The 62240-nt window shown below is 55.1% G+C and overlaps 3 protein-coding genes across 5 annotated transcripts; 2 read left to right on the forward strand and 1 right to left on the reverse strand.

Moving 5' to 3' along the window:
* Positions 1-254: 254 nt before the first annotated feature.
* On the forward strand, positions 255-24055 carry COPG1 (COPI coat complex subunit gamma 1). 2 transcript variants are annotated; one of them, XM_072941966.1, is made up of 24 exons: positions 255-389; positions 1792-1844; positions 2316-2396; positions 2661-2732; positions 2908-2987; positions 4061-4136; positions 4406-4498; positions 4899-4985; positions 6077-6234; positions 6329-6462; positions 8257-8324; positions 8516-8704; positions 10694-10789; positions 12725-12968; positions 13647-13722; positions 14683-14786; positions 15148-15273; positions 15526-15594; positions 18118-18260; positions 18572-18743; positions 19386-19483; positions 21379-21517; positions 21767-21865; positions 23584-24055. In XM_072941966.1, exons 4-24 carry the CDS (start codon positions 2706-2708, stop codon positions 23712-23714), a joined length of 2409 nt encoding a protein of 802 aa, XP_072798067.1. In that variant the 5' UTR covers positions 255-389; positions 1792-1844; positions 2316-2396; positions 2661-2705; the 3' UTR covers positions 23715-24055. The 2 variants fall into 2 exon arrangements, with proteins under 2 accessions (XP_072798067.1, XP_072798066.1); XM_072941965.1 differs by lacking the exon at positions 255-389 and adding an exon at positions 740-896.
* Positions 24056-24948: 893 nt separating this feature from the next.
* On the forward strand, positions 24949-44950 carry HMCES (5-hydroxymethylcytosine binding, ES cell specific). 2 transcript variants are annotated; one of them, XM_072941967.1, is made up of 7 exons: positions 24949-25044; positions 25391-25604; positions 31672-31815; positions 32615-32740; positions 40196-40377; positions 42534-42726; positions 44160-44950. In XM_072941967.1, the coding sequence occupies exons 2-7, from the start codon at positions 25422-25424 to the stop codon at positions 44394-44396; spliced, it is 1065 nt and encodes a 354-aa protein (XP_072798068.1). In that variant the 5' UTR covers positions 24949-25044; positions 25391-25421; the 3' UTR covers positions 44397-44950. The 2 variants fall into 2 exon arrangements, with proteins under 2 accessions (XP_072798068.1, XP_072798069.1); XM_072941968.1 differs by having other exon boundaries at positions 25023-25038.
* A 7159-nt stretch (positions 44951-52109) lies between these two features.
* H1-10 (H1.10 linker histone) lies at positions 52110-53583 on the reverse strand. The gene has a single exon (XM_072941973.1). It carries the CDS (start codon positions 53195-53197, stop codon positions 52556-52558), a length of 642 nt encoding a protein of 213 aa, XP_072798074.1. The 5' UTR covers positions 53198-53583; the 3' UTR covers positions 52110-52555.
* Between the last annotated feature and the right edge of the window lie 8657 nt (positions 53584-62240).

Below are 62240 nucleotides of genomic sequence, written 5' to 3' on the forward strand. Positions count from 1 at the left end.
GCCCCCGCCGGGCTCACCGGCGTCCGGCCCGCGCTCGGGTCAGCCGCGCCCCGCCCCGCCCCGCCCCCGCGGCGGACGCACTGGGCCCGCCGGCGCGCCCCGTCCTGACCTGGGCTTCGGGATGTCCACGGGTCCCCGGCTCGGTTTCCCCTTGGCGTCTCCTCCCGCCCCCAGCGCCGGGCGGCGCGTCTAGTGGGCGCTCGATAATCTCCCAAAGATGTGAAGACCCTTCGAGGGCGCCGCGCCGGCCCTTTACTTAGACCGCGGGCGGTAGAACAGTTCGCAGCGGAGCTGACGCGAGGGGTGGGCGGCCGCGTTCGTGCAGCAGTTCACGCGCGGTGTGCCCCCATCACCCACGGCAGCGAGTACAAGGCACTCAAAGCAATAAAGTAAGAATACAGTGTGTTAGGCAGCCTTCCGAGCCCGGCAGAGAAGTCCGGCGGCGGAAGAGGCTGAAAGTGAGGCGAGGCCGGCGGGCTCCCCGGAGGAGGTGACCGAAACGGGTAGCATCTCTGAGGGGGGCCTGCTCCCGGCCAGCGAGCTAGGGCCTCGCCTCCAAAGCGAGGCACGACGCGGTGACGCGAGGACGACTGCTACTCCCACTGGGCCCAGAGGAGGGCGTGAAGCCCGGACTCTAACCCGGGCCCGTCCGCAGGCCCCTCCCGGCAGGGACGGGGTTAACGCCCGGCGCGGCTGCGCGGCCCGGATGTGCGCGTGCGCGGAGCGCGGAGTGCGCGTGCGCAGAGCACCGGGCGACGTGGCCGGCCGGAAGTGGCCTGTGCGGAACCGCCGCCGGACCGCCCCTGCCTGCCGCGCCGTCCCGCTCCCGGTGCTGCTTCGCGCCCCCGCCGGCACCACCATGCTGAAGAAATTCGACAAGAAGGACGAGGAGTCGGGTGAGGGGGCCAGGCCGGACCCCCCGCAGACCCTCAGCATCCTCGCCGGGAGGCCTCCTTCGGGGCCTCTGTCGTGACCTGGGGGTACCGGGGCTCGTGCGGAGGGCCCCGCTGGTCAGCGGCAGGCCTCGGAGGGCACGAGCATGCGCCACTGCCGCTCCCTCGGGAGCTCGGACCGCGATCCGCAGGGTGACCTTGGGCGGGTCACGAGCCTCCCGGGGCCTCAGCTTCCCCCTCTGTCAGGGGAGAGGGCCGGGCCAGATGCTCCTCTGGGGGTTCGCTGGCGGTTCGCTGGGGCTGCGTTGGCGCTGGCCAAGCTAGACGTAATCTGCGCAGCCAGCGTCCTGTGGCTGAGAACCCTGACTGTTATTCCTTTAACCAGCAAACGCATATTGAGTGATGGCTGCTGTCAGGCACCGAACTGTGCCCTGATGTTGCAGAACAAGGGAGACACTCCGTGCCTGAGCTGGGAATGTCAGAATGTTGACAGACAGCGCAGGAGGCAGACGGCAGTCAGAAAATCACACGTGTAATTAGTTACAAGTACGATCTCTACTGTGAAGAAACCCTGATCCCTGGGAGATGCTGGTCCCACACATTGCAGGGACTCAGTTAAGTAGCAGTTGTATAAGTGAATGCAAGACATGATGCTATGAGGGGCACAGACGGACTGTACCAGGGCTGCTGGGTGACTGTGAGCGGTTTGGGGTACAGGGACCCCTCGCAGGAGACTGGCAGGATCTGTTTGCAGGTTGTAGAGCTTTGATTGCCCATTCGGAGGAGTTGGAACTTGAATGGGTCGACAATAGGGACATTTGTCCCTTGCCTCCGTCTGGGGAGTTTTGAAATTCAGGGTCACAGCCAGTACTCAGGCATCTCTGTTCTCTGATGATAGGTGGAGGCTCCAACCCATTCCAGCACCTTGAGAAGAGTGCAGTCCTCCAGGAGGCAAGTGTCATTTGCTCCCCCGTCTCTTCCACTGTAAATGTTCTCAGTCAGTGTCATCAAAGTGCTGGTTTTAAGAACAGGAGGGCGTAAACCCATTCCTGGAGAGAGTTCGTCGTGCTTTTACCTTTTTGTTGTTCTTTGTTTCTCCTTCCAGTTAATTAACAAGCGTTTCCTAAGTGTCTGTTAGTCACTAAGTCAGCATGTCCCCAGCTAATACTTGGGGAAGACTTCGGAAGTTGTTAACAGATTAAGAAAAGGACAAGGCGAGGGAATATAGCCCAGCAGTAGAACGTGTGCTTAACCTGCACGAGGTCCTGGGTTCAATCTCCCAGTACCTACATTAAAAAATATTTAAGATTGGGAAAATGCGTTTATTTACCCTGGGACTTCTCAGATCTTGAATGTGCTTGGGGGTTGTCATGAAAGGGAAATAAATGGAGCCAGAAGGAATTGACCTTGTTCCCTTCTTAGGCACGTGTGTTTAACGAAACTCCCATCAACCCTCGGAAATGTGCTCACATCCTCACCAAGATCCTTTACCTCATAAACCAGGTAACGGGGTGAACCTTGCGGGTGGGGAAAGTGGTGCTGGGATGTGGTGGGGGGCGCACAAGTCAAATAGCCCTTAAGCTACTTGACAGCCCCAATGTGGTAGTAGCCAGTGGCCCAGCTCTGGGCCCCCCAGCATCCAACTCCGATGTGTTGCCCTTGCTGGGGCCTCTGCAGGGAACGAGGGTCGGGGCTTGGGTGGGTGTGGCGGGAGGAGTCTTCTGGCTGGTCTGTCCCACGCTGGGCCTTCTTTCTTGTTTGAATCAGGGGGAGCACCTGGGGACCACTGAAGCAACCGAGGCCTTCTTTGCCATGACCAAACTCTTTCAGTCGAACGACGTAAGTGTCCCCAGTCCAGCTCTCCTCTGGGAGGCAGCTCTGACAGGGCAGAGGGAGGGCCAAGGGGAGCCGCCCAGCCCGTGAGGCTGCCTCAGTGTCGACTGGAGCGTTCTTTCCCTAACCTTGGAGCTCATGCTGAGCCAGGGTCAGAGGGCTTTTCGCATCTTTCGCCCAGCCCACCCTCCGTCGGATGTGCTACTTGACCATCAAGGAGATGTCCTGCATCGCAGAAGATGTCATCATCGTCACCAGCAGGTGAGTCCTGGGTCTCTGGTGGAGCCCACCGCCACAGAGGCTGTGTTCTCTCAAGCACCAGGTCAGGAGACTTGGACGTGTTGCCAGCAGTGCTCTTTCGTCCTTCCCTCTCCTGTCTCCCTCGTCCTTCAGTTACTCTGCCGGCGCCTACCTCCGCCCTCCCCCCATGGCAGCCTCCAAAGGGGGCGGTTAACCTAGGCACAAAGCCTTCCTCCCTTTGATTCCTCTTAGTCAGCAAAGCCAGCCGGGAACTGTCACAAGGACCAGCGAGAACATAGGGACAGTGGGTGCAGAGGGTGGGCGGGGCGCGCAGACTCTCTCCCTGAGTGCTGGTCTGCTCGCTGAGTATTAGGCTGAGTGATTCAGGATGCAGACGTGACTGAAATATAATCCCTGCCCGTCAGATCTGGGCTCAGTTCTCTTATTTCTTCCTGCCACAGTTTGGGGAATGTTACACATTTATGTCTAGGTTCCTTTAGATAGTGTTTATTGTCTACGAGCCCCTGCATGTAACTCTGGGAACAGAGCAGCGAGCAGAGCAGACGTGGCCTCTGCAGCGCAGAATTTACAAACAACCTGGCGGACAGGCATTAGGGAAGCGACGTCTGTGAGAGCAGACCAGAGCGATATCCTACTTGCATTCAGATCAGGAAAGGCCTCCTGGAACGATCTGAGTGGGTCCTGGAGGATAAGTGGAAATCGCAGGACAGGGATGGAGGCGAGGGCAGGGTTCCAGGCACAGGAAGCAGCAGCCCTGGAGCAGGGAGAGCACCTGGCCTGCCTGGGGACGTCTCTGTTAAGGAGTTTGTGCTTGGTGGTGCTGGCGGGAGGAGGCCTCGGGGATGTTTTCGTCAAAGGAAGGGAGTTTTATGAAGTCAATGTTGAGTTTTACATAGACCCTTCTGGCTGCTGTGTGGTGTTTGGCTCAGAAGGTTTAAGAACACAGAGAGGATGCTAGCCAGGAGCCTCGTGTGGTGACCGGAGCTGGAGGGGGCGGGCGGGCGTGGGCTGGGGGCAGCAGGCCTGCCTCTGGCTCCTGCCCCTGCGTGTGGACAGCGCCTCCTCCCCCACAGCCTGACGAAGGACATGACCGGGAAGGAAGACAACTACCGGGGCCCGGCCGTGCGCGCCCTCTGCCAGATCACTGACGTGAGTCTGCTGCCCCGAGGCCACCCCCCTCTCCCGGCCCGTTGCCTCTGGGTCTCATCCTTTGCTTTAGGTTGTTCCTACCCCTAGCCTTCCTGCCGGGGTTCTGGGCAAAGCCCCAAGCCAGGTGCTGGGGGCGGGAGGGGAGCCAGAACCCAGTAAACACGTGTGCTTCCTCCCTCCTGGCCCTCACTTCTCCACACCCAGTCACGTGCTCCTGAGGGTGGCAGGGGTTGACGGGGTCCCCTCCCACCCCACCCTTGTCCCCACAGAGCACCATGCTGCAGGCCATTGAGCGCTACATGAAGCAGGCCATCGTGGACAAGGTGCCCAGCGTCTCCAGCTCTGCCCTGGTGTCTTCCCTGGTGTGTAGCCGAGGCCGGGGCCCTTCGGGGCTGGGGCAGGGGCAGGGAGCAGATTGGGAAATTGAAGAAATAGCAGAGTCACTGTCCAAAAGGAAAACAGAAGTTTTGTACCCCTTGATCTGCGAGTCCCACCCCTTCCCAGTGAGGAGTGCCCGGGGAACTTGGGGTTGACTGGGGGGCCAGTTGGACAACCTTGGCCCTTCCTGCGGGGTGATAGCTTTTTGGAGTTCAGGCCTGGTGGAGATCTGCCCTGGTGGGGAGAGGGAGGGTGGGAGCCTTCTCGGAGGATGGGGGACGGCGCCTGAGGGAAGCTCTGGAGCACTTGGGACTGTGGGCGGGGCCGGGGGGTGCAGTGGGGAAGCATCCTGCCTGCCCCCCTTAATGAGCCCCGCGCCCACAGCACCTGCTGAAGTGCAGCTTTGACGTGGTCAAGCGCTGGGTGAATGAGGCCCAGGAGGCGGCATCCAGCGACAACATCATGGTCCAGGTGAGCTGTGAACGGAGCAGTGGCATTTGAGACTGAGGCAGGTGGCTCAGCAGGGGCTGGGCAGGATGGATGCTCACCAGGGAGGTCCTGGTGGCCTTGGCTGGAGAGGAGTTTGCTCCTTTTGTCATTGTGGGGAGGCTTAGGGGGTTTGGGGAGGGCATGCAGGACACCAGTTGCAGGGGAAGTTGGGCTGGAGACTTCACCAGCTGATACCAGAACATTGGAGGGTTTTGGCAACCAGCCGAGTACTGTCTGGGGAGTGTGGCGTGGCGGGCCCGGCCCAGGCAGGCAGAGGGCTGTTTCCCAGCTAGCTTTGTTGGCGATGCCTGGGCGCATCCTGGGAGGACTTTGACCTGCTTAGCTCTTCGCTGACCTCAGCCAGGAATCCCTTTATCTCCGTGAGTCTCAGTCTCCTTGTCGGTGAAATGGGAAGGAGAGGCCCTGCTCACAAAGCTGTGAGGGTGAGCTGAGAGCACCTGCAGCCGCTGCCCGTCCGGCACCTGCCTTCCGGCTCCCTGTGTGCTGGGTCTCGTCTCTGGGGCCAGCGGTGGCCCCTCGAACACGTTCCAGTGTCAGGGAAGCTCCCCGTGTAGAAAGCCGTCAGATGCCCCTCTGGTGAGGAATCAGCAAAGAGCAGAGGGACAAGAAGTAACTCTGTGCGCCTCACTTTGCCAGTATCAGCCTCGAGCCCTCGGGCCCATCAGTGGAGGTAGCCGTGAGGTCTCAGGCCTGCACGGCACCTTACAACACGGGTCCCCGCCCAAGGCCTGGCTCCCACTTTCTCTTTCTGGCCGGAAGACGCGCGCTCTCCCCCAGTTCTTCCGTCTCCGGGCGTCTGCGGGCCCCCCCGCCCCCGTGCTCAGGCTGCTGCCCAACAGGCCCTTGCTGAACTCGGGGGCGGGGGCGGCTGGGAACTGCAGATGCTCAGGTGGCTTGCTGGGCGCTGCCTTCAGTCTCCGCGAGGAAGCCACCAGGACGTCCGTCTTAGAGATGTGGAGGCAGAAGTGCAGAGGGACGTGTGGCCTCCAGGGTCGCGTGGCCGGGGCCCCGGCCTCACGTGCCCTGTCCTGCTGCCCTCTCCCGTCCTCCAGTACCACGCGCTGGGGCTCCTGTACCACGTGCGGAAGAACGACCGCCTGGCCGTCAGCAAGATGATCAGCAAGTTCACGCGGCATGGCCTCAAGTCCCCCTTCGCCTACTGCATGATGATCCGCGTGGCCAGCCGGCAGCTGGAGGAGGAGGATGGCAGGTAAGTCTCTGTTGGCGGCCCACTGAGGCTTCCCTGCCCTTTCCGCCCTGGGCTGGGCCTGCCCAGCCTCCTCCTGCTGCCTGTTGTTCCGTAGCCGTGACAGCCCGCTCTTTGACTTCATCGAGAGCTGCCTGCGCAACAAGCACGAGATGGTGGTGTACGAAGCCGCCTCGGCCATCGTCAACCTGCCAGGCTGCAGCGCCAAGGAGCTGGCCCCGGCCGTGTCAGGTGACCGGACGTCCTGCACCCCAGCCCCACACGGCCCTGCCTCCGGGGATGTAGGTCCTGGGCCAGGGGTTGTGGGAAAGAACAGAAATTCCTCCAAATCGGCCACAGTCAAGGGTTAAGAGAGGGAATGCGTTCCCAGGAAGCACCTGCTCTGTGCCAGGCTCGCGCCTGGGCTTCCCACATGGGTCTCATTTGGGGGATGGGGCGCCCTTAGCTCCGTCTTACACGACAGAGGCCAGAGCACTGGCGAGTGGGCGGAGGCGAGGTTCAAATGTGTCCTGCAGCCTGCCGGCTGGCTGGCCATAACAAGGGCCCAGTGGAGGAACCCCGCATTTAAAGCCAGGGTGTGGTCCCTTGGGCCTGAGCCATCTGCAGGGAAGGAGAAAGATCGGTACAGAGGTCCAGTCAGCCTGTGAACCTGGTAGCCGGGGTGGGAGTCCTGGCCCTGTCTCAGCTGCCGGATGAGCCTGGGCCAGTCAGCTGTCCTCTCCACGCTGCAGGGAGGGGTGGTCATCGCGCCCATTCCCTGGGGTTATGGCCGGCAATAGACTTGAGTCATCGGCACAGACGGCTTCGAACGCCGCCTGGCAGCTCAGAGCGCAGTGGCGGTGCTCTGGGTGGTTGTCTGAGCTGTTGCCGGTCCCCTCGCTGAGTCCTCAGTGCCTTGTCGCTCAGGACCGTGTGCTGCATGTTGAGCCCTCCCTGGATGTCAGCATAGCGAGCATGGGGTGCCGGGCTCAGTGGTTGGTGCTGGGAAGCAGGGGTGTTGAGAGGTGAGGTGAGGAGAAGCTGTCCAGATGCATGCAGTGGGAGAGAAAGGGCGGCCGCCCCAGAAGGACACGCACAACGGAAGCCAGGACTCTCTGCGGGGGAGGTCAGGCTGCAGGTGTTAGGCGTGACCGGGCCTCCTGTTCTTCAAGTATCCTGCGCAGGAGGGCTGTGAACCTGGTCAGGCAGAGAGGCGGGGCTCTCGTTTGGAGAGCGAAGTCTGCCTTCCTTCTCAGAGACAAAAGCAAAAGAGCTGAACGGTAAATGAATCCATTCAGTGCACTAAGCGTTCATTCTCATTACATTTCCTGTGTCTCCAGGACAATGAACATCAAGTTAACAGGCAGCTTTCTAAATAAGGGTGATTTTAAGGAAAACATGAGTAAGTGCTGAAAACATGTAAGAGAATACAAGTCAGGTTACAAGGAAAGGGACGGGGGTGCTGCAGAGAGCAGCTCAGCGAGCACGTGTAGAGCCCACCCCCAGCTTGGGGGCCTCCCAGGGACGGGAACAGGGACCGAGGCGGTGGTCCTGCCGGGACCCAGGGCCCTGCTGGTGTCTGTACGCCCCCTGGGGAGAGGTGGGAGATGGCTTCACGGGATGGGGGGTGGTTTCAGTGCTTGGGCTTCAGGTACAGGCAATCCTGGACATTGTCCTAGTTCTGCCGCCTCCCAGCTGCTGGGCCAGAGTCCCTTCGGTTGCTTCACCCCTTTGTACCTCAGCCTGTGCCTGTTAAAGACGGGGTGGTGACAGTAGCTGCCTCATACCAGTGGGGGTCACTCAGACGAGGCCGCAGGTGCTCACCCGTGGGAACGTGGGCCCTCATAAGCCCTCTGCTCTTGGCTCAGGTGCCCAGGGGGAGGATGGCTCTTCCTCGGCTGAAGTGGAGGTGCCAGCAGGGAAACAAGTCAAGCACAGGGTTTGGGTCTGAGCCGACTGAGCCCTCGCAGGCCCCCTGGGAGGCCCTGGGTTTCCCCAGCCACCCAGTAGAGGGTGGCCTGACACGTGGCGTCTGTGTCCCCACAGTGCTCCAGCTGTTCTGCAGCTCTCCCAAGGCCGCGCTCCGTTACGCCGCTGTCCGCACCCTCAACAAGGTGAGTGTGGGGTTGGCGGGATGGGGAGCTGTCCTGGGACCCCTGGAAGTGGCTTTGAGCCCCTACCCCATGGAAGGTGCAGCCCTGGTTGGACTCGTTTCTCCCGGGGGGTGGCATGAGCTTGTCTGAAGTTCTGGTGGGAGGCCTGCATTCCTGTGCCTGTCCTCTCCATCTCTTTCCTTCCAAGACAGGTTGCCATGAAGCATCCGTCAGCAGTGACAGCCTGTAACCTGGACCTGGAGAACCTGGTTACGGACTCGAACCGCAGCATCGCCACGCTGGCCATCACCACGCTCCTCAAGACGGGCAGCGAGGGCAGCATCGACCGCCTCATGAAGCAGATCTCCTCCTTCATGTCCGAGATCTCGGATGAGTTCAAGGTGCCCGCCCCGGGCCAGGGGACCTGAGGGCTGGTTGGGTGGAGGACTTGTGGAGATTGATGCGTGCGGTGCCTGGTCTGGCCTTTGTCCGTGGTGTTCTTTGCAGCAAGGCCAGGAGCTCCCAGACCCCTTTATCGGGTCCTGAAGTGTTGCCTGTGTGCCGGCGGTATACTGTGTAGGGCTCTCAGAAGAGGGGACGTAGCGGTGCACAGGACAGGTCCTACCTGCCCTCGTGGAGCTTGCGTGCTGGTGAGGAGAGGGCAGGAGCGTGCACACAAGTGAGAGGATGGCGGAGTCTCAGATGCTGCCGGTGCAGCAAAGGAAGCAGGTGCAGGAGAGGTTCCTAGGAAGAGCCAGTCCTGGGCCATGAGCCAGCCTCGGGGAAGATGCTGGAGGTGGGGATGCAGCAGCACTGGGACCAGCAGTGAAGTCAGAGCAGGTGGGGCCTAGAGCACGTGGGGCCTGGAGGGGCGTGGCAGAGTTGTGCTTTTAAGGAAGATACTAGGTTTTTCAGTAGTACCTTTTAAACTTTCATTTTCAAATGGTTTGCAGAAGGTTGCAAAGAAATGGACTAAATTCCCGTGCACTCCTCCCCCAGCTCCCTCCTCCAGCTCCTGCACCACCACAGGACAGCATCAACCAGCACGGGCACGTCCGTAGTCAGTTCACCAGTCACACGTGGATGTGTGCCTGTGTGTGTGAGAAACTACACTGTTTTTGCTTTTGTTTGGCGGGGGAGGAGGTAATTGGGTTTGTTTGTTCGTTTGTTTATTTAATGGAGGGCCTCATGCATATTAGACACGCACTCTCCCACTGAGCTGTACCCTCCTCCTGAAACCTCGTCTTTGTCACACTGTGTAGCCTTGCAAAACTGCCAGCACAGTCAAGGTACCAGGTACTCAGCTACACCATCACCACAGCTCCCTCGTGTTACCTGCCCTGCAGAGCCACGCCCATTCCCTCCTCCCCAGCCCTTGGCCCCTGTTCAGTCTCTGTGATTATGTTGTTTCACAGTTGTTACATAAACGGACCATGTAGCACGTTTTCAGAGAGTTATTCAGGGCAGATGGTAACATGACTGATGATAAATAGTGTGGTAAGTTGTGTGGCGTGGGTTACACAAAGCGGGCAGAGAGAAACGCTGCGGGCTGTAGGGATGAGTACTTTGTGAAGTGACACTGGGGGGCTCGCGTGTTAGACCCTTCTGGGGCAGCTGGGAGGGCAGCTGGAGTGCGGCTTTGCTCGGAAGAGGCAGTGGCACCTCCAGGCGGGGGAGGTAGGAGAGGAGGGCGCTTTGAGGGCTCTGCAAGGAGCAGAGCTGGGTGTCGGGGCGCGGTGCGGAGGCCGGGGGAGGAAACGCGGTGAGCGCTGACTCCGCTTGTAGTTGGGGTTGATGGCAGCGCTGTGGGTGAGTCTGGGGAGGGGGGCGAGGGTCAGTCTTGGATGAGGGAAGAGGGAGGGTGGTGACGGTGATGGCAGCCGGGCCGTGTCTGAGGTGCCCGTGGGTGCCACATGGAGTTCCGTGAAGGACATTTGGAAACACTGATCTTGAACTCAGAGCAGAGACGGAGATTTGGGAGTCAGTGGCCTAGAAGAGGTGGTTAAAACCACGGGAGGAGGTAAGATTGCCGAAGAGACTGTGAGAGAAGAGAAGAGGGCCAGGGCTGCAGGACCAGGCGGCAGCCTGAGTGAGGACAGCTGAGGGTGGGAGTCACCGCTGGTGGGGGAGTGGGGCCCGTGGGATGGTGCGGGCCTCGTTGACTTGCTTTGAGATCTGAGTCGAAAAGCAGAGTCGGGGGCACCCAAAGCCTGGATCAGGGGCTTTGAGGTGCTGTGCCTGGCGCCCTGCCCAGGGCAGGCCGGGGACTTAGGTCCTCGCGTCTCCTCGCCCTGGCCCTGCCCAAGGAGGGACTCCGTGGCCACTCCGTGAGCGCAGTAACCTGAGCCTGGGGGCAGGGGCTGCTGCTCACGCATGTCTGTTTGGCCCAGGTGGTGGTCGTCCAGGCCATCAGTGCTCTGTGTCAGAAGTACCCTCGCAAACACGCCGTCCTGATGAACTTCCTGTTCTCCATGCTGCGTGAAGAGGTGAGTGGGGGCCCTCGGGACACGCCAGGTCTCCTGAGCAGGCAGTGGCCTGGCTGCTGGCTCCAAGCCCTGTTTGGAGCCCAGGGCCTGTTGTTGGGTGTACCCAGCTCAACCTGTCAGCCGGCCGAGTTTCCTGGTGCCCACGGCCCTTTAAACTGCTCGTGGACCGACAGTATAAACATGCACCAGTGCCTGGTGATGACAGTAATAGCGATAATGACACACTGCCCTACCTTTAAAGAGCCAGCAGGTGCCCCGAGGCGATGCTTGTGCGGAAGGTGGGAAACTGAATTCCGTCTGGTGTCATCTCACATAGAAATATTTGGGCCAACCAGGAGCTCCAGGGTGGTTTCTTGGGAAACAGGAAAATGGTGTGACATTGGTTCTATTTTTGTTCCTGACATGAGTTAGTGATTCACTTGTTTCCCCTTTCTTGGTGGTCTCAACAAAACTGGTTAACTCAGAGGCGGAAAAGCAGTTTCTTGGAGTGGATTTGGTCCCCAGATACCTGGTGGCCCTTTGCCCCAGCCCCAGCCCGGCCCCTGGGCCAAGACTAGAGGAACCGTTGCGGTGGGCGTCTTTAGGGTTTGTAGGAACGTCAGAAGGGAGCGGGAGGAGGAATGGGGGTTAGGGCTGACAGCCGGCTCTGTGGGGACACCGTAGCGTCCTCGATCTTGTGACCATCATCACAGGCCTTGTAAACATTTTTCCCCCTTTAAAAATCAGGGCTCTGAGCCAAGGTCTGAGTCTGGGTCTGTGAGGCGCACAGCCCCTGGTGTTCTCCCGGGCCTCCCTGCCTCCCAGGACAAGACGTGGGTCCGTGTGAGTGAAGCATGAGGGCTTCCCCCGTCAGAGCCAGGCACTCAGGCCCCTCGGCAGCCGCCGGTCCAGCAGCCGCTGGCAGCACCTTGCCGCCATTGCTCCGAGCTCACGGCACCCAGCGGGCAGGCTGCAGGGCTGAGGCCGACCCCGGTGCGTGCCCCACGTGGCAGCCCTAGGCACCGGCACACACGCAGTGCCACTCACAGAGCGTGTCCGTCCTTCAGGATCACCTGTCGGCTGAGCACGCTAACCGTCCTTCCGTCAAGGTGCCTGAGGCTCAGACAAGGGAGGTAACTTACCGCAGCCAGAAAACAAGCTGACCTGAGAACAGGGGCCAGGTTGGGCCCACAGACAAGTTTTACTTGCATTGTACGGGGTTTTAACGTTTTGAATTAGTAGCCATTGTTTGCCACCACAGTAGATTTCCAGTTTCTCTTGAAGAACTTCTAAGACCGGGCCACACGAGGCGGCGTCGTGACGTCACTCTTCAGACAGGACAGGCACTGTCCCTGCCCACCCCCACCCAGTCTGTTGTGTGTTGCCAGGTTACCTGCCTGGCACCTGAGGGTGTCTCAGCTGCCACTTCTGTTCCTAAGTCTCTAAGTAGCAGCGGGTAGATTTGGCCCGAGGTCTTTTGCTCCTCCACCGGCCCATTCAGTCTTTTTTTTTAATCTTCATAAAATACATGACAGAAAATTCATCGTATTAACTGTTTTTCAGTGTAGAGGTCAACAGTGTTAAGTATATTCACATTGGTGTGCAGTTAATCTCCAGAACTTTTTCATCCTGCAAAACTAGACCTGTTCCTGTAAACACTAGCTGCCTGCTCCCCCTCCCAGCACCTGCACCACCCACTCTGCCTTTATCTCAAAGATGGGAAGAAAATTAAGACCCAGAAGGTTCCTATTAAACCATCTGCTGTTAGGACTGGAAACGCCCCAGCGAGGACTCAGCCTTAGCTTTTTGTTTTACACAAAACAGAGGTAGAGGCCCAGGGAGCCAGGCCCGGGCCCCTAGGTCTGCACCTGGACTGCTGGGCCTGGGCCTCCGCGCTCGTTCGTTTGCAGAGCAAGTGGCCTCCTTGCTCAGCACCCCTCCCCGCCCCCGCTGCAGGGCGGCTTCGAGTACAAGCGGGCCATCGTGGACTGCATCATCAGCATCATTGAGGAGAACTCGGAGAGCAAGGAGACCGGGCTGTCGCACCTGTGCGAGTTCATCGAGGACTGCGAGTTCACGGTGCTGGCCACGCGCATCTTGCACCTCCTGGGCCAGGAGGGGCCCAAGACCAACAACCCGTCCAAGTACATCCGCTTCATCTACAACCGGGTGGTCTTGGAGCACGAGGAGGTCCGGGCAGGTGGGTCTGAGGAAGGCTGCCCTGGGCTCCTGGCCGGCCCTGGAGCAGAGCCCCCAGCAGAGGGGCTGAGCTCCCCGGAGATGGGCACCCGGTGCTCTGGCTGCGCAAGCTCAGCATTTTGTGAAGTTGTGGGAAGGGTCTTAGATGTGTGGGTGTCATCTGGTGGAGTGGTCCTTAACCTCATTTGTTTTATTGATTTGTTTGTTCTGAAGTTTCACTATGTATTGCTGTTTATCTTTCTGCGTGTTTAGTTTTTGTTTTTTTAATAATACCTGTATTAAATTATACAATTATACAATTCACATACCATAAACTCACTCTTACATGAGTGTACAATTCGATGGGCAACCATCGCATTCTTAATTTTATTTTTAATTAGCTGGTGCCTCCTCTAGACAGATTTTCCTCCTTCAGCGGTTGTTACTCATTAAGTAATAGCTCATCTTCTCACTCATAGTCATGTGATGTGTAACTGTGAACTGAGGAGGGCAGCTCCGTGCCTCATCAGAGTTAATGCTGGAAAGGGCCCCTGGGACCCGAGAGCAGGGCTGCCTTCCCCATGGGAGGCAGGGAGTCGCTGCCGGGGTGGTGGGCAGGGCCTCCCGGTTCTGGACCGCTGGGCTCTGGATGACCCATTCGGAGCACTGGAGGTGAATCACACTTACTTGCTAAATGCAGGCGCTGTGAGTGCTCTGGCCAAGTTCGGGGCGCAGAATGAGGAGATGTTACCCAGTATCCTGGTGCTGCTGAAGCGGTGAGTGCGAGCCTGGGCCCGACGGACAGCAGTGCTCCCTCAGGCCTGGCAGCGTTGCTATGTCTCTAACTAAAAGGGGTGGGTGGGGGGATACACCACTATTGATTGTAGAAAATAAAAGTCTGAAAAACAACATCGTGCAAAAATCCCACCGCCCAGACGTGACCATTGTTAACTTGAGTTGTTCTTTTTCTAAAAACAGCTTTATCGAGATACAGCTTACAAACATACCATGCACTGTTAAAAGCGTATAACATGATGATTTTTAGTGTATTCACAGAGTTGTACAACCATCACCACAAGCTTAGTTTAAAACATTATTGTCACCCCAAAAAGAAACGGTGTGCCCATCAGTAGTCACCACAGACACTCCCGCCCCCTGCCCTGGTCACTGACCCTAACCCTGACCCACCCCAGCCTCTGAGTTGTCTGTTTTGGACAGTTCGTGACAGCACAGTCGTGCTCTGTGTCACATTTCACGTGTCCTTCACAGTGTTTCCGGGGTCCATCCACGTTGTAACTGGTGCCGGCACCTTGTTCCTTTTTATGGCCAAATAGCATTTCATTGCAGGGCTAGACCACGGTCTGTTTGTCCATTCATCAGCTTTCTACTCTGGCCGTTGTGAGCAGTGCAGCTGTGAAAACGTGTGCACGATCTGTGTGTGACGGGTTCTCGGTTGTCCTGGGTGTGTACCTAGGAGTGCAGTTACTGGGCCAGGTTAAGTTCTTCTTCGACGTGTGCTCTGGGACACGGGAGGTCGCCCCTTCGCTGGGTGAGCCCTAGGGAGAGGGTGCAGGGAATATGAATGTGGCCACCACCTGTTGGTTAGAAGCCCAGGCACCATATCTGGGGGCTGAGCTGTAAGAGACCTGCTTCTTCTCACCGCCCTCTGGTGAAGCCCTGAAGCACCCCTAGCCCTGTGGGGCCCCCGTCAGTAGGACCTTGTGTTCTGGCCGCAGGTGCGTGATGGACGATGACAATGAGGTGAGGGACCGAGCCACCTTCTATCTCAACGTCCTGGAGCAGAAGCAGAAGGCCCTTAACGCAGGCTACATCCTGAACGGTGCGTCTCCCCTGCCGTCCTGACCCTGGCCTGCCGAGTGCCGCGCCCCCTCCTTGGGCAGGGCAAGTTTGAGGCGGGACGCTCTGGGCTGGCTTTCAGGGTGACCTCGGAGCAGCGCTGTGATCTCAGGAGACCCTGGGCCCTGCGGTTCACAGCCGTGCGGGTGGAAATGGCCCAATGGAGTGAAATGCTAGTCGTTGACATAAACCCCCATTTTCTCAGTACTTTGCCCTTGATCAGTCTCTGTCCCATGCCCCCCGACTCCCCACGCCAGTCCTGTGACGGAGGGTGTCAGGGTGTCGGGGGAAGGCAGAGGCTCAGGGGTAAGACCGCAGGCCCTCAGCCTCCCGCTGGCCTCCAGGTCTGACCGTGTCCATCCCTGGTCTGGAGAGGGCGCTGCAGCAGTACACTCTGGAACCATCAGAAAAGCCTTTCGACCTTAAGTCTGTGCCCCTGGCCACCGCGCCCACTGCAGAGCCAAGAGCAGGTGAGTGACACCGCCGTGGCCCCGCAAAGCCACTGCCCCCGCCGGGGATGGACGGGGCTGTGCCGGGAGGAGGGGATTGCCCTGTGCCGCTGGCTCCAGGAAGTGAAGGCACGTTCGCACACTCTCTCACGTGCTCTGTACTTCACGCTCCCGGGGGTTGGAAATTATAATCCCTAGGTAACAGCACCATGGCTGACGCCACCCTGGCCTGTTACTGGAGTTGCTGGTCACCATGCGTATTTGTTCCTGCAGAAAGCACCCCCATCACCGCAGCCAAGCAGCCTGAGAAGGTGGCAGCCACCCGGCAGGAGATCTTCCAGGGTGAGCAGAGCTGCTGGGGGGGCTCCCGGGGCCGCAGCCGGGTTCGGGCTCTCTCCCGGGGTTCAGAGGAAGACCTGCCACCGTTCAGGTCTCCTGAGCGCTGGGCCCTCGGAGTATTTGGCCAGCGTGCTTGACCTGCAGATGGAGGGTATTCGGTCCATTTGGTATTTGAGGATTTGGATGTCCAGAGAGAGAAAGTGATTTGCCCGAATTTGCACAGCAAGGAATTGAGGAAGTAGGGCGACTAGAATTGAGATCCAGATCCGACTGGCTCCAAGCTGCCTCCCGGCCCTGGCTCTGAGGGCTCGGGCCCCGGAGCCAGGCCAGTTCAGCGTGTCTGGGTCCGCACTGCTGGGTCCAGACATACCGGTACTTCCTCCTGGGTTCCAGACGTGCTCCATCCACCTTGCCGTGCAGGGTTCTGTCTGGGTATTCGTCTGCCCCTCTGCTCTGGCATTTTTCACGGGGAGAGGCTGTGGGTCGAGTTGTCAGACCATGTTATCCACTGAATTCCTACCTTCAAGCACTGGCACGTGTCTGCCTGCCCCTGTGAAGCACCCCCGGGCCCTGGGGCTCATCCCCTCTCTCCGTAGCTCTGCGCGGTTCTCCACATGGTCTGTCTTTCTGTTGCCTGTCGCAGCGCCTCCACAGTGCCTTCCTGACTCAGGTAGGCTCCCCCGACTGTTGCTGACGGACATGAAGTCCCACCTTCTCCTTTCCGTTCCAGAATCTTGTCTTCTCTCAGCATACTCTCTCTCACATTTCCCAGGACTAGGATCCTGAGTTGGCTGGACTCCTTCTAACCTGGAACTTTCCTTCTGTGTTAGTTCTCCCTTGCTGCTGCCACAGATGACCACGGACTTAGTGGCTCAGCGTCACACAGATTAATGATCTTGTTCTGAGGTCAGAAATCCGAAGTGGGTTTTGCTGTGTTGACAGTGCTGCACTCCCTCTGGAGGCTTGGAGGGGGTTCGTCCACTCGCCTTCTTCCCTGGTTTCCGAGGGCGCCTGCATGCCTCACCTAGAGGCCCCTTCCCCCACCTTCAAAGCCAGCTGCAAAGGCTTTCCACGTCTCTCTGGCTCTGACCTTCCTGCCTCCCTCTCAAGTGGTAGAGCTTATATGTAGTATGCAGGAGGTCCTGGGTTCAATCCCCAGCACCTCCTCTGAAAAATAAAGAAGTAAATAAAATCACATCTGCAGAGCGAGGGAACATATTCTCGGGTTCCGGGCATTCGCTTGTGCACATGGACCATTGTGCCACACCCTCCGAGGTAGACGCCTTCTGAGCCTCTTCAAGGGTCTCAATTCCATTTGTAGACAGTCTCTCAAAGCCTAGCTTGTATTGATCACATGTTAAGTTCCAGGGACCCTGCTAGACCTTGACATTTATTGCCTCATTTATCTTCACTACAACCCTGGGAACAAGATTATTGTGTCTGTTTTATTGAGGAAGAGTCTGCAGCTCAGAGGCATTAATACTAGTGGACTCCCCCCGGGTAGTAAGGGTCTGGAAATTTAACGCCCAGTGAAACAGAGCCCGTGGAAAAGCACTGGTGGCTGATGGTCACGGTGGCCCGAGTGTTCCTCCTGATACCCAAGCTGCCTCTTTCTGGGCGTTTTCTTGCCTGCACCTTCATCAGATACAGTCCTTCAGGCTGTAGAGGGCTGGCACAGTCACACAGGCTGCCTCTTCGTTGTGGGAGAAAACAAAATAATAAAAATGCCTACTTTCTCGCTCTATCCCTGAAACGTGAATTGAGTCCCTATTAAGTCCGGGGCAGAATGTCATCCCCGGCCTCAGGGCGCAGTTCTCGTCCTTACAGAGTTCAATTTACCTGGGAAGACAAGTTGAAAATCTTAAGAGTGGTGATCTTCAAACATCAGTAGACATCAAAGTCATCTGAGAAGTGTTAGAGATGCAGATTCCTGGGTCCCGAGCCAGAGATTTCAATAGAGCAGATCTGGGAAGGGTCCAAGAATCTGAGTTTTCCACCAGTCCTCCCAACCGGGTGGTTCTGATGTAGGTGATTCGTGACCACAGTTTGAGGAACGCTGCCTGAGGCCTTACCGGATGCACGCCATCCACACTAGATTGGGTTTTCTGCAACACTCTGAACCTGAAGCATCTCCTTTTTAGCCGCTTGTCTTAACACGTCTGAGATTGATCTGTTCTCCTGCCCGGTCCTCTGGTTGTAACAGCATTCCTCTCCTCTTAGTCTTTCCCTAATTTCCATCTTCTCTTAAGAATCTTTGCTGAGCTCCTAAAGTTGAGGGAGTCTCCAGACGGATTAGACCTAGGACTCTGGGGCCTCCCAGTCCGTCGGCTGCTTCTGGCGCCTTCTGAGGGCAATGGGGAGGAGGGCGTCCATTGTGCTGGTATGGCACGAGCGGAGTCAGGGAGGTGAGCGAGTGCTTGCGTGTATTCAGGAAATCACCAGTGGACCTTGAGGACTGGGCGTGAGGATTGATCAGGAGCACAGGTTGGTCTGGGACTGAGTGACCATGTGGCCTGTGGGTTTCAGAGCAATTGGCGGCAGTGCCTGAGTTCCAGGGGCTGGGGCCCCTCTTCAAGTCCTCGCCTGAGCCCGTGGCCCTCACTGAGTCAGAGACCGAGTATGTCGTCCGCTGCACCAAACACACCTTCACTGAGCACATGGTGTTCCAGGTGAGCCGGGAGGCTGAGCCTCTGTGGGGGCCTGGGCCCTAGGAACAGTCCCGTGGGGTCCTGGCGCCCCCGCATTGAGAAATTGGAGCTCAGCCTGAAGACAGATCTGTCACCGGCAGCCACATGTCTCGCATCCTTGACCCAGGATCCCTCTGGCTCCTGAGTTTTAGCACAGAGACTGGGAGCCTGGGAGGGGGACTGGGCCAGGAGTCAGTGTGGCCCCCGGGTGAGAGGGAGGACCCCTGGCTCCTCCTCTGCAGTAGGTTGGGGCCAGAGCAGCATCTGAGCAGCCCCTCTCCTCCCTGATCCAGTTTGACTGCACGAACACACTCAACGACCAGACCCTGGAGAACGTCACGGTGCAGATGGAACCCACTGAGGCCTGCGAGGTGCTGTGCTACGTGCCCGCCCGGAGCCTACCCTACAACCAGCCCGGGACCTGCTACACGCTGGTGGCCCTGCCCAAGGAGGACCCCACCGCCGGTGAGCCCTCTGCGGGGACCACCCTGGGGTCGATTGGGGTGGGGTGGGCAGCTCGGTGCCAGCTGTTTGTCTCCTGCCGGAGCTTCAGCTCCTTGACGTGAGTCCTGAGGAGGAGAAGAAAGAGAATGGCTGAGCCCCCGGGACTTTCCCCACGTGGTCTCACTTCCTCCTCGTAGACCCGAGGGCGCAGCACCACTGTCCCTAGTCTTAGAGGAGGAGACTCAGACGTGGGTTAAAGGGCTTCTTGAGGCCACATGGCTGGTATGAGGCGGAGCCGGGTCCGTCTGGTCTTCAGACCAGACCCTGTCACTGTCCCGTGAGTGAGCACAGAGGAAGCGCAGATGCAGGAGGTCCCAGGTCCACTCCTCCCAGAGAACCGGGCACTTTTCCCAGGCCCAGGAGGGCTTTGTGGATGTAGCCAGCCTGCAGCACCTGTGCCCTCCCCTTCCTTCCCCGTGGGGGCGCATCTCAGGCCGGGACCTGGCTCTCTGGCCTTCTCCCAGCTGGAGTCCCTGGTCCAGACGTGTGGGGCTGGGGGTTAGGTGCCACTAGTGAGAATGTAGCGGGGGCTGGGGGGTGTGGGCCTTGGCCGCCCGCCCGTGGAGGACGCGCCCGACCGCCCGGCCTCTCCCCCCGCCACAGTGGCCTGCACGTTCAGCTGCATGATGAAGTTCACTGTCAAGGACTGCGACCCCACCACTGGGGAGACCGACGAGGAAGGCTATGAGGACGAGTATGTGGTAAGAGGCTGGGCGAGGAGGTTGCCGGCGTGGACAGCGGCCTGGAAGCGTTTTCATGCTGGAGTGGGGAATAGAAAAACGCAGTATAGACACACAGGAAAGCGCTGCCCGTGGCCCGCGGGGAGTGCCGCGGGGAGCGGAGCTGTGTCGGAGGTTATTCTGTGCAGTGCAGACCTTGCCCACTGACAACTGCAGCGTCGTCTCCTGTGTCATTACAAGCACTTCGTAAACACGGGTTTTTTCATAAACACAATTTTTGATGACTTTAACATACTCCCTTCTATTGACATAGCATAACTTCACTTGACCTTACATTCCTTTAACATTGGGGCTTTGTGATTCCAAATTTTCACTGTTTTCAAATACTACATTGAACGTCCCTTTGAGTGCAAATTTTTATCTGCATTTCAGGCTATCTTCTTAGGATAGATTCCAAGAAGTCAAATAATCTGGTCAAAGGCTAAGCATGATTTAAGACTTGTTGATTCATATTGTCACATTGCTTTCTAGAGAAATGGGGTCAGTCTGTATCTGCTGGGCAGTCCTTCCATGCTTGCATGTATTCAGGCCCTTCCGGTTCCAGCTGTCTGAGCTTGAGTGGGACCGAGTGCCGCGGGCAGTGGCTCAGGGCCATCTGAGCACAGACCAGGGTGCCCAGCCTGGGGCGGAGACTGTTAGAGCCCTCACGACTAGAGGGGCAGTGGCTGGAAAACAGCGGTGGCCACTTGTGTCCTCCTAGACCCTTTGCTGAGGAGGGGCCTTCCTGGGCACTGCCCTGCAGCCGACTGAGCTGCCTGGGGTGCGGGGTCTGAGGCATGTCTTCTGCGTAGGAGCCGTGTCCTGCATGCTGACACCTTACACGCACCCGAGTAGGGGCTCAGTGAAGGGTAAACGGATGGGGGTCCTCTATGGACGTCAGTCCGGGGCGAGGCAGTCTTACGTGACAGGCCCAGGGAGGTCACAGCTTGGGGGAGGGGGGCGGCGTCTGCTGAGTCACAGGAGGCAGGCCCGTGAGCACTCCCTCCCATCCGATCAGGCCCTGACTCTAGGCAGGCCTCAGAGGGATGTCATCTCATAGCTGACGCCCCAAGGTGAGGGCCGAGGGTCCTCGTATCCATGGTTCTGCATCCATGGATTCAGCCAATCACAGATTGAAAATATTTGGAGTTGGGTTGGGGGTGGATTTCCGGGAAATTCCAAAAAGGGAAACTTGAATTTGCTGCACAAGGCAACTGTTCATATATCATTTGCTTAGTTTTTACAATAATTTACATAACAGTTACGTTGTATTAGGTATTACGAGTAATCTAGAGAGGATTTAAAGTATGCGGGGGGGCCGCTCTCTTTCCATTCATTCAGAGACAGCCCACACTCTGTCTGTGGAGTGTGTGCCTACTTTTAATCTGAGCACGCAACCCCCACACCTCGTGGCCTTTCTCCTGCCTTTCAGTATATCTCTGAGTAAATCTACCTTTACTCAAGGAAGGAAGGGAGGGAGGGAGGGAGGGAGGAAGGAAGAAAGAAAGAAAAGAGAAAGTATGAGTGGGTTAAGTGCAAATGCTGCACCATTTTACATAAAGGACTTGAGTGTCAGAGATTTTGGTATCTGGGGGGTCCTGGGACCAGTCCCTGCAGATACTCAGGGACGACTGTACTTGGGCCAGGGTGCATCTGCTGAAAGGTCACCGCTTGGCTGTGAGTACCTTGGGGACACACAGCCAGTCAAGTTGCTGCCTGTCCCCTGAGCCCAGCACGCTGCTCAGTGCCTGGCAATCTCCAGCCTAACACGCTGCAGGAAGGGGTGGGTGGCGGGGTCAGAGCAGAGGTTCAGAGGTGTGTGGGGCAGGGAGTCTGCCCTGGAGGAGTGTGCCTGACGGGCACCTCTGTCTCCCCAGCTGGAAGATCTGGAAGTCACGATAGCTGATCACATCCAAAAGGTCATGAAGGTGAACTTTGAAGCTGCCTGGGATGAGGTGGGGGACGAGTTCGAGAAGGAGGAAACATTCACCTTGTCCACCATCAAGACACTTGAAGGTAAATCCAGGAGTTGCTGTTTCCAGCTTGCTTGCCTTTCAAGGTCCTTGGCCGCTGTCCAAGTGCTCCTCTCTGTTCCCCATCCCTGCCCTCAATGCCCCCAAAGATCCAGGGCTGTGTCCAGAGTAGGTACTTCAGATGCCACGTCATTAAAAGCTGCTCAGAGTGGGGCTAGGGGATGGGGGAGTGATGGTGGCACAAAGCGGGGCAAGATAAGTGGCTTAATGACACTGGGGTTTCTCCCTACAGAGGCTGTGGGCAATATTGTGAAGTTCTTAGGAATGCACCCTTGTGAGAGGTCAGACAAAGTGCCGGATAACAAGAACACCCACACGCTGCTCCTGGCTGGTAAGCAGTGTTTCTGGGTGGGCAGGGCCTGGAGCCACTGCATCCTGGGCTGAGGGCTCTCGCTGGGAACTCGGGGATTCAGAATTCACAGTGTCCAACTCCACAAGGCCTAAAGAGACCTGCATTGAGCTGTCTCCCTCCCAGCCCTGGCTGCTAATGACTCCATTCCCCTTCCAGCATGCAACCAGACTCATGGCACAAAGGACACCAGTATATGCTTCCTCTGATCATGTGGATGTAAAAGCAAATGCGTACACATTTCCGTTTTTTAACGCAGATGTTTATGTACAAGTGGTGTATACACTGCACTTTGTTACTCACTTGACTGCATCTTGGAGATCTTCCGTATCACTACTCAGAGCTTCCTCATTCTTTTTTGGCGGGGGGAGAGGGTTATTTATTTATTTGTTTATTTTTAGAGGACCATGTGCATGCTAAGTACACCCTCTACCACTGAGCTCTGCCCTCCCCCCAAGAGCATTTTTATCATCCCAGACTGAGCGCTCATTCTTGTGTGCAGCTGACTGCTGTTCCATTGTGTGGGTGGATCGGATTCTGATGGACATGTAGATTGTTCCAGTCTTCTGCTCTTACAAAGTATGCCACAGTGAATGATCACATACAGACATGCAGACACACACACTTCACTTTGCATATGGGCACCGAGGGTATTTGTAGGGTAGGTTTCCCTAGGCGTTACCAAGACAAAGTGCATTTTCCCTTTTGGTAAATATTCCCAGTTGCCTTCCATAGGAATTGTGCACCTTTCCTCCCACACTCTGGACAGCACAGCGTGTTACCAAACTTGGTGGTATGATGTTTGCCAGGTGTGAAGAATGGTGGCTCCGTGCAGGTTTATTTTGCATTTCTCATATATTGAATGAAGTTAAGCATCTGCTCAGATGCACAGTGCCACCTGTGTTTGCTTTTCTGTGAATTGTTTTCATATCCTGTGTCTAATTTTCTTCTGGGCTCACTGGACTTTTCTAACAGGAATGGGATTTTAAGCACTTCTCATGGAAGTTTTCAAACATACACAGAATCAGCCCCCCCACGCTCATGCCCCAGTGTTGGCAGCAGACAGCACCGATAGCCCTGCTCACTGTCCACCCCCAGGTTCTGTATTTAGACATTTTATATGTAAACATTTCTGATCTCTATGCTTCTCTAAAAGTTCATCACACCTAAAACAGTGAACAAACGGAAAAAAATTTTTCCTGAGTGTTTATAAACAGGGTGGGGAAGTTGCTCTGCTTCAGTGCCCTGCTCACAGCTGACAGCCCCCTAAGCCCAGCCTTTCTGGCCACAGTGAGGTGACCCGGTCCCCTGGGTGTTGCAGACACCTGCTCTGCGGTTTTGTCATGGTGGGGCTGTCCCTTCCTCTGTGCTCTTAGATTGGGCCAACACATGTGAGAGCCTCTGTGACATCAGGCACAAGCCACGTATGTCCTTTAACTCATTTGAGCTTGGCAGAAGCTCGAAATATGGTTAGTAGAATGGTAACTACTGAGATCATGGAGGATGCTGCAGCTCAGAGAGGCAGAGTGACATGCCCAGGGCCTTGGGGATTTCAGCCAGCTCTCCTGCTTCCAGGCCCCTCCCATTCCACTCCCCCAGAGCTGCCTCCATCAGCTATTGCAAGCACACCCCCACCTCCACCCCCAGCCTAGCTCACAGCCCCCGTCTGCCTTACCCACCTGTCCTCTCTCCCCTTCTAGGCGTGTTCCGGGGTGGTCATGACATCCTGGTGCGCTCCCGGTTGCTGCTTTTGGACACGGTGACAATGCAGGTGACAGCCAGAAGTTCAGAGGAGCTGCCAGTAGACATCGTCTTGGCATCTGTGGGCTAAGAGGACGGCCTGCACAGGCTCTGCTCCTGTCCTTCCCCCAACACTACGCAGGAGTCGCTCCTGAACCCGGTGGAAACTCCTTTCCAAGCCTCTGTATTCAAAAGCAATTAGGAATCCTTGAGGGCTTTTTGTTCTTGTTTTTTTAATTTAACCCCCACCCCAAGACTGCTAGGGGTCACTTTTTAAATAGGGGATGATTTTCGCTTGTCCTCAAACTTGCTGCCTTGCCTGCCAGGGGAGGGACATCGCAAATGAATAAAGTTCTCGCAGCACCTGTCGAATTTATCCCCTAAGAAACCATCTGATCCCTATAAATAAATCAGCATGTATTTATTGAGTGAGTGCTGCTTCCGCAGACTTGTGCGTGCCTAGGGGCTCGGGCGTCTCTGCCACAAGAACACCCGCTCCATCCCCTCTGCGCCCACAGCCCTTTGGCCACTACCTACCATGAGGCAGGGTCCTGTCTGAGCCGCAGGCCGGGGAGCTGAAGTGGTGCAGGTTTGCCGAGGGAATGACAGCAGGTGTTGGATTTGAGCACCTAAATCACCCTCCTCTTCTAGGCGATCAGAGGGTTTGGGTGGATTGCCTGGCTGTTCCCTAGCGTCAGCTCTTGGGTGGAGCGTGCAGGGGGATTTCCCTGCTGGAGGACCAGCCCCCGAGAGCAGAAACCCCTGGCTTAGGTCCCAGGGGAGCTGTCTCAGAGGCCACCGCAGCTGGGCTTTTAAACGCAAGCCAGGTGGTTTTGACAGTGTTGTGGCTGAGGTACAAAACCTGTTTGAAAAAAATCTCGGCCTCACCCTTACAGATTTAGGTTTGGGGGCCGGGGGCCGGGGAGGGGAGTGGTGAGGGCCCTGGAGAGCGTGCTGGTGCCCACTGAACTTTGAGTGACGGGTGTGATTCGTGGCTTTTCCACTTTTGCCCCAAACTGTGAGGCAGTTAGGACTGCGAAGTAGAGATGTTTCCTGATTCCACCCCTGGAGCCGTGGCTCCCGCTGTGCTGAGAAGGGCACCGCGGGCCCTGGGGCGCAACCGGGGGCCGGCCCGGTGCCTGGGGACCCTTCCTTCCCCGCCCGTCCCCGAGCTTCGCCCCGGGAGGGAGTTAACTCCGCAGGCAAACGGCCAACACGGACCCTGAGGTAGTCGGAGTCTCGGGGCGCTTTCCGGGGAGGCCGGTTCCGGGGCCCGCGCCCTCGTCGCTGGGGGCGGGGCTAGCGCGCCGCGTGGGCGGGGCCGGCCTCCAGGGGGCGGGCCCTGCTCGCTGCCGGGGCGGGGCCTGGCGCGGGCGGCCGGGCAGGCCGCGAGCGGCGCGGGCGGCTGGCGGGAGGTGGCGGTGAGGCGGCGCGGGGAGCGGGGCGGCTGGGCCTGAGGCGGGGGCGAGGCGGCGGGGAGCGCGTGCGGCCGCGAGGGCGCGGTCCCCGGGTCAGCCGGCCCTCGCCGGCGGGAGGCCCGGTCGGCGGGTCCCGGAGCGGCGGAGGGGCGGACGGCGGGGCGGGAGGCGCCCAGGCGGAGACGCTGGCGGCCCCGGAGGCCGCTGACCGCCTTCCTCGCGCGGCCGGGGAGTGACCGTGACCCCGTGCGCTGCGGGTCCCCCCGGCGGGGCGTCGCCGGAGGTCGTACGCGGGGGCGAAGGCCCGGGACCGGCGTCCCAGACGCTCCAGCCTCGTCCTCACGTTTAGGGGCCGGCGGTGCGAGCGGCGAAGCCGAAGGATGTGCGGGCGGACGTCCTGTCACCTGCCCCTGGAGGTCCTCACCAGGGCCTGCGCCTACCGGGACCGGCAGGGCCGGCGGCGGCTCCCGGAGTGGAGGGACCCCGAGCGGTACTGCCCGTCGTACAACAAAAGCCCGCAGTCCTGCAGCCCGGTGCTGCTGTCCCGCCTGCACGTGGAGCAGGTAACGCCCGCCGCCCGCACCCCCGCGCGCACCCCCTCACCCCCGCAGCCTCCCTGTGCGGGGCGCGCCGCCCCAGGGCCCGCCAGGGCCACCCGGGCCTTGCGTTTGAAGACACCTCTCAAGTCAGCGTCCTCCTAACCTCACGGGTCGCCTGGGTCCTTTCAGTATCTTTGGGAGGGAGAGAGGATTTCCATGCCGCTGACCAGTCCGGCTAAACCAGAATCTAGGCTCAGGGCAGGACTGAGACTGGCTGATCTGAAACAACTCAGATGGTTCTCCGGGTTTCTGTTCTTTCTGCTTGTGTTTTCAGTCTTTTTGTGCTTGTCTTTCAGAACAGAGGTATCTGGTTTGGTAATCTGAAGTTTAATTGCGTTCATTGTGTTCATACTATCTGCCCCTGTAGGGTTGGAGTGAATTTATAGTCATGTTGTGGTTCTTTATTCTGAGCGCGCGTGTGTGTACATGCACACGTGCAGTGTAATAAAAATGCTTCATTCCAGAAATTAAATATTTTAAATATTTCTCCACACCATAAGTATTTGAAATATCCTTGATGTGTTTTTTAAAATCCCAACTGTTTCCCTCCTGGATTTTTATTTTATTTGGTCCACAATGCTTAACTCACTCTGTGAAGTTGGTCATACCCGACTGCATGCTCTTCAGAACTGTTGTGATAATATATAGTCAAAAAAGATTCATTTCTGTGTTACAGGGATCACATGATTTTGAAATAAACATTATCTTTTTGGTTGAATGAAGCTATTTACATGAAATAGTTTATTGTTTAGCCATTTTTAGTAGATGCATACTTCCCCACTGAAACTAAAAAAACTTTTTTTAATGAGAGGGAAATCAAAATTAAATATCATGGGGAACCTTGACTGGGAAAGGTTCATGTTTCACAGGAAAGCGTAATTTGAAGAGAGAGAAGGATTACATATGAGCTTTATTATTTTTTAGCCTTGGTTGTCTTTGTACCACCTCTTGAAAATTATAGAATGAATGTTAACTGGAAGAAAAATTTGTTTAGCAGATTCAAAGACAGAAGTGTGGAAAGATTGCGACTTGTCCTGGGTTACTCAGTCAGTGAGGGGCAGAACTGGAACAGAGGTCTAGTCCATTGTCCCCACTTCAGGGGATGCTTCCTGGAACAGGGAACAAGGAAGGTGGAGCCCTCCTCTCCCGTCACTGGTAGAAATTTGCTGATGCAATATTTTGACTCCACATCTCTAATACATTTCGTTAAGATTGCTAGGGTTTCCTAATTTTGATAAGTATTTGAGGTTTCTTTTTTTTCTAACCTGTAAATTATAAAGCAAAAATAGAACCATTTCAGCAGATCGTTAATTCAAATCATCAACTGCCTGCAGCCTGCTCATGTGTATAGATTGTAACATTTGCATTTGAAACCACTGATTTGCAACTTACTTCCACTTTCATTTATCTACCCCAGTGCTACCAGCTGTTCTGGTCACAAGTCCAAGAGGGTAGAGGAAAAGATGACTAATATTGAGCAATATTTTCAGTAATTTTGGCTTAGGAGCCGCTTGGTATCTATCGTTCCCTGTGCAGGGCAGCCCCGCATCTGGGTCTGGTTTGCATTTATCCGGTGAACGCACTCAAGTTGAAGGTGGAAGTTGTAAGAGCAGGATTTCTCAACCTTACCACTAGTGACATACTGGGCGGCATAACTGTTGTGGGGGCTGACCTGTGCGTTGCAGAATGTTTAGCAGCATCACTGGCCTCTACCCCCTGACTACCAGTAGTATTCCCCAGGTCATCGTGGCCAAAAGTGTCTCCTGATATTGCCAAATATATACCCCCTAGATGCCAGGAGCCCCACGGGGGGAGGAGGGTGTCAAAATTGCCCCATGTTCAGAACCTCAGATTTAGAGTATTGTCTTGCAAATTTCTGATGAGAGATCATTTTATTGGCTGTTATACAGTGTTATCTCTCTTATTCTCGCTTAAGCTTTGGGCAGGGGGCCCTACTCCTTGGAAGGCACATTTGAAACATTTGATTTTGAAAGAGAAGGAGGACTTAACAAAAGCTCTAAGTTTTCACACATTCTTTCTCTCCCTTCTCTACCCTACCATTTCTTCCAGGGTCATCTTTTCCTTAGTTATCCTGCACGCTCATTGATTGCTTTTATTTTTCCTGCCTCTTGGCATACAGTATACCTAGGCTTCTTCTGTCTTTAAGGGGAAAAACATACACACACACACACAATTACATACATATATATATACACACACATATATATCCATTCATAGATTCCATGTTGTGTATTTGCCTACTTGCTAGAGTTTGTTTGTAACCACCAATACAATACTCATGTAGCTTATATGTTCGGTTCCTGGACATACAAAGTGGTGAAATACGGTAAAATATTCAAGTCTTCCAATATCGCCATTCCCAGCTGAGATCAAATAAGGTGAAGCCCTACCTAGTTTCAGTTTTCATATTGTAAACAAGTGTCCTTTTTGTGGTCTATTTATTGCTATGTGTTTTTAGATTTCTCTTCTTTTTGTTGGTGATTTCACTGTTTAAAATGGTCCCCAAGCATAGTGCTAAAGTGCAGGCCAGAATTCCTAAATGCAGGAAGGCTGTCACATGCCTTACAGGGAGAATACACGTGCTAGAGACGCTGCACTCAGGCATGAGGTACTGTGGCTGCTGGTCCTGGATTCAACATTAATGCGTCAACAGTATATGTTAAATAAAGTCACTTTAAACAGAAATACACATAACACAAGTTTTATATTGATCAGTTGATGAAAATGTTGTCACCATAGACTCCTGGCCACTTAACTGTATTTCCCGTAAGATCTGCTGTTCAGTATTCCCTAATTCAGTGTTCCAGCAACTTTGTAGAACCTAACTGCCTTGAATAACAAGAATGGACTCATGTGTGTGTGTGTGTGTGTGTGTGTGTGTGTGTGTGTGTCCTTGTATGGAAAGGGGATTAACAATACAGGCAAGATTTTGAAAGAAATGGAGCAGGATCTTGTGAGGAGCTCAGCGGAGGGATTAGCTTTAAACGAAAGGGAGTCCTGAGACACTACTTCCTTTCTTGCAGTTCCATCCTCTCGACTCTTGTCAGCCTACTGTTCTGTCTCTAGGTACTTTTTCTTGGACTTCACTTTTTTATTTTTTGTACTCCCAGGCTTAATCCTGTGATTGATTTACTCTCTAAGAAACTTTATCCTAATGGCTTTATCAGTTGCCTTTATGAAAAGGATTTTGTTGTTTCTTTTTAATCATAACCGTAAAAAATACTAAACTACAACTTGTGTGTCTGTTCCATGCCACATGTCCAACCCTCGTAAGTAGCAGAGAAGGGACTTTTGAACCAGAGTCTTCTTAAAAGGCCTTATTCTTTCGCTTATACCAGAGGTTGGCAAGTCTGGCCCGCTGCCTGTTTCTGTAAGTGGAAGTTACTAGGGTACAGCCAGGCTTGCCCGGCCGCGGGCTGCGCTCCCGCTGCCCGCAGTGGCGGGACTGTGTTGCTTAAGTCACTGCAGTGCAGACCGCGCGGGCTCGCAAAGCCAGACTTAGCCCCACCGGCCCATCCCCATACCGCGCTGCCTCTCCCCTGAGCTTTAATTCCAGGCACCTGTTGGGTGTAGTAAACACCTCTCCTCGGATTTTATTCTGGTAACTTAAAGCCACTTTATGTTACGTCCACCACTGAGGAATCAGGACAGGGCATTGCGGGCATGGTTGGCTCTTCCCTGAAGCCTGGGGCCTCAGTTGAGAAGATGTGGCATTGGGGATAGAAGCGTCTAGAGCAGCAGTCTGGCCATTGCTGTGAATGAAACATTGTGGAGCACACGGCATCTGTTCATCTGCTGTCTGTGGCTGTTTGTCCCTGTAACAGCACTTCTGACAAGGCCTTGCGGCCTGCAGAGTCTGTAGTGCTTCCTGCATAGCCGTGGAGAGAAAAGGTAACCAGCATCTGATCGAGAGGCGTGTTCTCTCTCATCTGGCAGTGGACACCAGCTCTTAACTGGGGCTTTTGACCAGAGCACCTACGTGCGGCCTTCCTGCAAAGCCTGGGCGCTTTCCCGGCGTGGTAGTCTTAGGGTAGCTAGATTCCTTACGTGGCAGCTCAGAGCACCGAAAGCAGTGTCTCAGCAAACAAGGAGGAGCTGAAAAACCTTTTCTGACCAGTCTCAGGAATCCTGCATTGTCATTTGTGCCACATTCTGTTGGATGCAAGCAGGTCACAAGCCCATCCACACTCTGCCCTCCACCAGCTCTCAGTGGGAGGAGTGGCAAAGATCTGGGGACTGTTCTCGGAAATTCACACGTGTTCTTTCCCCAGATCACACCCTTCAGATTTTTCTCTCTCATTCGACAGTGCTATTGTTCTGTCGGTTTTCTGGGCCTGAAAACTTACTCATCCCCGTTTTCTTTTTCTATTTGCCACGGCAATTTATTTCTTCCTTCCTTCCTTCCTTCCTTCCTTCCTTCCTTCCTTCCTCTTGGGTGTCTTGTATTCTCTTACTGTCACAGACCTCTGTACCCCTGTAGCAGAATGCAGTGTGCACTCTCTACTCACGGGTCTCTTCCAGCTCATGGTGTACATACCATGAGGAGTGTGTGTGTGTGCATTTTAATCTATGGATTTCATCAAATTCTCAAGGGGCTAGTTACACCCTCCCCCCCAAAAGTTTAACAACCATGTGTCGGGGGCAGGGGGTCCAAAGCTATCCCCACATTTGGAGATTTGTTAGAAGGATTCAGCATATAACGTGGCTGAGGTTTATTACAGTGAAAGGATACACAGTAGCATCAGAGGGGGAAAAGAAATGAGTAGAAATCTGAAGAACTTCATGCACAGACATGCTCATGCTCTCTCCTTCCTGTGAGGGCACACCAAGCATGTTACTTCTCCAGCAGTGAAAACTGTGGTAACGTGTGCAGTGTGTCTGCCCAGGGAAGCCTATTAGAAACTCAGGCCCAGGGCTTTTACTGGGGTCTGGTCACACAGGCACTCTGCCTAGCAAGTATCAGAATTCCAGACTCCTAGAAGGAAAGCAGTGCTCAGCATAGACTTCGTTTTTTGCTTAAACTAGGCATGTATACTATGCATCCTTATCAGGGACAGGTGGACACTCAAAATCCGGGTTCTCAGATGCTAACCAAGGGCCAGCCCCGTAAACAGACTCTCCTAAAAAGAGCATCCTCTGGCTTGTCATAACTTTTCTGCACAAAACCACCTCCTGCACATTTTTTTTAAATTGTAAGGGTTTATTTTGGTTAAGGGGGTTGGAGGCAATCAGGTTTGTTTGTTTGTTTTTGTTTTTAATGGAGGCTCTGGGGATTGAATCCAGGACCTCATGCATGCTAGGCACGCACGCTGCCACTGAGCTGTACCCTCCCCAACCCCTGCGCATTCTTGGCGTGGCCTCTAATTTCCTATCTGGTTTTTCCTCCCTTCTCTCCTCTGTCTGAATCCTGTACCTCTTGTGGAATCCAGTCCAAGAAGCAACTCACCCTGTTCCCTCCCCGCTGCCCCTTCCAAGGAGCTGGTACACGTCTCCATTCCACCTCTCACAGATCCCCCTCCGTGTTTGTACCACTTATATGGCCCTTAGCCGGTAGTGTCTTATTACTTAATATTTTTTTGTCTGTGTGTCCTCCCAGGGCACAGTGCGAGCCCTCCGAGGTCAAGCATCCTGCACGTGTCCCCCAGCACGCTGTGTCGCCTTAGTCATGGCGTGTGTCTTACTGTGCTGTGGTTGTCCGTAACGTGTGCTTCTTGAGAGCCGGGACCGAGTGAAGCACAGGGCCTGGAACATTGTCTCTCCCGCAGCAGGCACTAAGGAAAATTTTACAGAAACTAAACTTCATATCCCCCACCCTGCGCAAGCAGAGCTCACGTTACTCACATCATGATAAGTCACATCATGATTAACATTATTTTCAAGTAGAATCCTTCTCTTTTAATAATCTTCTGTCCTTTGTATTTTGATGCTAACAGTATTGTAATGCCTGTGCTGAGTTTGGTGTTCTAAATTTCACTGCCATCTCACTGGATCTGAACCTTTTCCATGGCAGGGTGCAGACTCATCTGAGCGTGTCATTGCTCCCATGCGGTGGGGCTTGGTCCCGTATTGGTTTAGGGAAAGCGACCCTTCCAAGCTGCAGTTCAACACTTCCAACTGTCGCAGTGATACCATAATGGAGAAACGGTCCTTCAAGGTATGTTGCTGGTCTAGGGAAACGGCACGTGCTCTGACGTTTTATCTACCAGAACTGTTGATGCCTTGTACACCTGAGAAGTAAGATAAGGTTCTCTTTGGAACCTTCCTTAAGGTTCCGGAGGCGAAAACCCCAAAGTGTGTTCCCAGCTGTTAACAGAGAGTGCTCTTCTGTTTGTTACCATGTGACAAAGCATGCCAAAACTCAGTGGTTTAAAACAAAACAGCAGCTTATGATTTCTCGTGTTCTGTGGGTTGACTAGGCTCACCGGAGTTTTCTCGCAGCTGGAGGTTCTCATGTTGTAATCAGAGGGCAGCTAGATGGCCAAGATGACTCTTTAAGCCGCACGTCTGCCACCTCAGCTGGGATGAGCAGAACAGCTGGGACCCATTCGCGCGCCCGGCTGGGGGCCGTCAGGGTGGTCAGGCTTCTTTCCCGGCAGCCGGCTTCCCCGGAGCCCGTCGTCCAGGAGAGCAGGCAGGCGCCGCATCGCTTCTGCTGCCTGCTGTGGGCTGTGCAGAGCCAGCCTGGGGTCTGCGGGGGAGGGCCCGCGTGGGTCCTCGGGGCCGGCGTTGGAGACTAGCCACCGCAAGTGCCTGTTTGTCAGAGAGCTGTTCCTGCGACGTACATTATCTAATCTTTTCAGCATCTGTGTGTCACTTTGTACATGAGAAAAGTGAGGTACAGAGAAATCGACTGCTCTGAGGTTGCCACACATTGGTGGACCTGAGATTTTCACTCAAGTCCATGAAACGTGCTTCCGTCACTGAGACCACGTCTTTCTCACATTTTCCCACAGGTGCCTCTGGGAAAGGGAAGACGCTGTGTGGTCTTGGCAGATGGATTCTACGAGTGGCAGCGATTTCCGGGAGTAAGCGAGACGCAGCCGTACTTCATCTACTTCCCCCAGGTCAAAACAGAGAAGGTACCTTCAGCAGTGCTTTCACTAGCTATCTGGAAGGGGACGGGGAAGCTCATCCAAAGGAGGGCGCTTTTTCTTTCTTTCTTCATGGGGTTTTTTGTTTCTAATAACAGCTGTTTTTTGTGGTCTTTTTTTCTTATCTTTTCTAATAACAGCTTTCTTTATTCTAATAACAGCTTTATAATTCACCTTTTAAAAGTATGCGAGTCACCAGCTTAATTTTAGTACATTCAGAGTTGTGCAACCATTTCTACTGTGTAACTTTAGAACATCTTCATCACCCCTAAAAAGAAACCCCATACCCATTAGCAGTCACTGTCCATCTCCTGCTCCTCCCAGCCCGGGCAACCGCTCACCTGTTTGGTATCTTTGGATAGTTCATATATACGGACTCACACAGTATGCGCTTGTGGTTGTCGAGTTGTCCCCGTACCATTCGCCGAGAAGACTGCTCTGTCCCCTTTCATTGGTCTTCATACCCTTGTCAGAAGTTGGTTAGAGGTGTGTGTTTACCTCTGGAGTCTCAGTTCTGTCCACTGGTAGATGTCTGTTCTTACGCAGTACCACCCTGTAACTTCGTAGTAAGTTTTGAAATGGGGAAGTCTGAGTCCAGCTTTGTTCTTTGTCAAGATTGTTTTGGTTATTCGGGTTTCCTCAAAGTGTTAAATGAATTTTAGGATCAGCTTGTTTGTTTCTGCAAAAAGGACAACTGGAGTTTTGATAGAAGTTGCATTCAGCCTGTAGATCAGTTTGGGGAATTGCTCAATTGTCTGTCTTTATAGCATTAAGTCTTCCAGTCTGTGAACACAGAGCGTCTTTCCATTTATTAGGCTTTAAATTTCTTTCAGCACTATTTTATAGTTTTCAGCGTGCAAGTCTTGTGCCTCCTTGGTTGAATATATTCCTTTCCTTTCTAGGTCTAATACCAAATAATAGTTTTACCTCTTTCTAGACAATGCAAGTACCTTAGAAAAGTTTCTCCTCAAGGTCAATATACACAAATCAGCAAAATTCAATATCCTAGCAACAGACAGTTGGAACTAACAGCAGCTCGTAAGCTGCTGGGAACAGCCCAGCGGGGAGCAGGGGGAACGCGTCAGTCACTAGAAGGCCGTCCTTGCGCAGGTGAGAGGGAGTGAGCTCTGGGCCCCAGTGGGGAACGTGACCTGGCAAAGCGCACAGACCGTTAGTGGCGGAGAGAAGGCAGCACGTACAGAAGGTGGGGAGGGGTGTTTGGAAGCACGTGGCCAGTCTTCTGAGTGCTTCCATTTTGCCAGGGAAGTAGGAAGCAGGGTCACCGGCTGGGAGTGAGGATGGGGAGAGAGTGTCGGGTATCTGAGAACTGAATGCGTGCCAGCAGAGAAGGGTGCTAGGATTGCCACATCACTGACCCGTCTGGATTTTGTTCTGCTGAGGGAATAAAGTAGGGATGTAACTTCCTTTCTCCCGGTACCCACCGACCCTGTCACCGTGCATCCATTCACTGAACACTTTCATGACCTTTGTTAGTTATGTTCTTCCTCCCATTAGTCCTCCTTTTTCAACGCAGTCTCTTCTCTTCCATTTACCTAGTCCCTCTGAAAGGCTAGAATTTTTCTTTGCCAGCTTTCGTAGTGCATTCCACAATATGACTGCTATATTTAGGGTTTTTCAACAGTGGAGAACTACCAGACTAAAAGGTAGAGCCATTTCTGGTTCTGTTTGTGTCCAGTCAGTCAGGGCATTAGCCATGAGTTACCCACCTTCCAGGGAAAGGGAGGAAGGTCTCTCTATGGTCAGGTCTCTCCCAGCCAGAGAGGTGAGCCCTGTTAAGGACCCTACATAGCAGTAGGCAGGCATGGCTCCTCTGAGGGATTCCTCAGCCTTCTTCCTACCCTCTGCAGGGAGCCACCAAACACGTGGTCTTTGCTCTGGGCCTTGTCACATCAGTGATCCTTACCCTTGCCCCAGAGGAGCCAGCGTGCTTGTCCTGGCTGTTTCGTTTTTCTAGAGATGGAGTCGAGGCCCTGTACTCAGGCTGACATCTTCCTAGCTTTTCCACTGTGATTTATTTCATTTAAAATTAACTATAAATCCAGATTTCTACGGCTGTTTCCTGAGGGAACAATTCCATAAGATTTCTGTCCCTTTGCTTCTCCATCTTTGAACCAGGAATTGTACAGCCAAAAAGAGAATTTCCCTCTTGAGAGACCGTTAGGCATTTGTGCGGACTAGGACGGCACTCTCCTCAGTTCTGTACAGTTAGCCTCTTGCCTGTGAAGAATTACCGCATTGTTTGTTGGACATTCATGAAGCACATGCCACGCGCCCTGCGGGGCTCCTGGAAGTTTAGGGAGACGTGATTTCTGTCCTCACGTCTTTCTCTCTGAGGCACAGACAAATGGAGTCAGACTAGTGGGGAATGCCTATGGAGGGCACGCAGACCGGGGTGTCATGGAAGGCCTCCCAGAAGAGAGAATTCTGTAGACTGCGGAGAGCTAGGTCTTTCCGTTTTACCCGATCTGACAATGACTTTTAAGTTTGTTGCGGACACATTCAGTGTAGTTATTTATATAATAGGGTAAAAGTGTACTCTGTTGCTGGTTTTCTGTTTGTTTCATCAGCTCCGTTTTCCTTTTCTATTTTTTTCTACCTGCTTTTGGATTGAGTATTTTTTATGATTGCATTTTATCTCCACTATTAGCTTATTTTTACTTCGTTTACAATTCTTTAAAATTGTTTTTAGTAGCTGATCCACAATAGACCTTTTAAAGTAATAACAGTCTACCTTCGAATAATACACTGCTTCTTGTGCAGTGTAAGGACCCCACACCAGTGTGCCCCCAGTCCTCCCATCGTGTGGTAGCTTGTCATGCGTCTTGCTTTTTCATATGCTGTAAACTCACAACACGCTTGGTACTCTTCTGCTTTGTCAGTTAAATTTTAGAGTGAGGAAAAATAAGAGAAGAAATTTTACATTGACTCTCCTTTTAGACGTTTCCATGAATCTTCACGTCTTTGTGTAGATCCAGGTTTCTCTCTGATGCCGTATTACTTCCCCCTGAAGAACTTCCTGTAATAGTTCTTGTCATTCAGGTCAGCTGGTAATGAATTCTGTTTTTGTTTGTCTGGAAGAATTGGAAGAGTATCTAGTCCTTTGATTTCTTAAATCATGATTTTCTCTTATTGAGGTAAAATTCATACACCATAGAATTCTCCCTTTTAAAATGAATGGTAATTTTTAGTATGTTCAAAATGTTGGGCAACCATCATCGCTATCTAATTGCAGAACGTTGTCACCCCAAAAAGAAACCCACGCTCACTGTTAGTCTCTTTCTGCCCCAGCATCTGGCAACTACTGTCTTCATTTTTGAAAGGTATTTTCACTGTGTGTGGAATTCTGGGTTAGCAGTTTTTCTGGTTTTTTTTCCAGTACTTTTTAAAAAGTGCTCCGTTGTCCCTGGCTCTCACAGTCTGAGAAGCCTGTTGTAATTCTTGTCTTTGTCTTCTGTTTGTAACGTGTGCTCCTCCACTTCTCACTCCCCAGAGCCTTTACGATTTTCTCTTGGGTTTTCAGTAGTTTGAGTATGATGTGTGTAGGGGGTGTGTGTGTGCTTGACATGTTTTCTGAGCTTCTTAGATCTTTGGTTTGATGTCTCTAAGGTTTTTGGAAAGTTCTCAGCCATTTTGTGTTCAGCTATTCCCTCTGCCCCATCTTCTCTTTTCTTTTTGGTATTCTGATTATACCTGTGGTGGTTTGATATTGTCCCATAGTTTTTGGATATTCTGTTCTGTATATTTCATTTTTTTTCTCTGTGGTTCAGTTTGGGTAATTTTTATTGACCTCTTTTAAAGTTCACTATTTCTCTTTTTATATTTTATTTATTTATTATTGAATTATTTACTTTTATTTTGGCAGGGAGGGGAGCTAATTAGGTTTTTTTCCTTAAGAGGAGGTCCTGAGGATTGAACCCAGGACCTTGTGCATGCAAAGCATGCACTCTACCAGTTGAGCTATACCCTCCCCCACAATTCTTTCTTATTTCACCAAAATTCCTTATCTGTTCATGCATGTTGTCTACCTTTTCTGTAAGAGCCTTGATACAGTAATTCTAATTTAGATTCCTGTCTAATTAGTTTCAGCATTTGGGAAATAAAGTCTCTTGAATCTGGTTCTGTTGATTGCTGTGTATCAGGGCATTTCACTGCTGATTTCTGGCTTTTTCATGTGTCCTGTAATTTTTTTTTTCTCATTCAGCCATTTTTTAATTTACAGTTTGTGTTTAATGCAAATCAGTTCCATCACATGAGAAGTTACTATGAATCAAAGCATAAATACACAAACACAATATACAATCCAAAATACGTGTACAGCATTCAGGTGTGAAACGAAAGGGAATGTTCATTCACACACACGGCAGCTTGAGATCTGTGGATACGGTTGTTCCAGTGTAGGTTCCTAAAGACGGGAGATAAATGACTGTGGTTATCCAGACTGCTGTGCCATTGTAGCCATCAGAGCATCTAAGCATCAGGGCGTGACCACGCGAACCAAAGACTCAAGGGAGTGTCTATTTCTAAAAAGGTCTCTGTGCATTGAGGCAGTTGTGAAAAGACTTACTTTCCAAAATCAAGCCCACTTTAGGCTGAGGACCAGGTTCTAACTATCTAAACATACTGACTGTTAACAGAAACTGTTCCAAATGTGGCTACTCTGATTCCGTTTTTTTAAACATATTTACAGAAAAAAGTAGAAAAGTTTTTCTGAATTTGATGTAAGCAGGCTTCCAGTTTTCCCCTCCCAAATACTTGATTACCGCTTGGCTCCTTCATGTATTTGCCTTTTAATTTCAAGATTTGTCAATTTAACCTTCAAAAGAGACCATTTTTAAAACCATAAAAAACATTCAACAGATGCAGAAATAAAAAGCATTTTGAAATTAGTTGAGGTCCGTGTACTTCTACCCTGTTATCAGTTTAGCTAACAGAATCTAGTGCTCTTATTGGATAAGAATAGTTGATAAGGATGTAAGCAACATGTGCTGTTATGCTTGGATCTGGGGTAGATGCCAGCCCATTGTTGCCCTGGCACATGTCAAATGCAATGTCAAGTCCAAAGTCCCAGAGGAAGGAGTTCGGTGTCGAAGAGAACGGTGATAGTTTAACATAAAACTTTATCCAGATCGGCATTCAATTAGAGCTGCTGAAAGTGAGGATTTGCAGTAACACCTTCTAATGTACATATAAATAGAACCACGGAAGCTTTCTGTATTACCTAATTGTTTCATGGCCTTATAAATTTAATGAACGAAATGAAAACTGAATCTCTGTTCCACATCCCATCCTTATCTCTAAGTAAGATAATAATCTGTTCTCATCTGCAAAGTAAAGTTTTATGTGTCCACACTTCTTAAGCCACATTTAAGGAAATCAGCTCTTAACTAATTTTGGATGTTGTCTCTCCATCTTGTACAGGAGACTCCAGCAGATTTAGTACTGGCATTCATCATCTAGTCACACCCTTCACATGCTCTTCAAACCAATCAAGTTTGGGGTCCTCAACATTTTCTGTCAATAAAATAAGGTGTGGAGGTAGCAGATTGATTCAGTGAAGACTTTTCCTTGTCACACTGGGTGTCTAGATGCCACATGAATTGAGTTTCGAAGATGGGGAAATACAGATGTTTCTTGGCCTGCGTCTCTTAGCAGTAGAGATGTAGAAGGGAGACCGAGATCGTGAAGAGACTGGCTGTTGACTGCAGGGCACCGTTATTTGCCTTGGTGGTGGCATTAGCTGGATTTGGGGCAGCCGAGGTAGTCTGGGAGGAGTTCCTTGAAACTGGTGGAACAGTTGTTTGATTTGAATAAACCTGCATAGGTCAGAGGAGTGCCCGGAGCAGCCGCCCCAGTCCGAGCCTGGCCACCACCGCTCCGCCTGTGTCCGCTCCGTGGGTGCGCGGCGCGTCTCACTGGATGCTGGTGCGTGGAGGACAGCTGGCTCTGGGCTGGCGCTGGAAAGGTTGTGTCCTGTAATTTTTGAGCAATTGCCAGACATAGTAGGTAGGACAGATACTGAGATAATATTTATGTCTGGAAATGGGTATGTTTATTCTGTTAGGCCATTAATGCCCAAGATTGTCGATCTTGTCAGGAGCTGAACTGGGTTTGGGTTTTGTTGTTCACCACAGGCTTTAAGTTTCTCTGGTGTCACCTTGTCTTTAGGGTAAGGCTTGACCTTCCAGAGGGTTTTTCTCAAAAGCCCTGCTTCCTGCAAGCTGTTGTTACTTCCCTTTGTGCCTGTGCCTTAGAGAAGAGGCCTGCGGGAGCCTCCCCAGGCTCTGCCCCTTTCCCAGAATGAGATCGCTGTTGCTTGTCATCCGTGCTTGCTCACCTGCAGGGGCTGGAAAGTTCCCTGTTGTCTTGGTTCAGTCTCAGTCTCGGGCAGAACTGTGTCCTTGGCTCTCAGCCTCAGCCCTTCTTGACGATCCTGCTCCTTTCCCAGCAAGTAGAGTTTTTTTTCTACCCTTCTCCAGCCTCAGTGAGTCTCCACCTGTATTTTAGGGGCAATAAGGATTATTATTACTTGTCCCCCGGCCTCTTAAGGTTTTGGTTCCTTAGAGGAGAACTGATCAGGTGAGGCGGAAGAGCTCCCAGCCTCTGGGCATGTGCCGGTTGCCGGCTTTCTCCAGGCTGCTGCCCCCAGTCTCCAGCTTCCCTGATGTCTGCAGCCCCTGAGGGTTCTGTTCTCTCAGGCTACCCCACTCTCTGCATTTAGCAATTTGATGATAATTGCATCTGAATTCTTACCTGCTGCAGGAAGGCCTTGTTTTCCTCCTGTTGCCACGGGGAAGCCAGTATTCTTGTCTCATCTCCCCTTGGACAACCCTGTCTTTCTACAGAGGTCAGGCTAATTGGTTGCCTTATGACTTCAGTCCTCTGATGAGTTTAAGAAAAGTTATGGCTATTTAGATTATCTCGTTTTTTTCTTATTGTTAGGATGGAGGTGACACTCTTTCCAGCCTTCTGTATTCTAGGCCTTGAACTGAATCTTAAATGGCAAGTTGGGGTTGGCATGATGAGAAAGGGCAGGGCAGACGTTTTGGGCAGAGGAAATTTGCTTCGGCAAGACACAGGGGCATGAAATTGCACTAGAGCTCATTTACAAGCAGCGGGGTTTAATCCAGATTCACACTGTAAGTGAAAACCCAAATGATTGATGCTCTGGATCATGGGAGGCCTAAGTACCCACTGAAGGAGTTAAATTGTGCTGTGAAGCATTCAGGAGTCCTACATCTATAGCTTCAGTGAGCACTTGCCACCACGCCTCTTTTCTTTGGCAACATGGATCAGGGGGAGTTAGTAAGGCATGGGCTGAATTACTTCTGAAATGACTGCGATGCTCTCAAGTCTGTAACAGGACCCAGGCTGCAGGAGAAGGCGGCTGCTGAGTATCTAATTGGCCCTGGATTTTGCTTCCAGTCAGACAATGCCGGTGCTGCAGACAGTCCTGAGGACTGGGAGAAAGTCTGGGACAACTGGCGGCTGCTGACAATGGCCGGGGTCTTTGACTGCTGGAAGCCCCCGGATGGGGGAGACTCCCTGTACTCCTACACCATCATCACAGTGGACGCCTGCACAGGCTTGAAGAACATCCACCAGAGGCAAGTCACACTCCTGATCCCTGCGCCCACCAGGATTTAGGGAGGCATGGTCCTGTTTGCTTTCAGATAGCAGGCTTTTGGAATTCAAAGTTTCTGTATACACAGATTTAGAGGGTGGGAAGCTAAGACGGTTGCTTCACAAAATACAATTAATTGTCAGGTTGGCTCTAACACGACATGCTTCCCTAAAAATCACCATACTGTGCAGAGTTGTGCAGTGAAAGCCACAGGACTTAAGAGAAAAGTGGAAATAAGGGGATAACACTGAAATTTTGTCAGTAACACATTAAAAAATAATAGGAATCTAATAAAAACAGTATTGCAGTTTCATACATTAAGTGGTTAAGGAATACGTAGTTATTACAGTGGCACTTGACCTGAAAAAAAACCCTAAACTGGCTTGTGGAATGAATGTCAGAAGAGGTGCGATTCGTGAGATACTGTGAAGTGGTGGAAGGAAGATTACACAAAATTTTTTATCTTTTGAGATCTTAAATCCTGAGCCATGTTTTTCTGCCTTCGAAATGTTCCTTCAAGGCCCACGTTCATAACAGACTGAACACTCTGATCCAGTGTATAGCCTCCGCCAGTGAACTTCAGCATCAGCACTAGGAGCTCTGTAGCAGTGCCTCTATCTGTGCGCACGTCTTCTCCCGAAGCTGTTCCAGCCGTGGACGTTCCTTTCCCCACAGCGTTGTTACTGATGTGGGGTCTTTTATGTGTGTTGCTCGGGAGATAGTTCATGTTCTTGCTTTCAAGATGCCTTTCCATTATTTGAAGTTTCTCCTCAAGACCTAGAAGTCTTCTGTTTGCATGTACTGCTCAGCGTGTTTTAGCCAGGAAGCTGAGACACATTTGAGATGTTGAATAAGATTTTTTGACACAGAGAACAGTGTACAAATGCAGAATGAGAGGATAACGTGCAGTGAGCCGAGCAGCTGTCTGTGTTTGTGGTGCGCAGGGATGTGCGTTCTGTGGACTCCTACAGGGCTCACTTCAGCGGGTGTGGATTTCTGTGTTCACTCTCAGTGTTTCTCACAGACAAAACCGTGTATATATAACTTAAGCAAAATTTGCATTACGCTTCAGTTGCTCTCTAATATATTAATCACGTTGGGGACAGGCTTGCATTTTAAAAACAAGCATCAGCAGAACTGACTATGCCTGTGTGACACCGCACAGGTCTGCCAGATCTGAGAGCCCTCAGAAGTAACTTCATGATATTTTGCTGAAAAGAATGCTGTGCTGCACATACTGTTACCCATTTTGGTTTGGTCCTATGCGTTCTGTCTGAAGTGATGCTTTCAGGGGGTATAGGACTTCTATTTTTTGCTAATTCACCTTAAAATAAATTCCTATTCAGCTAACCTAAAAACCACTGGTTTTTAATTGTGCCACTATTTTATATGCTGTTAAGAAAAGTGCTGCTAATTAAACCATAACACAGTGCAGAGATGCCATTCATCATAAAATGATCTGGGTTTTAGAGATATTTTTAAATACTTTTTTAAAGTACACATGTGATTTTTTGAGGCGACAATAATTATTAAAATAGATGTTTATGCATTCATCTTACTTCGACTGTACCACCCACCAGTGAAATGTGTGCAGTCTTTGGATTGGCCGACAACATGAAATTAGAAGCTAAACAAGGGATCTTCTGCTAACATCTTCCTAGCACTGGGAGTCATCTGGGGCAGCCGCTTTGCTCTCCTGAGCCTCAGTGTCCTTTTGTTCCCAGTTACGTGAATAGCTCTTCGTTACACAAACCTGCCCTGGGTGGTGAGGCTGGAGAGTACTGTTGATAGACAAGGTTCCTGGGATTTCTCTTCCCTTTGAATGTTGAAAGGTCCCCAGTCTGGTAGCATGTGCGCTAGGGTGCCCGGGATCCAGTCACAGCACTGTCACTGCCTTCGCTATCACCGTTGGCAGGCTGGCTCTCCGGGTGCTGAATTTGTGCCCTGGGAAGTGGTGCCGGGGCCCCGGGCAGCAGGGCAGCAGTTAGCGTGAGAGGCGCAGCGAGGGTGAGCGGGTGAGCTGCTGCTCGTGGTGGTGGTGGCGGTTTGCGCCGGGAGCTGACGAGGCCTCTCTCCCTCTCTCCCTCTCCCTCCCCTCGCTCTGCTGCTCCCAACCACTGTCTTGACCTTGCTGGCCAGGATGCCAGCCATATTAGATGGAGAGGAGGCAGTCTCTAAATGGCTGGACTTCGGTGAGGTCTCAACTCAAGAAGCGCTGAAGCTGATCCACCCCACAGAGAACATCACCTTCCATCCGGTGTCTTCCCTGGTGAACAACTCACGAAACGATGCCCTTGAGTGTCTGGTTCCCGTCAACTTGCTGGTCAGAAAGGTAGGGCCTGTGACTCCAGCAGTCCTTTTTGAGCTTTCTGTCTTGTGTTAGTGTGGCCTATTCATTTATGATATGGCCTTTTACAATTGGAGCTTTAGTATAAACCACCCAAAACTCCTCTCCCTTGTGCACAGCCAGGCGGCCCAGAGCAGTGGTTCTTGCAGCTGGCTGTGACTTGGTGCTCAGGAGACCTCTTTCAAAACGGAAATGCTGGCCCTGAGACCTGCTGTGTCAGAACTCAGGGCGGGGCTCGGGCTTCTGTGTCATTAAGACGCTGCTTGGTGAATCTTTGATAAAAAGCCAAATTTGAGGACTCCTCCAGGGTGACTGTGCGAAAGGCATAGGAGCCCTTGACCATGACTGCATCTCGGTCCCCAGCCAAGTGTATGCCTTTTACATGTCTCTTCTGTACCTCTGCTTTCCCAAGTACAAGATGGAGGAATTCCAGTCCTCATTTTCCTTCAGGAGGATCTGAGAACATTCCTGCTGTGAACTTTAACTTATAATTGGCAAGGATCTGGAATATGTATCCTGAAGGGAAGGTGAACAGGCAAAAGGCCTGCAGTGGGAGGTTCCAGAGCAAGAGCTGGCCCCTGCTGACATCCGGGGACAAAGGCTTAGGAGTAGCTATGTTCCTAGGTGGCCTAGGGGGACCTAAGTAAGACATGGGTCTGTGTTCCAAAACAGACACCTTAGACTGTCTGAGAAGCGTGAAGGACGGTGATGGCGGGAGCAGCCACCCCGTCTCCATTTTCCCTAAGGTTTGTTAAGGTTTCATGCTCAGTCTCATCTTTCCTCTTTTGTCTCAGTTCTCTCAAACTCCTGTGCCCCTAACATTTTTTCATTAGCTGTCTCTAAAAATGTAATTATATATATTTACTTTGCACTCGACACTGCCGCATTTCTGCCATGTCTTTACTTCAGAAGAATTCACATTCTGGAGAGGGGGCATTGTGTGGATTCAGAATCTGCAGTTGAGGGTTGGGGTGTGGGTGTAAGGGCGCGGAAGGGGCAGTGCCAGTGGGGGAGGGGCTGTGGGGGCTGCACGCTGTGAAACAGCTACTCTCTGCAGCCGTGGGCTGAATCCATCCTCATCGCGCTGTCTCCTGCTCACGTCCCCACACTGGCTGGTCACACTGATGGACATTCTTTTCCCTGAGAACACCCACTCTCTGCAGGTGCTGGGAATGCCTGGCAGCTGTCTTCTCTAACGGGTCTAAGCCTTCCTAGAGCTACTCCCTGCTCCTTGCCCCCTGGAACATGCTCAGTTGCTCCCCTCCTCCCATTCCGGATTAGTGGCCCCGTCTGGCCCTTAGAAACATTTTCCATACCTGGATCAGTATCTAATGCCTCTTTCCGTTTCTTCTCTTGGAGTTGGCCTCTTCCCAAAAGCCTGAGCTTGGGTGGTTTGAGCTTTTTCTTCTTTCTCCTAGGAGCTCAAGTCAAGTAGCAGCAGCCAGAAGATGTTGCAGTGGCTGGCCACAAAGTCACCCAAAAAGGAAGGCCCCAAAACACCCCAAAAGGCAGAATCAGATGTGCCCCCGTGGTCCAGCCAGTTCCTCCAGAAGAGCCCAGTGTCCCCCAAGAGAGGCAGTGCAGGACTCCTGGAGCGGTGGCTGAAGCGGGAGAGGGAGGAGGAGCCCGAGGCCAAGCGGCCGTGCACTGAGTAGGGCGGAGCGTTCCGAGACCAGGCCCGGTGTGCTGCGCTTTTTTCAGTACGCTGTGGAGGCGGGCGCCGGCGCGGTCTGTGGGTTTGCTTGGGAGGAGCTAGCACAGTGTGGGTGAACAGTGGTGGCTTCTTGGGGGAGTAGCTGTCCTGGCTGTGACCCAAATGCAGTGGGGCTGTGGGGCAGCCTGAGAGGAGGGAGGGCCACCACCGTCCCCTCGTGGTGTGTGCCCACAGCCCTCTCCTGGTGGGATGGTGGATCCGACCTGGTGCTGCCAGCAGAGGCTGTTTTCTGCTCAGCCTTTGGGCTCTTCCAGCCTTTTGGAATTAAGTTCTTAAAACATTGTGCTTTTTTCCTGTGTACATTATATTTGATAAACTGCGTACATTTCAGAAAATGCTGCTGGTGGGAGGCATTCTGGATCTGTTTCCTGGCATCAGCCCTAGGGAATGGATTTTGTCACAGATACGGGGCACTGGGGCTTTCTGTGGACAAAACTTCTTTGGAAACAATAAAAAGGCTTGATGAGGGGCTCTTTGTTGAGTCTCTACTTGGAAGCTGTCTGAATCCGTTAACTTCAAACCAGCCTGAGAGAGTGCCTGCCGAACACAGGGGTTGCAGAGGCCAAGACCCGCCTTTACACGGGGAGGGAGGATGTGGGTGAGGAGAGGCCCCGGCCACGCAAGGAGCCGGCCGGACTCCGGGGGCTGGCCGTCCGCCGCAGCCTGGTCAGCGCCTCTGTCCTCCCTGACGCGAATCGCTTTATAATGAGATGTTTGTTTGGGTGGTCGTGGGCTGTCCTCCCCCCACCCGGACGAGTGGGGCCGGGAAGGAGAGCGCGGGTAGCAGCTTGTTAAAGGGGCCTGGGCGCTGCTGCGCGCGCGGCCCGTGCGGGGAGGGGCGGCAGGCATCACCCGCGCCACGCCTGGGGGCGAGGCCGAAGGGCCTTCCCGGAGGTCCAGGGGGCCCAGCCGGCCCGCCCCCTCCTCCCGGGCGTCCGGGAGCCGCGCGCTCGCGAACGTGGTGGCGGCGGCGGCGCCGCGGACGGGCGCTCGGGTCCGCTCACACCCGCCGCAGGGCCTATGCAAAGCAGGGGTCGCACCTCCACCAATCGGAGCGGGGCCCCGGCGCCGTACCCGCCAATGGGAGCGAGCGGCGCCGGCGGGCGGGGGTGCGGTGGGGTCCCCGCCCCGACCCTCGGTCTCTGAATTCCTCTTCCGGTTGAGGCGGCGATGGGGGAAGGCGGGGCGCTCTCAGTGGTTTTATCTGGTTTTATTTGGGCTCATTTATGTGGGCTTTGGTGTTCCATTAAGAGGTTTAAAAAAATACAGATAACCAGAATGTTGACTGTTCTGACTTTAGTCATATTTGCTTCAAGTTTAATAAGCGACAAAAGTGAAATTTCCATTGTTTTTCGTAGTTTCCCCCAGTTTTTCAGGGCTGTGTGTCAGTTTGGTGGGGTCTTTCACAAGAAAGAACAAAAGTCCTCGGGCATGTGTCCTTTTCACTCCGGTTTGCATACTATGACATAAATGCGATGTTAAAAGCACTTTCTTCTATCAAGACATGTTTTGTGATTTTTCAGGTTTACATAAATGTAGTCATCTTGGGCATTCCATTCTGCAGTCTCTTCCCCCATCTGGGTCATCGGCTTTACTGGGTATTGCCAAATTGCTTTCCAGCTTTTCACTGATTGCAGGGGCATGTGATTCCCCGTTCTCCCACTTTTTGCCAGGACTTGATTCGGCGTGTCAGTGCAGCACAGCATCGCTCCTGCCCTTTGTTTTAGAGTCAGACCTCAGGGACAGGCGGGGAAGCCTCCTGCAGGCCTCAGTTTGGCCAAGTCAGACCAGGGCCCCACCGTCCTCGGGGCAGGAGCGATGCCCTGCCTGCACAGTGACTGGGCTTGGCTCCAGGCGTTAGAGGACCCTTTCTTGCTCTGCAGCCTTAGAGGAGGCAGAGGGCCCCTGGACCCCAGGTCGTGCAGACACCTGCCCTCCTGTCTACAGTGCATCTGGATGCATCCCCTGCAGCGCTGTGTACCAGAAGCCCAGCCCGGCTTTGTGCAGACCCAGGTGGAACACACCCAAGTGAGGGAGGGGCTTGGCCCACAGCGTGCAGCTTGGCATGGGTAAGTTGAGGACAATTCTGTGAGCTCCCTGGCCCAGAAAGGGTGTCTCAGCTTGGAGAATTTGGACAAGATCCTGCTTGCTACCGGGAAGGCCCAGAGGGTAGGCTGCTGGTGGGGACCAGAGAGGGTATTGGTGGCCTCAGCCTCTCAGATCCCTGTCTGGACCTGCATACCCTCTCTCCCCCTGCTCAGCCCGAAACAGGAGCACTCGGTGATGGGAAGGGTGCAAACTCATTCCTTGGAGAAAGGAGCTGGCTGTGTGGGAGGGTCCCCAGCGCGCACACAGCTGAGACTTGCTTTGCCCGGCTCTGTGTGCTCCCAGGAGCCTACAGCAACAGAACCTACCTCTGTGATGGAGCCCCTCGCACGTCCCAGGGACTCCAGGGAAGAGAGGTGTGCTGCAGGCTCTGTGGGTAGGTGACACTCCCAGGAGGCAGCAGCAGAAGCTCCAGGGATGTTTGGAGGAGCTGGGGCTCCAGTGAAAGGGGCTGGACAATCACACTGAACAACATAGAAAGTTCCGAAGGCAGCCAGGCTGGCCTGAGTGCCTCACTTGTAGCCCTTAATGGAGGCAGCCAGGAGGAAGACAGGAGCTGGGGGAGGCAAGAGGAGGTGGGCGAGACTAGGGAAGGCTCTGGGACCCTCGTGACAACCTGGGTGGAGATGTGGTTACCCCTGGCGCAGCCCCTCAGCACCGGCGGGCCGGTGTGTGGCTTTCATGGCGCTGTGACTTCCTTTGGCTCGGGCTGCAACGAGACACCTCCACACAGAGCTTCCTGTCTCACGAAGCAGCCGACACAGCCCGCACAGAAGATCAGGGTGCATGATCTCAAAGGTGGGGACTGCAGGCCACACTGAGCTCACACATGATTCTGTTTGGCCCAGGCAGTATTTCTTAATTTTTAATTGTGGTAAAATACGCATGATATAAAATTTACCATCTTAACTATTTGTAAGCGTGCAGTTCAGTGGCGTTAAATACGTTCACACTGTCGTACAGCCATCACCACTATCCATATCCAGAACTCTTTTCATCTTGCAAAACTCAAACTCTGTCTTCATTAAACCCTAGCTGCCACCCCCAAACCTGGCACCCACCAATCTGCTCTTTCTCACTGTGGATTTGACCTCTCTAGATACTTCATGTAAGTGGGATCAGACAGTTCTTGTCCTTCTGTGACTGGCTTGTTTCACTAAGCATCATGTTCTCAAGGTTCCTCCATGTTGTCATGTGTGTCAGAACTTCTTCCTTTTTAAGACTAAATAATACTCTGTTGTGTGAGAGACCACACTGTGTTTATCCATCATCTGTCCATGGACACCTGGGTTGCCTCCACCTTTTGGCTGTTGCAAACAGAGCTGCTATGAACATGGGTGTTCAAGTCTCTCTTCTAGTGACTGCTTTCAATTCTGTTGGGTGTGTGCCCAGAAGTAAAATTGCTGGATCAGTTCTATGTTTGATTTTTTGAGGACCCTCTGTACTGTTTTCCAGCAGCGGCACCATCTTACATTCCTACCAACAGTGCAGAAGGTTCCAACTTCTCCACATCCTCACCAACACTCATTCTGTTCTGTTCTGTTTTTTTTTTTAATAGTAGCCATCCTAATGGGTGTGAGATGGAGGGCTTTTTTTCTTAAACCCACAATTTAAAAGCAGGCAATTTCACAAAAAGAGGTTTATAGTTTCGACATCAAAAATTCTCAGGAGGTGCCTCTGATGACGGGGCCCCAGGCGGGACCGCTGCCAGCCGAGGTGCCCTCCTCCCAGGCTTCCCTGGATGGCCCAGATCCCTTCCTGCTTTGGGAGGGGAACTTAGAAACACTTTCAGGAGGTGCTTCTAATACGGTCTGAGAAAGTGGGAAGCTCTGGCCGTGTTCGGCCGCACTGCTGCCTGGCGGCCATCACCAGCACTGGGGGGCCACAGGGCGGGTCTTGCCAGGTTTGGGAGGAGGCAGCCACTTTGCTTGCTGATCTGCTGCCTCACCTCCCCGGTGTGAGGCAGCCCCTGGGACTGCAATTTTCTACTTTCCCTGGATTCTCCCTCAGGTTTTCTGACTCCTGGGCCAGGTGTGGACACGGTGAGCTCTGGATGAAGGGTCTCAGCACCTACACGTTGCCCTCACTGCCAAGGTCCAGGGCAAGACGAACAGCGCTTTCCTTCCTCAGCTCCGCGCTCGGCCCCACCCTGGCAGAGGGATGGTTTTAGCTGGGTTGGTCCCCAGGGGTTGACTGGGTGGAGACCCCATCCCATGGGTAACTAAACTGCTCGACCTGGAAAGGGGCCTTTGTAGTGTCTGCAGAGCTGTCCGGGGACCAGGAGGAAGTAGGATCTGGGAACCCAGGAGTTAGGTTCACGGGGAGGGGGCAAGGCCCCAGCCCTGCGAGAGGCAGGAGGGCAGCTTCGCAGGAGGAGAGAGCTCTGCACCCGGAGGGTGTGACGGATGGAGGCAGGAAAACCTGGAGCCCCTGGCTAGAGGTAGTGTGTTCAGACTTCCCTGGTCAGCAGATGGATGAGTACAGAGACTCGTTCTTGGCTCTGCTTATAGATGAGAAAACTGAGGCTTGCAGAGAACAGTCTTGTCCTGGACAAAAGAATGTGGTGGAGCTGCACCCAGAAACCTGACCTTGGCCTCCTGGGCCCTGGTCCCACCCAACCCCCTCATGATAAGTGGGTGCAGCCCGGGCCATTGCTGTGCCTCAGTTTTACAGACAAGCAAATGCACCTAGTCCTTTGCCTCTTTGCTATACTGGGGTCACCTCCTCCAGGAAGCCCTCCTCCTGGGCTTCGCAGTGTCATGTGCCTTCAGTGTTCACCTGGAATTGAGGCTCCAAGAGACAGAGAAAGTAAACTTTGGGTCTTGGGCTCCCCAGCTCTGGGCAGGAGCTGAGTGTGATGTCACGGCAGAAAATACACCTCGCGCACCAGTGAGATGAGTGTTGGACCACTGACCTCGCTGGGCTGCCTCCGGGCCCAGGTGAGGCCTATGCAGCCATTCTCAGAGTGTCTGGCACAAGCGGAGGGTTCACATGTGATTGGTCACAACCATTCATTGTTCAACTTCAGAACGTGGGACCCACCCACGGAGGTGCAGCTTGGCTGAAGGGTCTGAGTGAGCAGGCTGGGAAGAGGAAGGGAAGGGCCTGTGGGTGGAGAGTGGGACCCCGTGACTGTGGTTTTAAGGAAGAGTAATTTGAAGGGATGATAAGGTCCAAGATGTGGGCATGGGAGAATAAAGGGAGTCCAAAGAGTGAGAGACCAGACTGCAAGTGACAGAAACCTAATTCAAACTAGCTTATGTAAAAAGCAAGTATCAGCTCACAGGACAGCCAGGTTTAACTAGCTTCAGGCATGGCTGGATCCAGATGTCCCATTAATGTCCTTAAGTATCTGTTTCTCCATTTCTTGGCTCCAACCTTCTCTGTCTTGGCCCCTTTTTCATGTGGGCTCTCCCTATGTGTTGACAAAGATGGCCACTGGCGGCTCTGGCCTCATGCCCCTACTCCCAGTGAGCCCAGAGGAGAGTGCACCCCTTCCTCACTAGTTCCAGGAAGTCTGAGGATTGACTCATTGACGGGGGTTAAGAACCCGTTTCTGACCCAATCCTTGTGGCCAAGTGGACAGACTGAACACTCATCAGCCAGGTCTTTGGTCGCTTGACCATCCCTGGAACTGGAAGGGCCTGTCCTTCAGAGCCATGTGCCTGAGAGTAGAGTGGGTTTTGTCCCCAGAAGAAAATCAAAGTGCTTTTTATTATCAGAAGAATAAGCAGTGCCCCAGTACTTCTGGAGAAGGCAGCAAGCCAGGGGCCAAGTCTTCAAAGCACGGAGAGGGGGTGGTGGGAGAGAGGTGGGAACAGCAGCATCGAAGCCGGAGGCCACTGGGAGCGCTAGGTGATGCGAGCAGCAAAGGGAGGGTTCTGGAGGGAAATCTGGAAAGACTGTGGAATAAGGAAGACCTGAGGGGCACACGGGGGCCTTGGCGCTCTAGGGATGTCTTCAAAGGTAAGGGTCATCGGAGGAGGGGGCTTTGGTCAGGGAGGGTTCTGAGAAAGGGGAAGCAGCTCAGTGTGAAGAGCTGGGCAGGAAGGAGCAGGGTCCACATGCCCAGGCCCCTGAAGCAGTCCTTCCAAACCTGCTCGGAACCTCAGGGCCACCAAGGAGAGGGTCAGAAAGCCAAGCCCCGGGCCCCAGCCAGGAATGCCAACTTGGACAGCTGGGGTGAGCCCAGGTGGACCTGAGCTTGGGTCTCTGGTCTGGGGAGGGTGGACTCTGAGGGATCACACTTAGCTGGTCAGGAGCACCACCCCCAGAATCCTGGGGAGGGCCGAGGCTGCTCACGGCTGCTAGCTGCTTGGCGCACCGGCCCTGCAGTGGGGCACTGGGCACACTGCCCCCAATCAAAACTGCAAAGTAGATGAAGGTGTTACTGACCAGCAAAAGGCCAGGACACAGCTGGCAGGGTCAGTGGTGTGCCCCGATCACAGCAGCCACTGCCAGGTCTAGTATTCCTCTGCCCTAATGCCACCAGGTCAGGGCCCCATCTGGCTCTCAAGTGTCTCTCTCCAAACTTGCGCCTAGAGTGATGTGCTAGGGGTGCCTCTGGGACACCCGCCTGCTCCCTACTCCCACACCGGCTGGAAGCTTGAGCAGAACAGGCACCTGTGCAGGTTATTCCCACTGCTGTGTTCCCAGGACCCAGGACAGGGCAGTAACACATTGGCACCTGACCCTGCAGGTCCCTGCGCAGGAACAGTGGGCAGGAGCCCCCAGCAGGGTAGGGACAGCCTTGAAGCGGGAGTGCTGGCCACTTGCCCAAATGTGGGTAACAGTCTGCCCTGTTCCCTGTGTGCCAGAGAAGGCTGGTGGCTGCCAGGCCTCCGTCAGGGGCACTTGCTGTCCAGGGGCACTCTGCCAGTGTAAGTATCCTCAGCGGCGTTCCCACCGAGCTGAGCCTGGTCTGTACACAGGAACTATTCTAGAACATTCTCTGGTTTCCCACTATTCCAAGGCTTATCGTTGTTTTGCAAGGTTGTCCTTTCACAGTAACATCTGTCTCAAAAGACCTCAGCCTAGTGCCCGACCGGACGAACAACTATTCCATATGCTGGGCAGGGGTGGGGGCACGGGGCGGGGCGGGCCAGGACTGAGGGTCATTCCCGCCAGCGGGCCCGTAACTCCTGGGGTCCCGCGTGCACTCCCGATTGGCGACAAGCCCAGGGAGGGTGGGTGCCTTGCTCAGCCCGCACTGCACCGGACCTGGGTTGGAGTGGGTGAGCCACAGCCTGGCTCCACTGCCCCTGTCCCATCAACACGACAGCTCACTGAACTCAGAATTACCAAGCTCCGCAAAGGCCCCGCCTGCAGAGACCTCCTGAGAGCCGAGGGGCCCCAAGCCGCAGGCCCGCGAAGCCCGCGCCCGCTGCCCCGAGACCTCGTTCCGGGACCGACCCGCCCCCGCGGCCGCCGGAGTCCACGGTCGGGGGCTGCCTCGCTAACGGATGCCGGGTGCCGGGGACTCACTCTCTAGCCCAAGCAACGCGCCGGACGCTCCCAACCCTACTCCACTCGGAAGAAAACGAGAGTATTTCAAAGGTTTAAACAATTTATTGTGCCCCAAAATAGGCCGCGGGAGGAAAGGAAGCGCCGCGCAGCCCCGCGCCTCGCGAGATTGCTAGTCGCGCGCTCGGAGGCGGGGAGGGCGGGGCGGGAGCGAGAAAGGCGGGAGGGAGAAGGGCTGCGCGTCCGCCGCGTCCGCGCGCACAGGGCCCAGGCGGGCAGGCGCGGCCCGGCCATTGGCGACCGGGGGACGGTAACCATGGCGACAACCGTTGCCAAGGGCGAGAGCCAATAGGGGCGTCGCCAGGGCCGTTTCAAAAATCTAAAGCAAACAACAACAAAAAACGCTCCCACGCGGGGGAAGGGCGGGCCGGCGCCCCCTACGGTAGGAGCGAGCGCGGCGGCCCGGGCCAGGACCCCGCAGAAAAACCTACGTGCACTCGGGGTGGAAAAGAGGGTGCCGGGCCCCCGCGCTCACTTGCGGCCCTTGGGCACTTTGGGGACGCTGGGCTTGGCCGCCTTCTTCACCTTCTTGCCCCCCGCGGCCGCCGCCTTCTTGGCCTTGCTGGCTTTGTCCTTCTTGGAAGCGGCGCCCTTCTTGTGCGAGCGCTTCTCGGGCTGCTGGCCCTTGGCGGGCTTCTTGTCCGCGCGCCGCGGGCCAGTCGCGCCCGGGGCCGCCTTCTTGGCCTTTTGCGCGACAGGCGCCGGGGCGGTGGCGGCCGCCGGGGCTCCGCGCCGATCGCCGCCGCCCTCCAGCTTCTTGCGGTTGAGCTTGAAAGAGCCGTTGGCGCCGGTGCCCTTCACCTGCAGCAGCGTGTCGTTCTGTACCAGCGCCTTGATGGAGTACTTGAGGTAGGTGCGCCCGTTCTGCTGGTCGAACCACGCCACCTTCTTGGCCTCCGCGTAGATCTTGGCCAGCGACGAACCGTTGCGCTCGCCCAGCCTGCGGATGGTCTCCACCACCAGTTGGCTGTACTTGCCTGGCTGGTTTTTCTTCTTGCTGTTTTTCTTCTTCTTGGACGGGGACAGCGCCGCCGAGCCGCCGGTCTTGGCCGCCTTTTTGGCCGCCCCCTCGGCGGTCGTCAGTGGCAGGGCCTCCTCGAGCTCCACGGACATGGTGGCGAGCGGGTTGGTGGCGGGCGGGGCGCGGAAGCCCGGGGGCCGCGCCGGGAAGAGGAAGGCGAGGGGCCGCGGGGGCGCCGGGGGGCTGGGGGCGCGCGGCGGCTCCAGGCGGGAGCGGCCGCGGCCGGGCCTGGGGCCGGGCGGCAGGGCTGGGGTGGGGGCCGGGCCGGCCGGAGCGGGGCACCCGGGCCGGGACCGGAGGCCGGCGCGGGGACTGCCGGAGCGCAGGAGTCCGGCGCGGGGCGGCCGGAACGAGGACGGTATTGGAGCGGGGAAAGTCGGCCGAACGAGCGCTGCTGCTGCCGCCACCACCTTCTCCGCCGGAGCTCTTTGAGTGTGCGCGCTGCGTTCTGCCGAGGAGGGCGCCCCGCTCTGCTTTTATGGCCCCACGGCGGACCACGTTGAGAACAACAACAGCCTGGTCCGGGGCCAGCGCCAACTTGTGCTTCTTGGAGCCCCTTCCCCGGCCGCTGGCTTCCCAGACCGCTCCTCTCCGGTGCCGCCACTCCTGCCGCCGTGCGCCCCGGACAGGGCCCGAGCCCGCGGCGCGGCGGAGAGACGGCTGGCGCCCAAGGGCGGCTCGGCAGAGGGGAACGGAGGGGTGCACCCTAGGCTGCGGGAGCGCGAGAGGAGGGGGGCACCCTGTTTGGGAGCGAATAGCGCCGGCCACGAGAAAGGCCCCACGACCTAGAGCTTGGCGGCCGGCAGCCAAGACAGCGCCACAGGCTCCCAAGCCCTGACCGCGTCCAGGGGGCCCCGGGCCTGCCCGCTGGACGCGCTTTAATTTGTCCGAACTAACACAGGGCACGCCCTCACGTGGTCGGCCGGGGCAATGTGGAGGGAGCTGGGACGTCTTCGAGGGGGGTCTCCTTCCGAGTCAAAGGGGGGAGCGGATGCCGGCGCCCTCCAGCTGCGCGCCCGGGCTGTTAGGCCTCGGGGGCCTCGGCACAATGCGGGGGGAAGCGGGGAGGACCGCAGGTACTGCTCCAGGGATATTTCCTAGCCGTCCCCCCTTCCCCCGCCTCCGCCGCCGCCGTGGCCGCTGATGCTACAAGTGCCGCATTTTGTGGTGCTTAAAGAGCCTCACCATTGCCCCCAAAACCAAATGGCGGCCCCAGGGTGGGCAAGGGGAAGGCTGGGACCCCCGAAGGAGGTCCCGGAGGGGTGGGGGAGGGGAGTTGCTCACAGTTCCGGGCCACACCCCTCCCCCTCTCTTTTTAGGAACACGGCTGAGCATGGGCTCCCCTCCTCGGGTACCAGGCGAAGTCCTCCGCGGAGGCTTGTGCAAACCTGGTGGCCCTGACGCTGGGTCCAGTACTGAGGGTGTGGAGGAGGCGCCAGACCCTGAGACCACGGGGAGATGCTCGGGAGGAGGGCGGCTCCCTTTGGGGTAAGTGATTTAGGCTCGCGTCCCGCGGGGCGGGGCCGGACAGTAAACAGTTCCCTGAGGCCCAAGCGTGGAGGGGTGGGTGGACAGGAGGCTGGGGAATTGGGGCTCCAGGGGTGAGGAGAGCTGGAGGCTATGAGGTCTACAAAAGGGAAGTGCTTTTGGGGCTCTGCGTCCAGCAGTGCCTCTCAGCAGGTGTGGGCTCAGCCCCTGCAGTGCTTGCCCTGCCCCTTTGCTCTCAGACCAGCTCAGGAAGAGGCCCCAGGAGAGGAGGAAATTGAGGCGGGAAAGGTGAGGCTGGTAGTTTTCTGGGGAGAGGGGGTCAGGGGCCTGGAGCCACAGAAGAGCTTTGGCTCCCTGGGCAATGAGTACACCCCAAAGGCAAGGGGAGATGGATGGTGGCCCCTGTTCCTGCAGAGAAGGCCAAGGCCCTCCACGGAGTGTCTTTGCAGGGCCTGGAGACCCTGGAGGGCCTGGGACTCAGCCGAGGTGACCAAAGACCATCTGAATTTCCTAACAGGGAACAGGTCTCTGAGGGCTGAGCCCTGGGGGGTCTGGGGAGCAGCGACATGGGGCTTTCAGAGACCACATGATTTGAGCAAAGACCTCGGGTTCTGAAAATACAAGGTGTGTGCAGGCCAAGGTGCAGCAAGAGAGAGAGAGAAGCAACAAGATGTCCATGCTGTGCCCCAAGGGGTCTGCCCTGGAGGAGAACCAGCCTGGAGTGAGCAGAGGGCATGCTGGGGTTAGACAGGGCAGCCCCACGGGGGTGGGCCAGGGTGCATGGAGGTGGAGTGAGCAGGGACACTCCTGGAGATAGCTGGCCCAGGGCAACCAGGTGACTGGCCAGGAGGGGCTGGCGCTGGGGTCTCTGGAAGGTCAAAAGGAGAGCACAGGGTGATGCCAGACTGAATCCTGCCTAGCCATGGGGGCTGGCGATGGGGGCAGCAGGTCCCTGGAAATGTGAATCTGGAACTGGTAGCAGCAGTAGACTGGGGAGGGCTCTTCCAGCCCCCAGGTCACCGCGGAGGGAAAGGGAGGGCGTGGGAACAGCAGAAAAGTGCGGCCACCCCACTGGAGACAGAGGAAGGACGGTCAGAGAGAAAGGGAGGCCAGGCGCGGAAGCCGAGGAGGAGCGATTTCAAGAAAGAAAGGCAGGTCTGTCCCATGCAGCCCCCAGGAAGCAGGTTGGTCCTCAGAGCCAACTGGAAAGCTTCCAGCGCCTGAGACCCTCTGCCTGGACTGCCCATTTTGCCCAGTGTTCTACAAAAACCTAAATTAGTTTCAAGATTAAAAATATCAGGCCATTTCAGATAAAAATGCAGTCCAGATTTCAGATTTCCCCTAAAAAATCTGCAGATTCGCTCTGGGTAGGGGGCAGAAGGGGCAGGGCCTGAGTGACAGTGGCCTGGAGGGGCCAGCAGCCCAGCAGCCCAGCACCCGATCAGTGAGGGAGGGAGGGCAGCCGGTAGAGCAGGGTCTGGGCATGGCTCTCTCGCCCTGGGGGCGGCCTGGCTGTAATGAGAGGAGGGGGCAGTCGCATGGAGGCTGGGCACCGTGGCCCAGCCCGTAGGGGAGGACACAGCAGACGCGGCTCTGTGGTTTGCCAACAGATGGGCTGCCTGTGACCCTGTGGATGAGGGCTCAGGAAGACTCATTCTACACTTCAGGAGCTGTCAGGGATCCAGTGATTCATCCCACTGGCCTCATTATACAGATGATGAAACAGGTCTGGGGGCAGTTAGTGGCTTTGTCCAGTTCACTAGGACTCTAGGACTGGGGTCCTGCTGGCCTTCAGGGTGCCTCTCAAACCGTACACTCCCTGCCATTCTCTAAGGAAACCATGCTTGGGGAAGGCCTCACGTGGCCAGTGGAAAAATGACAAAATACAGAAAAGGGAGCCTCTGGAGTTGGCCAGGGCCTGCCAGAGAGAGACAGCCCTTCCCCAGGGTCGGGCCAGGGGCAAATGGCGCCCGGGAGTGCAGGCTCTGGGTGGGTCCTGTCTCCCAGGGTGAGCCTGGACAGTCCTTGGGCTCCAAATACCATCCATACGCCGGTGACCCTGTGTCTGTCTCTCTCCTGACCCCCAGGCGGGCATCCAGCCGCCTGCTACCTCTCCTCTGGGATGTCTAAACAGTTCTCTTTTGTGTTCTCTTGCAAACACTTCCACAAACGATTCTAGCCAGAAAGCACAGGCTCCTCCCCGATCTCTTCTTCCATCTACCCCCTCATGCAGCCCCTCGATTCCTCGGTCCAGGCCTCCATGCTGGCCGCCCTCCCACGCTGGCCTGTCCAGGCCTCTCACCCGGCAGAGGTGAGACAGGAAGGGGGCAGGGCACAGCCACTCAAGGAATGCCACAGCAGTTAACATCCAAATGGTGGAAGATTCAACCCCCAGGAGGCCTTGAGGCTCAGGATGATGAGAGATTTCACTTCCAGCAGATCTTGAGCTTCATTATACACTCACTGTAATGTATTAACACGCCCACAGGCACCATGGCCTTCCCAAGGCTGGCCACAAAAGGTCAAAGGACGGGAAACGGCCAGCTTCCTGGGAATCCCAGCCCCTTCCCCTTAGACTGGTCTTCCCACTTATTAGCATATGAAGCCACCAAGCCCATAAAACCCAGCAACACGGCCCCTCGTGGCCGCCCCGCCCCTCCCTTTTCAGAGATGGCCGGCATTCTCTCTATGGAATGTGTAACTACTTTTAATCTGAACACCCAACCTCCACACCTTGTGGCCTTTCTCTTGCCTTTCAATGTATCTCTCTGGATAAATCTACCTTCACTGAACTGTGGCTCGCTCTTGAACTCTTTCCTGCGCAAAGCCAAGGACCCACACTTGGCGGGGCACGTCCCAGGGGCTCAGCCAAAGCCTGAGACACAGCCCTTCTCACGCACCACATCTGCTTTCCTGCATCAGAGGGAACCCCTGCCTGAGCTCAGCCACACTGGCCTTTTTGTTCCTCACACCCCAAGGACTCCCACCTCAGGGCCTTTGCACTTGCAGTGTGGCTGGCTCCTTTTGTTCAGAGTCCACAAATGTGTCATCAGTGCAGCCTCCAGGCCAGTGGGGCCCAGAGACTCCCCCGGGGTTCCTGTCACATCAGCCTGCTTTACTTTCTTCATAGCATTTATCATTATCTGATCCTGTTATACCTAAAGAGCAGAGCTGGGTCTGCCTTGCTCCCTGCGAGCCCCAGCCCTGGGCACACCCTGCCCATCGGTGCAGTAGCTGGAAGGTTGACTGGTCAGCAGGAGCTCCTGGGTTGGCTTGGACCCTGGCTCTCCCACGAGCTCCGTATGTGACCCACCTGCCTGGGCTCTGGGTGGGCCCCAGTGCCTCTGCAGGCCTTAGTGTTACCATCTGTAAAAGGGGTATATGCACAGCAGGGTAAACTGAGGCGCCTCCATGTGGGAGGGTTTCTGACCACCTGGCGGGAGCCTTGGCTGGGTGGCTGAGAGGTGCCCTGGGGTCACCAGCCCCTTGTAGCTGGCTGGGGCTGGCTGCTGGCGGCAAGTGAAGGGGGGCTACAGTGAATGGTCTGTCTCCCCAGAGTGTGTTTTAACTGAGAGGTTGGCTCCAGCCTTGGCCTGGGCTGGGAGGGAGGGGGCACAGGGCCCAATTTGGGGTTTAAAATGTAAATAAGAGGCATTAAGTGCTTTTCAGTATTTAAGGGGAGACAAAGGGGAATTCACCAGGGGAGGCTGTGGGGAAGGTTGCCTTTAAGATGCAAATGTGTACTGTGAAGCCCCGAATGGGGACATCGTGAGGGGCTCTGGCCCCTCGCCTCATCCGGCAGGGTGGCCTGCCGGGGATCACAGGAGCAGATGAGCTGATGTGGGAGGCTGAGAGGAGGTGAGACGGGGCACAGAAGGAGCCTGGAGGCCCGCCTGCCTGGCGCCCCCAGCTCTGCTTCCCTGGGGGCCCCGGGGCTCCTGCGGTTCTTGCGGTGCAGGTTTCAAGGTCGCTGTCAGCGTGGTCGGGGCTGTGGGACACCCGCAGCCTCCGCGCTCTCTGTTCGGGGTCACAGTCGGGGATGGGAGGCGCTGGCGCAACTGTGCTTGCCCGCCTTCAGCCTCGAGGAGGGCGTCACCCCAGGGCTTGGGGACCACGGGTGCCGAGACACGAACCATCGCTCATCTCCAGAAAGGGCCCCCCCATCGGTTCTCCCAGAGATTGGGGGGCGGGGGGCCCAGCGGGGGACAGGGAGTCACTCTGCCCTACTCTTGGCCTTCTCAGTTTTTTTTTTTCATTTCTTTAAGAGCTGTCGTTTTTTTCCTGATAAAGTTATCCACGGTATTAAACGCAAGGAAGGGGGACGTGAAGGGAAAACAAAGTCCCGGCCTGTGGACACCCCACTCCTCCGCCGTGAGGCCGTGCACAGAGCGGGGCTGGTGTCGCTGACCCCGGCCCCGAGCCCGTCCTTCCCCGCAGCGCAGGCCGCCTTGTGTCTGGCCGCCTCCTCGTGAGGGGCCAGCGGGGCTGTTCTTTGTTCCCCAGCCCAGAAGTCATGGCAGGATTCATTCTTATAAATCAAGTTTCTCTGTCAGAATCGCTGATGACCTACAACCAGGCTGCCTTCCCAGCAGCCCTCCTCCGTCCCCCTGACACCTGTGTCCCCACCCTGTCCCCTGGCCCCAGGCCCTGGGGGAGCACTCATCCCTCCATGTCTTGCGACTCCAGCCAGCTTGGTCTGCGTGTATCCTCCCCAAGCCCCCATTTCAGGAGCTGCCATCACCCCACCTCAGCCTCTTGTCTGCCTCCTCTGGCCCCCGCCCCGTCTCTTCTGCACCAGCCTTTCAGGGGCTTGAGGGGACATGGCTCCCCCACCCCGCGCCCGCACCCCGACTCTGGCTCCGCTCGCTTCTCCAACTACACCTCCCCGTCTTCATTCCCTGCCCAGCAGCGCGGCCTCCCCGAGGGGCCTCCCCTGGCGGGGGGTCTCTTCCTGGCCCTCTGATCCGGCACTGGGGCCACTCGGGCCAGGCACGGGGGCTAGAGGTACCTCCTCTGGGTTGCCCTCGAGTAACAGCCCTCGACTCCTTTCACCTCGAGTGGGAGTTTAGTGGCGCTGGGGGCATGTGTCTGGAGGATAGGGGGCCCAGGACTCTTGCAGCCCAGGAGAGGCTGGCTTCCAGCCACACTGCCTGCCTCTTCAGGGCCCGTCACATTGGGGACAGGGGTGTCCTGGGCCCAGCCAGGGCTGACCTGCCTGCCCCAGTGCCCTCGAGGTGAGGGAGCTGTCCCAGGAGGCCAGGCCAGAATCGTCAGCCGGCCTCGGGCTGTGGCAGAGCTCGGCATCTCTTCTCCAGCAGCCCCAGGAACCGGGCAGGTCTGAGACCATTAGGGTAGGGACCTTTGGTGACCAGGACAAAACCTGACAAACTGAGAAGTCACCTTGGTGTTCCCATGCGGGGCGGCTGGGCAGCGGAGTGCAGGCCAGGGGATCCTGGCTTTACCTCCCTTGCTTAGCAGCAGCCTCCTGGGGGGCCTGTGGCCCTTTCGAGAGGAGAGGAGTTGGGGGCTGGGCCGTATTTCTACCTCCCCGGCCTGGGTAAGGGTCCCTGGCAACAGCCGGCAGGGAAAAGATGGCAAAGCATTCGCTGTTTCCCTCATTTCAAGGACCCGCCCCCCGGCACTTCCCAGTGCTTCGTTTTATCACTTTCTGAGCTGATCCTGCTTCATGCCCCTTGCCCCCACTAGGGCAGCGGCCCCGCCCCGCCCAGTGCTGAGGGGCCAGCATATGGCAGGCCCTTAATAAATATGCTGAGTGAATGAGATAGGAGTCAAACTGGCTGGGCCTGGCGAGCTGGGGCTGCCTGTCCCAGTGAGAGCCCTGCGGCCCCGCCGGCCTCCCGGCCTGGCAGGCAGCCCCGTGGGTCGTCGGCGGGGAGGCTGCTGTGGCCCCACCAGGCTCACAGGAGTTCATCTCCTAAGGGCTTTGCTCACCTGGCCTTGGGGATGGTCAGTTCTCTAGAGTCAAGAATGAATTAACAGCTGCCCTAAGGTCCCCCCACCCACCGAAGGAGGCCGACACTGCTCCCTAACCCTTCTCTGGGGGCTGACGGAGCTGCTCGGGGTGGGCTGGCCCCCCCATCCACCCCCGCTGCCTCCCTGGCCTCCCCATCACAGGCAGCAGAGCAGCCTTTGAAGAGGTGAACCTTCTCCCACTCAAGACCCCGCAGGGTCTCCCCCACCGGCCGCAGCGTCTGGGCCCTGCCGACCTCTTGGACGTCCCCTGGCCCCCTTCTGCCCGCCTGAGTCCCCTTCCCACCCCGGCTCTGCCTTCCCATCAGCTCCTGAGCCCTGTCATCCTGCTTCCTTTTCTCGTAAGTTTTCTCTGGTTATCTCATGATATCTGTCCCCTACCCCCGAGACCCCGTCTGTCTTGTAACATCGAATGATCAGAATGGAGAGGAACCTAAATCCCAGGCCCTTGGCAGACTCGTGTTTGTGAAAGGGAAGAAAGCCCCAGGTCGGCACCTGGTCCAGGGCCTGACGAGAGGGGCTCTCAAAGATGAGCTCCCTTCCTTCTAATCGAGATGCATTATTGAGAGGGGCAGCCCCTGAGGGCTCAGGTGGGAAGGATCTTCAGACCCTGTCTTGTCCCATCTGCCCCACCCCCATCTGACATGAAGAAGCTGAGGTCCAGAGAAGAGGCAGGGCCCACCCGGTGCGTCTGGATGGGCTCCGAGTCTGATTCCCAGTCCACTGCTCTTGCCCCTCCCGACCCCTCGTCTGTCCAGTCAGCCGGGTGGGGAGGGGCCCGCAAGGCCAAGGCCCAGGATGAGGATGGATGTTCGCCGAGCGCCACCCTTGTCTGGGCAGAGAAAACAGCCATCAGAAGGCTGTCCATCCAGGCCGGGGCCCGCCAAACGTTTCAGGGGAACAGTTGAAGGAGCTGTTTGATCTCGAGAAGGGGGAGAGGCAGGGCCACGCACTCTTCTGACATCTGAACCGCACACTGGACCTGCCCTCTCGGCACCAGAAGACTGAGAAGGCCCCGGGCAGGTCTTCTGTTGCCAGATCTTCACAGAGGCCACGGTTTTCTCAAAGCCCCGGTCGGTCCCACTCGCCTCTGTGCAAACACGCTGGATGGCTTCCCATCACAGATTAAATCTAGTCTCCCCACAGCCACCTCCTCCTGCCCGTGCCCTGGGTGGCAGCCCCCCTGTCGCCCCATGGGGTGCCTTCGTGCTGCTGCCCCCTCTGCCCAGACGTCCACGGCCCAGCCCTTCCTGCCAGTCAAATTAGTATCCCCTCCTCAGGGAATCCCTCCCAAAACGCCCCATCTGAAGCAGGGTTACCCCTCTCCCATCTTTCACTGTCACTTTTCCCTGCTTTTCTTCAAAGCACTTATCGCTCCTGGAGCCTTTGCATTTATATCCCAGTCTCTCCAGCCCACCTGGTCAGTGTGTCTGGTGAGTGTCACCAGATCCCTGTACTTGGCACACAAGTAAGCATTTGTTTCAATAAATGAAATAGAGAGGGTCCCGGGGAGTTCTAAGATTCTGCTTCGTCTTTTGTGCCCAAAGTACTAACCCGGGTGCTGAAGGGCCAGCGGGGGAGGACCGAGATGTCATCTTCCCCTGCGCCCCTACGTCCTAGGGCTGCTGTGAGCAGTTGGCCCTAGTGGAGGAACTA

Source organism: Vicugna pacos, chromosome 17 (assembly GCF_048564905.1).
Source record: "Vicugna pacos chromosome 17, VicPac4, whole genome shotgun sequence".
In the NCBI taxonomy this organism is placed as follows: domain Eukaryota; kingdom Metazoa; phylum Chordata; class Mammalia; order Artiodactyla; family Camelidae; genus Vicugna; species Vicugna pacos.

What these genes read in the sequence shown, in the direction of transcription:
- COPG1 (XM_072941965.1), top strand. Translation starts at nt 860, where the DNA reads ATGCTGAAGAAATTCGACAAGAAGGACGAGGAGTCGG. An exon ending in AGATCTCGGATGAGTTCAAG is followed by an intron (nt 8,705 to 10,693) that starts GTGCCCGCCCCG and finishes TGTTTGGCCCAG; the next exon opens with GTGGTGGTCGTCCAGGCCAT. An exon ending in CAAGGAGGACCCCACCGCCG is followed by an intron (nt 18,744 to 19,385) that starts GTGAGCCCTCTG and finishes CCCCCGCCACAG; the next exon opens with TGGCCTGCACGTTCAGCTGC.
- HMCES (XM_072941967.1), top strand. Translation starts at nt 25,422, where the DNA reads ATGTGCGGGCGGACGTCCTGTCACCTGCCCCTGGAGGTCCTCACCAGG. An exon ending in CCCGCCTGCACGTGGAGCAG is followed by an intron (nt 25,605 to 31,671) that starts GTAACGCCCGCC and finishes TTTCCATGGCAG; the next exon opens with GGTGCAGACTCATCTGAGCG. An exon ending in TCAACTTGCTGGTCAGAAAG is followed by an intron (nt 42,727 to 44,159) that starts GTAGGGCCTGTG and finishes TCTTTCTCCTAG; the next exon opens with GAGCTCAAGTCAAGTAGCAG.
- H1-10 (XM_072941973.1), bottom strand. Translation starts at nt 53,197, where the DNA reads ATGTCCGTGGAGCTCGAGGAGGCCCTGCCACTGACGACCGCCGAGGGG.